At 35.0% G+C, this 72,089-nt stretch overlaps 2 protein-coding genes and 1 long non-coding RNA gene across 4 annotated transcripts; 2 read left to right on the top strand and 1 right to left on the bottom strand.

Annotated features, from left to right (window-relative positions):
- The first annotated feature begins 3,491 nt into the window (after positions 1-3,491).
- On the top strand, positions 3,492-9,702 carry LOC135969547 (uncharacterized). Its single transcript, XR_010584810.1, has 2 exons — positions 3,492-3,691; positions 9,586-9,702. It is a non-coding gene; the product is annotated as an uncharacterized lncRNA (long non-coding RNA).
- Positions 9,703-13,862: 4,160 nt separating this feature from the next.
- Positions 13,863-41,457, top strand: CHMP2B (charged multivesicular body protein 2B). 2 transcript variants are annotated; one of them, XM_005548402.5, is made up of 6 exons: positions 13,863-14,112; positions 27,295-27,386; positions 32,206-32,400; positions 36,332-36,434; positions 39,359-39,465; positions 39,668-41,457. In XM_005548402.5, the coding sequence occupies exons 1-6, from the start codon at positions 14,079-14,081 to the stop codon at positions 39,776-39,778; spliced, it is 642 nt and encodes a 213-aa protein (XP_005548459.1). In that variant the 5' UTR covers positions 13,863-14,078; the 3' UTR covers positions 39,779-41,457. The 2 variants fall into 2 exon arrangements, with proteins under 2 accessions (XP_005548459.1, XP_073889889.1); XM_074033788.1 differs by having other exon boundaries at positions 13,863-14,237.
- Positions 41,458-44,598: 3,141 nt separating this feature from the next.
- On the bottom strand, positions 44,599-62,129 carry POU1F1 (POU class 1 homeobox 1). The gene is made up of 6 exons (XM_065539302.2): positions 61,988-62,129; positions 58,988-59,137; positions 50,258-50,482; positions 48,010-48,174; positions 47,195-47,255; positions 44,599-46,029 (listed from the first exon to the last, which is right to left on the bottom strand). Exons 1-6 carry the CDS (start codon positions 62,127-62,129, stop codon positions 45,819-45,821), a joined length of 954 nt encoding a protein of 317 aa, XP_065395374.1. The 3' UTR covers positions 44,599-45,818.
- Positions 62,130-72,089: the final 9,960 nt, after the last annotated feature.

Raw genomic sequence — 72,089 nt, 5'->3', positions numbered from 1 at the left:
AGCATGTTCTCTTTCTCCTGTATGCAAAAAGACATTTAGTAACATACTTTTAGAAACCACGAACAGACGTGATTTCTTGATTCCCAATAATTTCTTCCACAACTGGATCTAGCCCATTATTTAGTGGCTACATCTGTACTCAGTGCTCTGTATTCTGAGTGTGCCTGAATCACAGGGGTAGACATTTGACCCAAATTAAGAATACAGATTTGCTAACCTTGGAATTGGACATTTACAAGGAAGTGACACAAAGATTTGCTGGGCATTTTATCTGGGTCCTGCTAATACATGTCAGTATCTAGAGAAAAAGAGGAGTTCCTCAAAGTGCTTACAGTCGCCCTAGTCTCTCCTCTTCAGATACACAGTGCAGTGCTCAATCTTTTAATTAAAGGTGTAATTCAATAATAAATACTGCATAAACTTACAGAGATAATCTAGCATCACCTGGTCCCTCATGTATCAGATACCGAAACACTCCATAGGGGCAGAATGTGTTTTTCTCCTTTGTGGTTCCTCATAGGTTTTGGAATTGGATAAAGTTAAATCATATGAAAATTTTGGTAATTAAATAGTGTTAGAAAATGTTTCTCTTTTCAGGTTAAATACTTCATAGAGTTTCATTATAAAGTTCAATCTGTTTTTTTTGTATCTCTTAACCATTTGCTTTCCTTACTGTCTTGGCTCAGAGAATGCTTGCATGTTCAGAGTTACTTTTTATTTTCCATCCTTTACAACACACCTGTGAGTTAACAAAATATGATTATTCATACTGTACAGATGGTGGGACTAAGGTATAATGTCATCTAAAAGCTTAATAGCAGAGTTGAAACCAGAATTTATGATTCCCCAAACCTCACATAGAGCAGTATTTTCTGTGATATCCCTGCCCTCTCTTTAATGTTCATGAACAAAAGGCTGCATATAATTTCAATTTCAAATCAAAATGCCAACTACATTTTCAGAATGGGTTTGGTCTTTCACTTCAGTACACTCTAGTGTACTAAAATAAAGATAATGTTATCAATTATCTTATCCGATCAGTTTACCAAAGATTATACCTTGTAAAGGTATTTTGGTTTTTCAAGCTTTGTCACAAATGTAATGCCAATTCCTTTTTTATCATCTTAGTTTATTTTAAAATTTGTTATTTGCCTCCATCAAAGAGTATGTCACAAACATCATTCTTGGTTGATTTTAGAAAGTACTATCTTCTGTATTATGCTTAGGTTTAATCCCTTTCTTGTTTGATTTCTTGTTTGGGGCAGGTTTATTAAAAGCAAGCAGTGATTTCTGGTGGAAGTAACATGTTGAAAACAGCATGTGCTATAAAGTACAGTGCTCAATCTTTTAAGTAAGGTATAATTCAATAATAAATACTGCATAAACTTACAGTGAGAATCCAGTATTAGCTGGCCCCTCACTTAACAGATACTGAAACACTCTCGAGGGGCAGTATGTGGTTTTCTCCTTTGTTGTTCCTCTTAGGTTTTCAAATGTGCATAAAGTTAAATTACATGAAAATTTTGGTAATTAAATATTGTTAGAAAATGTTTCTGTTTTCAGGTTAAATGCTCAACCCTACACGCCAGGTTTGGAAACCTGTCAGCTTGATCATTCAGAGTAAATCACATCTTATGCCAAGAAACATGAAAATTCAAATTAAACATATTTGACTTCTGATAAAGAAAGGACAGAAAAATAATTTGGACTGATATACTTTTGTTCTTATTTATAAAACAGCTATATATCAATATTAATAAAAAGTTATTTTTCCAAAAACGTAAGTACAGGAAGAACAGGTATTGGCCTGAGTATGTATTTTACCAATTTCTTTTCTTCTAGGGCCAATTTTGTATAACTCAGTTAACTGAACACATAGGATAATATCACAATTAATTTACTATAATGCAGAGCAAAATAAATCTTTGCAACATTTATCACTTAAAATTAAGATTTCTTAAGGGATTTTCAAAGTTTAGTTTGCCATCCGTGTTGTTCTGACTTTCTTTCTGTCAGTTAATGAAGCACAGGGGCTAATCTAATTCATGTGATTCCCATCTGTCATCTCTGCAGCAGAGATGAAACCCAAAATGAAATTCCATCCTTCATTCAATTCCTGTACCTTGATATTAGTCAGGTAATCAAGCACAACTCCCAGACTCCTGTGTTTTCAGATGAGGAAACTAAGGTCAAGTGACTTGCCCTGTGTCACACAGCAAGACATCATAAGACCAGGGAACAGATCCAGTAGGCTGGGACTTTCTCAGATGCTTCCAAGACCACTGAACCATACTACCTTCCAGGTAATTGCCTTTTGTAATATCAAGTGGGTCACATCTTTTTTTCTTTGTAAGCAGAAACCATTTCTTCTTCTTTCTTCTTTTTCTTCTTTTAAACAGGCATGTAGAAATGCTGTTCTCTGTTTAGCGTTTCTGGTAATTATCTTCAAGAAAATCAGAATACAAATTTAAAGTACTCATTAACATGCTGATTAGGAATTTCTCTCAAAGACTCAAAAGGCTGGAAGAGACCCCCAGAGATCATCTGATCCAGGCCCTGACTTCAGGCATGTTTCACCTAAACAGTTTCAGGCAGATGGAAAACTGTATTTATGACCCCCAAGGAGAAAGTCCCCAGCCTCCCTTGATAACACAACCTTGGGCTTAGATCTGCTCTTCTACATAATGGGTTATGTGCAAAATATAGAAAAAGAACCTGCCCTCCCTTGTAATGTTAGATATTACTAATATGACTAAGATTATCTGTATGTGTTTGCATTCATATAACTTCTCATCTGACCAATATTTCTGATTCTATTTTGGAAAAGTCTTCCTAGTCACTAGGCATTCTTTTACATAAAACCTGTTCTGATTTGTTTTTCAATTTAAAATTATATCCTCAAAGACTGTGAATGTCTACACAATTTTAACTGAGCTCAAACGTCTGTCTTTTTATTTTTATGCTTTTCTGCTTCTGCAATGAAGAATGTACCCCACAGAAATACTAGTACTTTCTCCCTATCCCTACCCCTTCACCCTAACCAGGATAACTTCAGACTGGGTTTGAGAGAACTGTGAGAACTAAAAGCTAATTTTCCTGGCTTAGAAATTGTACGATGACATGTGCACATCATGACTTGTCCGTGGGAATTGCCTTCCTCACTTTAAATGTAATCTTCATGATCCCAATCCCATTTCTGCTTATGTTTTATCAGAGACTGATCTCATCTTAGCCCAATTTTGCTTCAGTCCTAAAATAATTTTCTGTTTACATTAAAATCATAGTATCTTTATATAAATATTAATGAGTTTGTTTCTAAATCTCCACATTAAATGACAGAAAACATTTACGAGGGGGAAAAAGAAAGTTCTTAGTCCAAATGTATCGAACAGAATGAGAAGTTTTCCCAAGAGGCTGGCCTCTGATGTTTGCACATTCAGCCTGAGTAAACTACATCAATTATACCCTGGGCACTGAAGGTGGTAGAAACATCCTGTCATTTCTTCATATGCCAAAATGTCTGAATGTATCAACAATTTGTACAGATTGCTGAGAGTTTTCCTTCTATATCTTCTCTCCTCTTCTTTATTTTCTGCTGCTTTATTAAGACAGATCTACAGTACAGGACAAGCATTGGGTTGAAAGCTGGATCACGTGAATTCCTAGTTGTAGACCTTCTGCTGAAAAACAGGTATGCAATTCTGTGAGGTGTGGCAATTCTTTGTTATGTGTTCTGATACACCTATTTGTAAAATGAAGTCCTTATAATAAATGACCCCTAAGGTCCCTTTAACCTCTAAAATTTTAGCATACGTAAATGAACACATGAATAAATGAATGACAATATACAATTATTGAAAATGTTGATCTAGTTCTGCCTAGTTTGTCTTTTTACAATAAAAGTTGAATGGTATTTCTCAAATATGCATTTTTAAAATGTATTTTTAAAGTTATGTGTATGGGTATTTCAACTAAATTATTGAGTGTCTTAATTACATCTTTTTTTTTTTTTTTTTTTTTTTTTTGAGACAGAGTCTATCACACAGGCTGGAGTGCAATGACATGGTCTCGGCTCAATGAAACCTCCACCTCCTGGGTTCAGGCAATTCTCTTGCCTCAGACTCCTGAGTAACTAGGGGACTACAGGCATGCTCCACCATGCGAGGATAATTTTTGTGTTTTTAGCAGAGATGGGGTTTCACCATGTTGGCCAGGCTGGTCTTCAACTCCTGACCTCACGTGATCTGCCTGCCTCAACCTCCCAAAGTGCTGGGATTACAGGTGTGAGCCTCTGTGCCCAGCCCAAATGTATTTTAATCATAAATTTAACATAGATTGGATTTTTTTTTTTTTTTTTTTTTACTTAATATAACAAATATGTGACTGAGTGCAGTGGCTCACCCCTGTAATCCCAGCACTTTGGGAGGCCGAGGTGGGTGGATCACCGGAGGTCAGGAGATCGAGTACATCCTGGACAACGTGGTGAAACCCCATCTCTATTTAAAAAAAAAAAAAAAAAATTAGCCGGGCATGGTGGTGCGCACTTGTAGTCCCAGCTACTATGGAGACTGAGGCAGGAGAATCACTTAAACCTGGGAGGAAGAGGTTGTGGTTAGCCAAGATCACACCACTGCACTCCAGCCGGGGCAACAGAGTAAGACTCCGTCTCAAACAACAACAACAACAAAAAAATATGTATTGGATCCTTAGGTGCCAGACATGTGGAGGATAAAATAAAAATGCAGTCCGTTATTGAAACCATTTAAAATGTGCTGATGGTTAATGCCATGAATGCAGCTTTAGCCCCAGATTAAATGTCAATTAAGCAAAATTTCTAGGCTGGATACAGTGGCTCATACCTGTGATCTCAACACTTTGGGAGGCTGCAGTGAGGGGACTGCTTGAGACCAGGAGTTTGAGAACAGCCTGGGCAACATAGTGAGACCCTGTCTCTTAAAAAACAAACAAACAGGCCGGGCGCGGTGGCTCAAGCCTGTAATCCCAGCACTTTGGGAGGCCGAGACGGGCGGATCACGAGGTCAGGAGATCGAGACCATCCTGGCTAACACAATGAAACCACGTCTCCACTAAAAATACAAAAAAATTAGCCGGGCGTGGTGGCGGCGCCTGTAGTCCCAGCTACTCGGGAGGCTGAGGCAGGAGAATGGCGGGAACCCGGGAGGCGGAGCTTGAAGTGAGCCGAGATCGCGCCACTGCACTCCAGCCTGGGCCACAGAGCGAGACTCCGCCTCAAAAAAACAAAACAAAACAAACAAACAAACAAAAATAAGAAAAAAAAACAAATTTAGCTGAGCTTAGTTGTGCACACCTGTAGTAGCAGCTACTTGGGAGACCGAGGAGGGAGGACTGCTTGAGCCTGGGAGTTGGAGTTTGCAGTGAATTATGATTGCCGCACACACGAGGAGACACCGTCTCTAAAAACCCCCAAAATGATAATACTAATAAACAAATAAAACTTTTGTTAAATACTAAAGTGGTTCATGCATCCATAAAGCAGGCCTTGGAATAAAGCATTAAACCAAGTCTGTTCCAATGAACAATGTCATGTCAGGATTTGTACAATTCATCTTTCCTAGAAATATTCTAGGGTTGATGTGAGAAAACATCAGGAGTACTTCTGCCGTGTGAAGGCCAATTAGGTCAATATTTTGAACATGTCTAACCATAATGCACCATGGTAGCAAAGGACAGCATATTTGTGTCAGGAATGTCAACAGTGCCCTTAATAAACATGTGGAAGATGTCAGGTACCATTGGGAAAGCAATCTACAACTCGAATAGCCCAAAGAATATCACGTAGGGCCAATGAATATATACTTTATTTAAAAACTTAGTCTCATCTATGGTAGGCAAAATGTTGTCCCTCGAATATGTTCACATTCTAATCCCTGGAACCTGTAAATATATCGTGGTACATGGCAAGGGGGAATAAGATTACTGATGGAGTCAAAGTTGCTAATCAGTTGACTTTAAAATAAGGAAAATATCAGATAATATTTGAGTGGGTCCAATGTAATCCAAGAGTCCTTAAATGTGGAAGATGGAAGGGCAAGAGAGTCAGAGTCAGAGAGAGATCTGAAGATGACAGGCTGCTGCCGTTGAAGATAAGAAAGGGGCAAGTAGGTAAAGAATGCCGTCAGTTTCTGGTTGACGTAAAAGGCAGGAAACAGATTCTTCCCAGAACTTTCAGAGGGAGTGCAGCCCTGATGAAACATTGATTTTAGGTCAATGAGACCCATTTCATACTTCTGGCCTTCGTAACTATAAAATGATACATTTGGGATTTTTAAGCACTAAATTTGTAAAAATCTAGTAGAGCAGCAATAGGAAACTAATACAGCATCCTTCTGTCCCCAACTGAGGGACAACATCCAAGAGAGTTGGGAGAAACATGTCTGAACAATCTCTCTTATAAATCAATATCCTGTTCCACCTGAAGTCAAAATTGTTCTTAAGACTCTCCATACCTCCAAATGAAGTAGATGTTGACGTAATAACTGTTGTAATCCATAAAGTCTGTTTCTACATGATAATTCAACTTGTTATTCTGAAGTACAAAGTTAATCCTCTTAATACAAGGTACTTTGCCTGTGTGATTAATTGTCACTGTATTAGTCAATTTTCATGCTGCTGATGAAGACATACCTGAGACTGGGAAGAAAAAGAGGTTTAATGGACTTACAGTTCCACACGGCTGGGAGGCCTCACAATCATGGTGGAAGGCAAGGAGGAGCAAGTCACATCTTACATGAATGGCTGCAGGCAAAGAGAGAGAGCTTATGCAGGGAAACCCCCCTTTTTAAAACCATCAGATCTTGTGAGACTTATTCACTATCAGAAGAGCATGGGAAAGACTAACCGCCATGATTCAATTACCTCCCACCAGCTCCCTCCCACAACACATGGGAATTATGGGAGCTGCAATTCAAGATGAGATTTGGGTGAGGACACAGCCAAAGCATATCAGTCACCATCCAAAATATATTCTCCTTATTTTGGTAAAGACCCTGTCTTAATACTTACTTATAACTCTTTATGCAATGTATAGAATAGGTCATCACTAAATATGATTATTGACTGCATTATCCCAAGGAACTCTTAAAAGTTAGTCTCAGGTAAAGAGCCATCCCACCACAAGTATAAATACATATTATTGACAAAATTCCAACAGACTGAATGTGTAGGTCTTTGTTTATGAATAATTACCTAAAAATTTTATAATATAAAAGTAATATTCAAATTCTAACTTTTTATTGCCTTCTTTTAAAATGGTGGTTAGTAGCCAAAATTGTAATTCTCACAAATAAATTAGAAACTGCAAGTAATGATAAGCAATTTTTGTATTAAACTATTGAAAATATGATACAATATTCTTCCAGAGTCTGAACAGTACATACATCCTCATATTACTTATCATTATTGTGTCTATCAATAAATTCATGGTTATACATTTTAGATATTATTATATTTCCAGATATAAAAATATCTAAAATTATTTTTAAAATCATTTCAGTTTTTCATCTGATCTTAGGCATGTTTGAGCTTCTGAACCACTTCTTGTATGTAGGAGAAACAACTTTAAGTGAAGGCACCTTTTTAATGGGGATATATTTTTGAATATAATACATGAACTATAGCCCGATTATTGACAATATTTCTAAACAAAATTTGCACTCAGAAATTCAATCACTTATGTAATTTTGTTAGTGACCCCAAGTTGTATAGTTATCTATGGTATCTTGATGTAGCTCCCATAACTTTATTGGACTTTTAACTGCTTTGGAACAGATCCATATATAGTTCATTCGTAGATTCCTCAGAGTGACTAACTAGCACTATGCATTTCATATAGCAGGTGCTCTATAAGGATTTGTTAGATGACTAAATTTAAAAAAATGCATAGAAGACCACATAAATGTAGCTTGAAATGGTGATTATAAAAAGGCCACCTTATTTGTATAGAAAACGCAATGCCATTGTTTTAGTAAATTATTCATACTTAGTAATAAACATCCAGCCAGCGCCTCTCTTAATTCCTATTCATTTAAAATATAAAGTGGGATAGCTATTACAGTTTTATTTCATTTTATTGAAGAACCAAATCCATTATTCTCATACTTAAGTTCATTTCTATTTTCTATGGGAGTAGCTCTGCACTTTAGAGTCCTTATTGAATTGAAGAGCAAATATATACATATGCTCTGTTGTGCCAGGGGGCACAAATTCTGTTTTGATTTAGTCATGTGCAACTCCTATTAACACTGAGGAATTCAGGGCAAAGTTTAGTTTATTTTTCAAGAAGGATCATGTTGTTACATATTCCAAATAACACATGAAGTCTTTTTAGACTATAAAACCAATGAAGTGCAGCCATACACATTTAGGGTACTCATTTAGCTTTCCATTGACTGAGTCTCTCAATAGTCTCACTCATTCTTTATGGCATGTAGTTTTAAAAGCAAGATTTGACAAAGAGGGAAATGCGCTGAATTCCTGGAGCTATTAAAGTATAAATGCAAAAATTATGAAAAAAATTCCAAATTTTAAGGTTTACATATTGAAACATGAAAATAATGTTCCATGCATTATTTGGTATGAAATATACAAAAATTATACATGTGTTTAGGGTAACTTTATTTAATTGTTATCTTAGTCAGCTAGAATAAGTGCTGCCTATTTGCTCTGAATTTGGATAAGTTGAGAGAAGGGAATGAAAACAGGAAGGGAAGATATAACAGAATTTCCTTCTAGTTAACCCTCTCCTGAAACCTGACCTTGTATTGCTCTGTGAGTAAGTGTGGAAAGTAACAACCTTAGACAGGTCAACACTCTTCACTGTCCTTCTCCCTGAGCACATACAACCTACCTAGCTACCATCTCAAGAAAACTGACAAACAGCTTACATTGCTGGTTACAGGGTCTGAACACTCAAGGAGTCTGTCCTCACATATTCCGGCTCAACACCTTACTAACTAGGTAACTTGGGGAAGCCATTTTTTTTCTGTATTGATTGCTTACCTCTTATTATGGGCTGAATGTTTGTGTCCCCCCAAAATTTAAATGTTGAAACATAATTCATATTGTGCTAGTATTAAGAGGTGGAGCTTTTGGAGGTGTTTAGAAAATGAGGGCTCTACTCTTATTAATAGAAATACTGCCCTTACAAAAGAGGTATGAGGAAGCTTATTGATATGGTTTGGCTGTGTCCCCAACCAAATCTCATCTTGAATTGTAGTTTCCATAATTCCCACGTTGTGGGAGGGAGCTGGTGGGACGTAATTGAATAATAGGGGTGAGTCTTTCCCCTGCTGTTCTCATGATAGTGAATAAGTCACACAAGATCTGATGGTTTAATAAAGGGAATTCCCCTGCCCACACCCTCTTGCATGCCACCATGTAAGACGTGACTTTGCTCCTCCTTGCTTTTGGTCATGATAGTGAGGCCACCCCAGCCATGTGGAACTGTGAGTCCTCTTCCTTTATAAATTACCCAGTCTCAGTTATGTCTTTTTTAGCAGCATGAAAATGAACTAATACACTTATTCATTTCTCTATCCATGTCAGGACACACAGAAGGTGGTATCTATGAAAAATGGTCCCTCACCAGACGTGGGACCTGCTGGAACCTTTATTTTGGACTTCCCAACCTCCAGAACTGTGAACAATAAATTGGTTTATAAATTACCCAGTCTAAGGTACTTTGTTATAACAGCCTGAATAGATGAAGTCACTTATAAGAAATGAGATATTTTTAGACTTAAAAAATGATGATTCTCTTTGTCCTAAGCTTCTATATATCTCTAAAAATTTTTTCAATGTTATATAAGTTAATGTTTTATTCTTAATTTTGCTTATGATAGTCATATAGCATTATGATAGTCACTATAGCATTATTAAATATAAAGCAGAATACAATGTAGTTAGTGAAATAGCAAAACAGCTTAAAGTATGCTCAAATTTGAATCTATGTGAAACATGAAACAAGTGAGTTGATGTTTCCACTAAATCCTTACGTACGTACAGAATTATTTATTGACTTTTATTTGGGTTCTCTAGATCTCTAGTGTTCATGGAGATAGATCATGATAGCTGCTTTTCATATATATACTTGAAGTTAAATGTGTCAAATCAACAAAAATGTACCAAATGTGTGTGTGTGTATATATATGTCATTTGGTGTTAAAACATTGAAACATAGATAATATGGAAATCCTATTGCATATTAAGTTTCTATTAAATATATTTATATTCTAGTAGGAAGGTTATTAAAGGCCCTGACAAGATATTCTCTCTGAACCCAAGGAGTTTAAGACTGAAGCTGAGGAGAAAAGACAAACAGAAACAAATCTGCACCGAACTCTTCCAATACCAATTTTAGACCATATTTCTATAACAACAACCATATTTCTATAACTATATTTCTTTTTTTTTTTTTTTTTTTTTGAGATGGAGTCTCGCTCTGTCACCCAGGCTGGAGTGAAATGGCCGGATCTCAGCTCACTGCAAGCTCTGCCTCCCCAGTTCCCGCCATTCTCCTGCCTCAGCCTCCCGAGTAGCTGGGACTACAGGTTCCACCACCGTGCCCGGCTAGTTACCATATTTCTATAACAAGTCAATGCCTATAAAAATAATAGATTTAAGAACAAGAAAACCATTATCTTATTATTTATTTGTTTATTTTACTTTAAGTTCTGGGATACATGTTCAGACGTGCAGGTTTGTTATATAGGTCTTCACGTGCCATGGTGGTTTGCTGCACCTATCAACCCGTCATCTAGGTTTTAAGCCCCACATGCATTAGGTATTTGTCCTAATGCTCTCCCTCCCCTTGCCCCCCACCCCCTGACAGGCCCTGGCATGTGATGTTCCCCTCCCTGTGTCCATGTGTTCTCACTGCTCAACTCCCACTTATGAGTGAGAATATGCGGTGTTTGGTTTTCTGTTCCTGTGTTAGTTTGCTGAGAATAAAACCATTTTTTTATTAAGGAGAAAGAAATGGGCTAATCTGGGGAGGTGGTGGCTGATAGGGTGAAGGTAACCAAGATCCACAACAGAAAGCCTAAATCTTCAATTGGTGTTTTCTCTACTACAGAGGAGAGAATTTCAAAGTGAAGAGATTACTTGAGAAAGCATAAAAAGGTAAGAGAGCTGGGAACAATAGTACAGACAGCTAATACCTTCTGAATGATTATTATGTGCTATGGTGTGAATGTACCCTCCCAAAATTCATATGTTGAAACTTAATCACCAATGTGATAGTTTTTAGAGGTGGGATATTTAGGATGTGATTAAATCATGAGGGTGGAGCCCTCACGAATGGGATTAGCTCCCTTATAAAACAGGTGTGAGGCAGCTGTCTACTGCCCTTTGACTCTTCTGTCCTTTCTGCCACGTGAGGATACAGCATCTCTTTCTTCTTGAGGATGCAACAGCAAGGCACCGTCACAGAAGCAGAAAGCAGCTCTCACCAGAAACAAAACCTCTGGGTTCCTTGATCTTGGACTCCCCAGCCTCCACAACTGTGAAAAATACGTTTCTACTGCTTATAAATTACCCGGTCTGTGGTATTTTGTTGTAGTTGCACAGAGGGGCTAAGACATTATGTGTCAAGCACTACTTTGAGTGTTTAATACATTAACTCATTTAATCCTTGCAATAGCTATTAGGTTGGTACAAAAGTAACTGTGGTTTTTGCCAATTACTTTTGCACCAACCTAATATATGAAAGGTGGACTAATGTTATCTCTATCACATATGTGATGAAAGAAACACAGAGAGCTTCAGTGAATTGCCCCAGGTCTTAAAACTGGAAAGTCACAGAATTGGTTACAGACCTGGGCAGTCTGTGTTCAGAATCAGCACTCTCCAATGTGATGCTGTCTTTCTTCAAAAGCTGAACAAGGAGAAGAATGCACCCATTCCAATTATAACCCGAGGTACCCAGACACGAAAAAACGGCAAATATTTCAGTTTCAGAGGAGGAAACTATGTTATGAAATACTCCAGAAAACAACATATATTTGAGTGTATCATGCCCTTTAAATAAGGAGCGATATAATAATACAAAATGTGTACAGGTGAAATGTGGCCACCAACTAATCAGAATGGACTCTAGCTAGACAGGTGCAATCAGCTGAATATCAGTCTTCTTCAAACTATGGGAGAACAAGCCATTAGAGCACCGAGTTTAAATAGTAAATATTTCTATTTTGTCTTTATTGTAATGAACAAGCCCTATCTTTAGCTCCTGCTGTGCACTTTTGGAGGGTCTTCCATATGGTTGCTGCTAAGTATTTTGGCATTTTCCCAACTGTTACAATTGGGTCAGTGGGGGGGATTGTATAGGAGTAATAAAACAGGGTGACTACAGCAGGGAGGGGTACGATTACTACACACATAACAGCTTATTGCCTCTCATGCGTTCAAGCACAGCTCTATGCCATTCATTACAACAGACAGCCAGGGCAAACTGCCATAGAGCTCACTCCGGAAAAGGCCAGGTCTTGAGTGCAGAGACTAAATCTTCTCACTTACATGTCTTCCTAATGTTTCCTTACTTCATCTTCCCATATCAAGAATAACTTGAGGAGAAGCAAAACAATTATGTCTTGCATATTACTATGTCATTCTTAAGAAAGTTTTCTTGAACAGACTCTCAGCTAACTTTTAGCAGCAGCAGCAGCATTATCAGTGGCTATGAGGGCTTGGCTATCTCAGGAGGGGAAAAATGGGAAAGGCCGGCTTGATTATCATAAATATTCAATAAGCCTTGAGACATGATTGATAAATCCAGAAGTGGCTAATAATAGTGTCAATATTCTTCCATATCAGAGATCATATTTATGAAAAAAAATGCTACTATTATTTTTATCCTGTGGAAGGCAGTGTTGCTTTAAACAGTAGAGAGCGTATACAGGTACACACGCATAGATTGTATTTTCCATTTTATACATGCAAGGATTCTTTAAATAATTCATTACACTTTTTCTTTAACATATGTAGTTTTTCACATAAAGCCCAAGTAAAGGGCTGTGAGGACTTCTAATAGGATCACCATATAGCCATGACACTTTCTGATTCATGATTTACAAGAAATCAAGAAATAGAGTTGGAGACATTTAGACTAGCCTACAAATCTCTGTGTGTGTGTTTTAATGTTTCCAGCCAAGAACCTTAAACAAAAAGTGTAGCATTAAAAAACTTCCCTCCGTCCCCGAGACCCCCCAACTCTAGACACTGAATCCCCGGAGACCTAAGCTGGGTCGTCGGAGTCTGGGGCGCGAGGCGGCAGGTGACAGGCTCGGGTCCCGCAGGGGTCTGCGCGGACGGGCGCCGGGAGGTCGCCCAGCCAGTCAGTGCCGAAAGGACCGTGAACTCCAGGGGCCAACGATCACCGGGTGCGGAACTCAACGTTTCCGCCAGTTCCTGGACTTACTCCAGTAAAAACAAACAAACAAACAAACAAACAGCAACAACAACAAAAATACTAACAGCAATGGGACTGTAATAAATCAACTTGGAGTGGGTGCAGGCGGTTCCAGGACAACCCACACTTAGTCTAGGATCCCGAAGATCCCTCATCCAGCTTTCCCCGGGGCAAGCGGCGAAGCGCTAAGCAAGGCTGATCACTGTCCTCAGTGATCACCGAACCCGCGCACAGAACCCGTGGCCCCACGCTCTCCTATCCCCGCCAGCCGCAGACTAGCCTCACTGCCACTCCGCGCGCAGGAGGAACTGGCAGCCGCAGACGTGAGGAAAGCTGCCGCGGCTTCAAACTCCGTAGTGCGCAGGCGCGACACACAACGCGCAGGCGCCGCCTAGAAGTGACTTCTCCAAAAAGTGTGTTAGTTCCTGGTCACCTGAGCTCCGGGTGACGCGGCTGCGGTAGCTGCGGATACACGCCTTCCGCGGGTCCTGCCTGGCGACCCCGACCTCCTCCTGCTGTCTCTCCGCTCCGCCACCCCAAACCCGCCAAGGTCCTGTCCTTTCCCTCCTGTCCTTTCCCAGCGTTGGGCCGGACCGGGCCGAGCCGGGCCGCCCGGGCGCGGTCTTTAACCATGGCGTGCCTCTTCAAGAAGAAAACCGTGGATGGTGAGTTCCAGGCCGGGCTGAAGGGGCCCAGCTCTGCGTTTTCCCAGCGTCTTTCGGGGCCTGCCGGCCGAGATTCTGCCTACTGTCTGTCCCTGGAGGCGGGGCTGGATCAAGTGGTCCCACAGGTGACCGCCCTCGCTGCACTTCTCTGCCTCCCTCTTGCTTCTGACTCACCTCACCTTAGGCTCACCTAGGCAGTCTGGTTGCTTCCCTAGCCTCACGCTTCCCCCACCCTCGGGTTTTCCTCAGCAGGATGCTGAGCGTTTCGAGAAGGCTAGCGGGGTGCTGCTGGCCCTTGAGTGTCAATAGATTGGAGAGCTGATGGATTTCTTGTTGGTTTCCTCTGCTTCGATTGTTGCTCTTCGGCTGGGAGATGTACTACTTGTAGGCATCCAGACAGGAAACTTGCAGTCTCGGAATGGGGAGGGGAGGGGATAACAGGCTCCAGTTAAGAAATGAAGTTGGGTCTGGGTCGGTTGCTTCTTTAAGAACACCCCATCAATAAAGAGATATGAAACAAATGCTTTTTTTGATTGACCCCAGTAGAAAAATAAACCCCAGAGAAGTGCCCAGATTTAGTTTTCATAATGGATTTTTCTCCCTTATGATTATCATTTGTCAACTAAAATAAGAGATGGGGTATGTATTGTCTTCATAGAAGTTTAACATGTAAAGATACTTGGGTTGTTTCCCACATTTAGCTTAATATCATCTTGAGGGGGAAAAAGTGAATGTAAAAGAATGTATAAGTTTTATGGTGCTCATATGCGATGCCTGTAATGTGTTTATATAATACTTGATATTTTCATTGACTGCTACCAGCAATTAAATTCATTCAAGTTATTTAAAAATTGTGTTCCCCATTATATGTTTAGTCTAGGTTGTTGCTGGTTCAGCCAAAGAATCACTTCTTTGTAAGGGTCTAATTCTGCCACAAAAGGAGCAGTGGTAGCTAGACGGTGATTGGTACAAATAGGGTGCTCCGTCCAGACCTGGAAGTAACTCCTTCATTCCTTTGTGTTGACTATTCCAATGCCAGCAAAATTATTTTGGGGAGGATAACAAAGAAGTCATGTCTGCCCTGCTACTCTACTCTTCATTTCAACACATAATGCTCCTTTACCTCTAATTTATCAGATGACATAATACATTTTTCCTTAATCTGGGTGACTGAACATTTTTTTGATTTATTGAGTTTTTATTAAGTATCATTTGCAATACCTGGAATAACTACCAACTTGGTATATAATGTGATCAATGATGTGAAATGGATTTTATGTGTGCTTTTCATGAGAATGCTGCTTAATCTTTAATATGGCACTTTATTTTTTCAATGTTTTGGCTACCACTGTTGTGAGCTTCACTTATTTTACAGTACTCTAGGGAGTGGGGATGGGGGAACGATTTATTTTCTTTTTGCTTGAGTTTTATATAGTTACAGGTTTTTTTGTTGTTTAGCTTTATATAGTGAGAATTTACTAAATGGAGGAAAAATGGTTTAATCTCCCTTACTGTGATGTTACGATTAGAGTTAATTTTTTTTTAACAATAAAAACCAAACATTCTAGTTTTAATTGCTTAATACCGTCAAGTATTTTCAAAGACATAAATCTCAGTTCTGTGCTTCCTGGTGCCTTCGGAAATCTAGTGACTATTGTACTTGAAGTGTAGAGGGGAGAGAAGAAAGACAATGGGGATGTGCAATGAGTGTTTAACTGTATACTCATTTGCAGTTATTTCTTCCAAGAAATAACGTTTTTGCTGAATAGATTTATTTGTAAAAAAAAGTCTTAAGGACTCTTGCTAGGAACTATGCCACTAAATTAACCATATGTGCAATTTCCAAATGTAAATTTGGCCAGCAGGTACATTTACTATAAACTACCAAGATGCATACTTGATGTTTTCTTACATTATCATTTCCATTCCAATCATTTACTGACATCTTAATAGATCTGTATTTTCATTATTTTGACGTAGAGCTTTACTTTTTTTACTCCCTGTTTTATTGAAAGGAAGGTTTTTTGTTTTGTCTAAAAGGTGACAGCATTCTTCTTGGTAATGAGGCTGTATATTATGAATATGAAATTTAATATATTTTTATTTCTTTCTCTCAGATCCTTGGATTGATCATGAGCTCTTTTATTGTATGCTGACTTTTAAATCTGTTCCAGCAGTAATGAAATTCTGATATATAAGGGAAATATGTACCTGCCTATAGATCTGGGGAATAATTGAATCTTTTTTTCTGTTTGGATTGGCTGAAAGAGTTATATACTGTATCATTAAAGACTCCTGCACATGTAAATTAAAAAGGAAGACAACATTACAGCACTTATTACTATTCAGAGTTATGTTTAATTCATTTTTGACAGAGAGATGAACAAGTCTCTGCAGTGTACACTTGGCTAAAGAAATTAGTGAGAGGTTTACCTCAAGAGAAGGGAAGGATCCTTTGGAATTTGAAATTACAATTGTGTACTACTTGGTTTTCCTTTTACCTGTGTAAGGATATACATATGTGTGTGTGTATATATATATAGTATTATGTTTACCTACAGTGTTTATTTTCCCCATTTGTAGACTAATAGTGACCTATTTAGGGAAGCTAATTATGAACCTGTAAATCAGGATCCCACTAGGACTTGTCATAAATGCACAACTAAACATGCCTTAAAAGTGAAGTTCTTTAAACACTGTATAAGTTTTGTCTGTTAACCTCAGTAGAGACAAATTTGACTAAACCAACACTGTGCTAACCATTGTGCATGCAGTATCTTATTTCTCGTAAAACCTGCAAGTACTCATACAACATCCTTATAAAATGAGAAAAGCAAAGGACTAAGTCATGTGTTCAAGATCATACAGCTATTAAGTGTGAGAGCTAGGACCTCATCCCTTTGAGTATTATTATTACTTTTTTCTTACTAGAGATTGATAATGAAACAGTTTAATTTTGCTCCTCTTATCAAGCACATGGAATTCTCAATGTTTGGTAGATACCATGCAACATTTGCATTCTTTCTGGAACCAGACTTTTCTTTTGGAATTAGTGGTAGAACTTTACTTTGTAATGGTGGTGGCACTGGAAATAACCCACTCCTGACTCTCCCTGGACACAGCATTTCTTCAGAAGTATGACCAGTTGCTTTTTGCTGTTATCTAAACCTTTTGAAGAAGTAGTGATGTCTTATCTCCTCTTCTTTACTTAACAGACTGCCTCCCCCACCTTATAGCAGTAGATGTTGCTTAGATCATCAGTAACTTCTAGATTGTAAAATCTAATGGCCGTTATTAGTGATCGTCTCTTGGGCCTATGTTTTGCATTTGATCCTGATAATTAATTTATTCTCTGAAATTCCGTCTCTTAACTTCCAAGACATAACACTCTCTTAATTTTCCCCAAATTGCTCTGACCGCTCCTTTCTTTCTCCTTTCCGTATTTTTTTTTATTTTTATTTTTCTTAAACCTACCCCTTATATGTTAGTGTTCTTCTTGGTTCCATCCTAGGCTACCACTGTTCTAACTGCATTCTCTCCCTGCATGATTTTATTTACTCCTATTTTAAGTATAACTTAAGTACTGATATATCCCAAATCTGTGTCTCTAGATGTATTTTTGAGTTTCAGGCCAGATGTCCAACAATTCGCTGAATATCTGTACCTAGGTGTCTCACAATATCTCAAACTCAAGATCCCATACAGAACTCATCATATCTTCATCCAGTGTTGACAGTGCTAGATGTTGCCCTCTACCATCAACTAATTACCAAGTCCTGCTTCTTTTGCTTGTTAAATATTGGACACATAGGATCTTCCTCTGTGTTCCTGCAACTCTTTGCTCTAATTCGGATCCTACTTACCTTGTACTTGACTATATCAACTTTTTGCTTTTCTTTCCTATAGCTTCGTAGCCCTTAAATCCTTCATCCACAAAGTTGCGTGTGTAATTGAAACTTGAACCCAAATCTGACTGTTACCCCTCAGTGTAAACCCCTTTATGAAATCTCTGGCACCAACAGGATTCACTGTGAGAGTTTTAATAATGCATGTGTGGCCCTCCTTGAACTGACCCTTCCCTTTCTAGCCATCTCTGGACATTTTGGTGTCCAGCAGCACTGTTCTTCTGTTCATTGGTATCTACCGTACTCTTTCTCGCCCTGACATATTTTTGCTTTTGATGGCCTTATGCCTAGAATTCCCTTTTTCTCTTCCTCTAGCGAACCTGAACTATCCTAGGTTTATTTCTTCTCAAAGTCTCTATTAAGTACCTCACTACTTGTGTTCCCCTTTTGTGGCATTTTTTTTCTGACTTGGATTCACTAGAACCGTAATAGAGCCTCCTGTCCTTTCAAAGTTGAATAATGCTTATTCTGAGTCTCTTCTACATTCCATGTTTGTAAGGGGCTTCAGAGTCTTCAGCAGAAATGAAAATGTATCTGCAAGAGTTTCTAATTTAGAGATTAAATCTCTAAAATAATATCATTTACTAACCAAAGTAGTATTTCCAACATCCAGGGCTTAGAAGAACCTGGATCCACACTTTGCCACCCACTGTGAACTTTAGTGCAAGTTAGAGGTAATTTGCAGAACACTACAGAGAGAAGAGGAACAAAGCTTCTTGGCTTTTGCCTTATTGGGATGATATTTGCATATGCTAGTTGTCCAGAGTTCAGAAACTATGAGGTTTTGACTAAGTTGGGATAAATCCCCTGTCATTGTATCAGTTGTGATGCCACATTTCTGATGTTAAAAGGAAGTAAAATGGAATATCTTTCAGAAACATTTTTTTTTTTCTCTATTCCAGAATAAAATACACCATTCTCCTGGTGGCACCTGCAGAATTCAGGTCTTTCCCAGGATGTTATGTGTCCCTTTAGTACTCCTTATTCTGGATATTTAAAAAACTCAAATTTTACTTTCTACTTAACCCCTCCATTCTTGACATACCATAGAAAAATAATTGAACATGGGATTGAGGAACACAGTATACTCCTCTGAGCATTTTCTTAGAAAAACATTCTCCCTCCTTTTAGAACAGTTATTTCTGTAGGCAAAATGTGTTCCTTCTGTATTTCCACATCCCCAGCGTGACACCAAAGACAGACATCTCCTTTCTGGCTACCATTTCATATCTTCAGGTCCATTGGCCTGTGAGGCTTTTCTTCCAGAACACATTCCCTCTCATTCTCTCATTTATCTAAGCTGAAAAATGCGCTTTGACAGTTTTCTGAACTGAAGTTTTATTGATGATGTTACTAAAGCTTTTGTCATTGAGGACCAAACGAGACTCAAAAGTCTGCTGACATGTGCCCATCTCAAAACCTTGTTTTAGTTCTTGAAAACACTGGCATTTTTATGGTTATAAATTGGTTCAGATTAATTCCTCAGGGCTTGAGTGACTTTTGAGAGTTACTAGTAGGAGAAAAAAATTATTTTTGCTACGGCATATGCTACCATAGGTCTTGGCTTGACTCTCCCATTTTCTCTTCAGTGTTTTGCCTCTTCCAAGTCCTGCTGTTTCTCAGCTTAAACCTGGTTCTTAAGTTGGTTGGCTCCCTGACCATGTATAGGTGGAATAAAGCTGTTGGCATGATCCTCCTTTTTTCTTTTTATTTTCTATAGTTGCCTTTTGTTTTCTTTTTACCGTGTATTAGAACTGATTAGTTAAGCTGATAATATTTGTCCCTGAGTGTCAGATATACTATTCCCAAAACCTGAGAAGCAAATTTGGTTTGCATATCAAATTCTAATTACTTTGTACCCACTCTCACTCTCATTTTCCTTCTGCGTTTGAGTAAATCTTGTTCCTAGAACCAGAACTTTCTAAATAGTGACCTTTAATGTTTCTTTTTAATGCCTTAGCTTTTGAGTTTGTAATAGTTTTGCAGTTTTTTTTTTTTTCTTCATCAACCCAAGATGAAACATTCTCACATAGCCAGGACTTCTTTTCACTTTACTGTTCATTGGCAAGCTCCATCATGCCTAGTTAGCTGAATTCACACTCACTCTGGACTTTTCTTATATCCATAGCACAATTAGGGTTTGTCCAGTGCTGTTTCCAGTGTCACAGTGCTCCCTGTTCCCACTGATACTAGCTGTTACAGAGCTTGTAGGTGAAGTCTAAAGTAGAAGCTACCTCTTCCCTGGAGATCTTGATACCTTGAAACTAGTCAATGGAGATTATAAAGTAGGATGTGGGAACATTTTGTTTCTATCTCAATTCATATGATGATTAGGTTTAGAGGAACTGATAGGCAATAAAATCGCATAGATAAAAATGTATTTTCTCAAATTAAATATATTTAATAGTAGGAAATTTGGCTTATTAAATTAAAAAGTCTGTTACGACTTTTTAAAGTGAAAAACACAACATACAGTATAGTGGCTACTTGTCTGGTAGATCAGCTTGAATCCTGCTGACTGGTGGAGATTTGCGTACTGTTCCCGCATTCCTGAGGCATTCATCCCGAACTGCCTTACAAACTTGAGATAGCCCCCCACCTTCCCCCAAAAGAAAGGCACTTTAAATAGTGTTACTCACAAATTAATGAATGTCCATATTTATACTTGATAAATACTTTTTGCTTTTATCCTCAAATGTACAAATTATATCTAAACTAATGATAGGGAGGACAGGCATGATTCAAGTTGGGGCCCTCAAACCCCAAGCAGAGAATTCTGGTGAGCTAGACTGGACCATATGGGAGACCTTTTTTGTTTTGTTTTTATTTTTTATTTTTTGACCTTTTATTTTTTGTAAGCAGATAAACCATATTGACTCAGAACCAAACAAGGCAGAAATAGCTTGTGTCTCCTAAGTCCAAGACTTAAGTCTATGATCTTATCACTCTGCTGTAGACCTGTCTATTTCCTTCAGAAAGAAAAACCTGAAAGACTTGAGATAGGCTTTTAATGCCCAGGGTGGAGCTGGCCTGGGTGGCCTTTTCTAAGTGTTGTGCTGGGCATGGGCGAAGAGAGGGTGTTGGATGAATCAAGCCTCCAGACCCTTTTTATCTCACTGAATGGTAAGAGAGAGAATATGCTATATCATATCCATGTACCTTTGGCATTTGCACAGTGTGAAGTTTTCTATTACCACCTATTGTGATGTCTTTGCAGCAAACCACAAGGTAGAAGAAGTCCTAGAGAATGAAAAATTCAGTGTACACCCTTATCTGCCTGAAGAAAGAAGCAGAGAGGATAGACAGGAGTCAAGCACTCTGTCTCTCTTAGGTGGCAACAGTTCCCTGTACATGTTTCTGTCATGATCTTGCCTCACATTGAAAAATGGGGAAAGTAGAAAGTTATAAGGGAAATAGCCTATTATTTCAATGCTCCACATTTCCATTATAGAAAGCTAGCTATCATATTTCAGATTTTACTATTGTTAAATTATCTTTTTTGACAACTGATTTTGTTTTACATTTTAAAGACGTGTTAAATATGCCTGTAAGAGGAATCCTTTCACATTTCAATGTATGTGTTTGTACTCCCATAGATCGCTACTAAGTATGATGTATTGGGATGGTATTTGCATGAAGAAAGGTGGGACTACAAACAAGCAAGTAAATAAATATATGTATTCCCTTCTCTTAAAGAGATTGTAATCTTGGGATGAAATCATACCTACTAAGAAATAAATCTAGTGGATAATAAACGTGGCTGTAAAAACATGAAAATTGTCTCAGACCATTTTCATATTATTCCTTCTGAATTATCTAGAAGACCAGATTATTAAACGTGGATTTAATATAGCGATTATTTTTAAAAAAGAAGAGTAATTTGTTAGTTTTATTAGTATATTTCTATTGTCTCATATGAAAATATGTTTTACTGTCTTTCCATAATATGTTTTAAAGTGTTGTGATTATGTTTTAGTATGTAACATTAGCCGCTCTGAGTTTATAGCTTAGAACTGTTTAAATATTAATAGGCCTATTAACAACTATGAGGCTGTGGAATATGCGGTAGTTAATTTTCTTTATTTTTCTTTTATGATATACAGTGACTGTTATGGTACATATAGTTACATTAAATTGAGAAAAGTGAAATCAAACTATTTTAATTAAATTGCATGTTTTGTTGAATTCGCATGTAATCGTACTTGTTTTCCCATAAAGATGGCTATACCTAGCCTCGATGGTTCTCAATACCTACTGGGTGTTCAGCAATTCAGTTCAGTTCTGACAGTAATTATCTAGAGTTAGGGCAGACCCTATAAGTGGAAGACAGTCCCGCAAGACCGCCCTACTTCAGATGCCACTTGAAAGTCCCAGGTTGCCACCAGTACTTCTGACTGACCAGGTTTTCCTACAACTTCATCTTCAGGTTTGATAATTCACTAGGACAACTCTGAGAACTCATCAGAGTGCTTCATTTACTGTTACTGGTGTATTTTAAAGTATACAACTAGAAATAGCCAAATGGAAGTGATCCATAGGTCAAGGGTCGAGGGTGGAGGACAGAGCTTCCATGCCCTCTCTGGGTATGCCATCTTCCTGGCATATCAGTGTGTTCACCAACTGAGAGATTCTCTGAATCTCTTAGTTAAGGTTTTTTTATAACCCTATCTCAAGCACCCACCTCTGCTGACATGTGGGGGTGGGGTTAAAATGTCTCACCCTTTAGTCAAGTGTTTGGTCTTTCTGGTGACCAACCTTTCTGAGGCTATCAGCTGCCCTCCCACACCTACCCCATATACTCAGATACGGTGCACAGGAGCTTGTTGTGAATAACAAAAGACATTCCTATCATTCAAGAAATTTCAAGGGTTTTAGGCCCTCTGTGCCGGGAACCCAGGACAAAGACCAAATTTATATGTTTAATTATATCACCCTCGTAATGAAAAAATGTATATAGATAGAATTTTAGATCTTAACTTTGAGCAGTTGCTGTGTGCCTGTGTCAATTATCTGGCCACAATTTAACTTCTCAGTATAGTGGCTTGTCTTTCTGAGCAGTACTGTTGTAGCTTGTATGAGACCATCATCATGACCGGGCGCAGTGGCTCATGCCTGTAATCCCAGTACTTCGGAAGGCTGAGGCGGGTGGATCACCTGAGTCAGGAGTTCGAGACCAGCCTGGCCAACATGGTGAAACCCCGTCTCTACTAAAAATACAAAAATTAGCCAGGCATGGTGGCACATCCCTGTAATCCCAGATACTTGGGAAGCTGAGGCAGGAGAATCACTTGAACCTGAGAGGTGAACCAAGATCGCACCATTGTACTCCAGTCTGGGTGACATGAGTGAAACTCCGTCTCAAAACAAAACAAAACATCTGATACTGCCAATTCATCTTATACTAGTTGAGTTTAGGGAGTCCTTAGTAGACAAAGGAGTTGTACTCCAGAAATTCATTTATTTTTTGAGTTTAAAATTTAGAGCACATTTTCTATGGAAACAGCGGGGTAAGTGGTAAATGTTTTTTATATCAGTCCATTGGCTTTGACAAAATAGGGAACTAAGTCCAAAAGAAGATCGGGTGTGTTTGAGTGTTGCGGATGAAGAGGTTCATGATTCCATTGAAAGATAGGGAAATGAGAGTGTGTTTGTTATTTGGGGTCAGTCTATAGATGTCTGAGGAAAGGTGTGTATTATGGACTGAATTGTCCCCTCTGCCCCCCACAATTCATATGACAAAGCTCTGACCACTCATGTGACTCTATTTGGGGATAGTGCCCTTAAGGATGTAATCGAGGTTAAATAAAGTCAGATGAGGCCCTGATTCAATGACTGCTATCCTTAGAAGAAGAGAAAGATCCACAGGGAAAAGGCCATCTGAGAACACAGCAAGAAGGTGGCCATCTGCAAGCCAAGGAGAGAGGCCTCAGGAAAAATTAAACCTGCTGGCACCTAGACTCCTTTCAGCCATCAGCGCTGTGAGAAAATACATTTTTGTTGTTTAAGCCATCCACTTTGTGATATTTTGTTGTGGCAGCCCTGGCAAACTAATACAGCATGTTCCAATCCATACTCTAGGGGATGCTGGTGTCTAGGAAATATTAATAGATATTTCTTAAAGATAATTCTTAATACATTTGGTCAATAATCTATGATATATTCTCCATTTAAAGATTAACAATGCATACCCATGTATTAAACATTCCCAGAAGCCTTGAAGCAAAGAAATGTGTTTAATTTTTTTTTTCAGTTTTAACATTTCCCAAATACATTTATCTGTGGATCTTCCACACCCTCTCTTTTAAATGAAATGTATGTTTCCTATTAAGTCTCACTCATTTTAGAAGAAGAAAGTAGGTGGCAGGAGAGAAAGCCCCCCCTTTCTTTATCTCTATTGGAGATATGCCATGGTTTCATATTCCTGTATTTAAACAACATGTAGAATACCTCACTAGTAAATCCTAAGTATTAGATGCCCACCAGTATAAAATTGAGAAACAGAATAAGCAAAAGAGATATGATAGATGTCTTGTAGGTAGGATATAGGAGTTTTGACATCTTATTTTAACTTTTATTCAGAAAGTCATTGTGGTTGATTAGTTTTATCAATAATATGACTATAGTAACTACTAACTGTAACTATTATAACTATAGAATAACTATCTTAAGATAATAATTTTTGACTTTGTTGTTTTAATTGAAGTTGAATTCATATAACATTAACCATTTTAAAGTGAACAGTTCAGTGACATTTAGTACATTCATTCACAATAATGTGTTACCACTACCTGTATCTAGTTCTAAAACATTTTCATCACCTCCAAATAAAATCCTGTACCCTTTAAGCAGTAACTTACCATTCTGCCTTCTCCTCAACCCCTGCCATATACCAGTTTGCTTTGCCTGTATGGATTTACCTCTGATATATAAATGTAATTATAAATTGTGATGTTTTCTATCTGGCATCTTCACTTACCATAATGTTTTTGAGGTTCACGCATGTTGTAGTATGTATCAGTACTTCATTCTTTTGATAGCTACGTAATACTCCATTGTATTTATATACCACAATTTGTTTATCTGTGCACCTCTTTGTGGTCATTTGGGTTACTTCCACTTTTTGGCTAATGTTACTAATGCTGTGAACATTCATGTAGAAGTATTTGAATACTTATTTCACTTCTTTCCGGTAGATATCTAAGAGTAGAATTACTCGGTCATACAGTAATTTGATGTTTCACTTTTTGAGGAATCACCAAACTGTTAAGCATAGTAACCAAACCATTATACATTCCTATGAGCAATATGCAAGGGTTCCAATTTTCACGTTTTCATTAGCACTTATTTTCCTTTTATAAAAAATTATTCATTCTAATCCATGTGAAGTAGTAGTATTTTCTTTAGGACTAATGATGTGGAGCACCCTTTTTATGTGTTCATTGGCCATTTGTATATCTTCTTTGGAGAAATGTCTGTTCAGGCCTTTAGCCCATTTAAAAGTTGGATTGTTTGTATCTTGTTTCTTGAGTTATGAGAATTTTTTATATATTCTGCATACCAGACTCTTATCAGATATATTATTTGCATATATTTTCTCTTATTCTATAGGTTGTCTTTTCACCTGATAATGTCCTTTAATGCATAAAAAATTTTAATTTTCACCAAGTCCAATTTATCTTTTTTTTTTTTCTTTTGCTCTTTATGCTTTTAGTGTTATATTTAAGAATGTAATGCCAAATCCCAGGTCATAAAGATTTACTTGTGTGTGTTCTAAGGTTCAACTCTTACATTTGGGTTATTGATCTTTTTTGAGTTAATTTTTGTATACAGTGTGATGTAAAGGTCCAACTTTATTCTTTTTCATGTGGATGTCCAGATTTCCCAGTACTATTTGATGAAGAGACTGTTCTTTCTCTGTTGCTGTTGTTGTTTTTAAATCTCTTTATTAAAAAGTTAGTCTAGTGAAGTAGTTAAGATCACTGGTTCAAGAAACAGAATGGTTGGATCCAACCAAATCTGGTGTTACTACTTGCTACTTATGTGGCTTTGGGCAAGCTACCCTTCCTAACGTTCAGTTTTCTTATATATAAAATAATAGAAACTCCATAGCATTATTATGAACATTAAATTGTGTAATGTCTGTAACTTAACACAATTTCTGACAATAAGAGATCAGCGTTGCCAAGAATTAACACTGATATCTGATCTTTTGAAGAAACCACTGTTTAGTAACAACTAACCCAGATTACAGTGCATCAGGCCTACAGTAAAATTTTAATTCTTCAAAAGGTAGGTCTAAAGAATCCCAATGAATTCAGATAAATTAGAAAGATACTATAATTGAGAGGATACTTGCAATGTGTCAGAACATTTGTATGTTATTTACTCCTTACTGTCCTTTCTTATGAAAAAGAAAGCTGAGATTTCGAGTATCAGCTAACTCTTCCAAGGTGTAATCATGATGATCAGGTGGCTGAGGTGAGATTCAAATCCAGATCTGCCTCATTGGAAAGTCTGGTGTTTCACTCTGTTAATACTTACTGCAGAAAACCAAACATATTTAATAAACATGTAACCTGTCTTCCTTTCTGAATTTCATGTAGTATTAAAGTAAGGAGACATGAAAAGGGTGTGTGTGTGTGTGACATATATATGTGCTATGTAAAACATTGTATACTAATCAGTTCTCTAGGGGAATATTTTATTGTGATTTAATACTTTTGGTTAAATCTCAGACTGTAGCATATTTCCATTCACCTGCTATCAATTATTTATATTTTATTAATATTTATAATTCAGGTTTTAATACTTAACTAATTTTTTAGCATATTAAAGTAAAAAAAAAAAATTGACATCTAGTAAATCTAAGGGTTTTTTTTTTTTTTTTTTTGGAGATGGAATTTCCCTCCTGTTGCCCGGGCTGGAGTGCTGGAGTACAATGGCATGATCTCGGCTCAACGCAGCCACCTCCCAGATTCAAGCTATTCTACCACAGCCTCCCGAGTAGCTGGGATTACAAGCATGTGCCACCACACCCAGTTAATTTTGTATTTTTAGTAGAGACGGCTTTTCTCCATGTTGGTCAGGCTGGTCTCGAACTCCTGACCTTAGGTGATCCACCCGCCTCCACCTCCCAAAGTGCTGGGATTACATGCGTGAGCCACCGTGCCCAGCCAATATAAGATTTTTAAAAATCATGATCTGTGAATCTGGTATTTTAAATGTTATTGAAAATTTTACAACCCATAAATTTAGGTTTCTTTTGTGATTCTCCTAGATGTAATAAAGGAACAGAATCGAGAGTTACGAGGTACACAGAGGGCTATAATCAGAGATCGAGCAGCTTTAGAGAAACAAGAAAAACAGCTGGTAAGTAGAACATTAAATTTCAGTTTAACTTTTCAAACAAATTTGGAAATTACTGTAGGAATAATTAGCTAACTAGGAAAAAGGCACATGGCAGGTGGCAGGTGATTTACTTAACTAAGAAATGGCAGTTAATAATTTTTTGTATCTTCTGCTTACCTTTGTTTATTGTGTCATTCTGCTGACTTTTATTGGGATTCTGTGTATTCTGTTGATTATAGAATCAAATTATTCTTCAGTTTGTCAGAGTCATGAGTATCTAGGAAGAAATATTGCTCAAGGCAGTCTTAGTTAACAACAAAGATAAAATAGTCATGGAAAACAAAGAAAGGTTATTTTAAAAATTACATTAACTCAGAGGAGTCTTGCTTGATATTTTAAAGATCATTGTGTTTTTGACAATGAATGTGCTTTTATAATAGACTGATCTGCTTCATTTTTAAATATTCTTTATGCTATGTTTTTATGTGTATATTACCTCAAATCTTTAAAAAATAGCTTTATTGAGGGATAATTGACATGCAATAAACTGTACATATTTCAGGTGTACAATTTGATAGGTTTTGACATATGTATAAACTCATGAAACCATTATTACAGTCAAGGTAATGAACATACCCATCTTCCCCAAAGTTTCCTTATGCCCCTGGCAATCCCTCCTACCCATCCCTGCCTGTCTCCCTTTTTCCTGATGAAGCAAGTACTGATCTGTCACTGTAGATGAGTTTTCATTTCTAGAATTTTATGTAAATGGAATCATAGAATATCAACTCCTTTTTATGGCCTCTTTCACTCAGCTGATTATTTTGAGGTTAATCAGTGCTGTTTCATGCATTAGTGTTAATTACTTTTTGTTGATGAGTATTATTCAATTGTTTGGATATTTCACAATTTGTTTATCTATTTACTAGCCAGTGGACGTTTGGCTTGTTTCCAGGTATTGGTTGTTTGAATAAAGTTGCTTTAAACATTCAATCAAGTTCTTGTAAACATGGTTTTCATTTTTCTTGGGTGTATTCCTGAGTGACATTGCTGGGTCATAGGGTAAATGTATGTTTAACTGCTAAAAAATTAAAACTAAAGTGCTGAAAAATTTGCAGAGTGCCCATAATGTTTTCTCTTCCCATTAGTAATGTATGAAAGTTACAGTTGTTTCCCATACTTGGAGTTGACAGTCTTTAATTTTAGCCATTTTGTGGGTGTATAGTAGATTGTCATTTTAAATTTCATTTTCTTAATCACTAATGCTGTTGAACATCTTTTTATATACCTGTTTACTGTTTACTTACCTTTTTTGCCAGAGTGTCTGTTCAAATATTTTACCTATTTTTTCATCAAATTGTTTTCTTTCTTAGTTACAATAGATTTTTATATATTGTGGAAACAAATGCTTTATCAAGTATATGTTGTGCAGATATTCTTTCCAAGTTCTTAACCTTGTCCTTCATTTTCCTAAGTGTCTTTTGAGGAATGAAAGGGTTTTTTTGGCTTATTTTGATCAAGTACAATTTTTTATTCTTTTATTCTTTTTTTTCAATGTTGGAGTTTCTTACAAATGTCAATTACGTCAAATTGGTGATAGTGTTTTCTAAGTCTTCTGTATCATTGCAGATCTTCTGTCTGCTTGTCACAATTAGAGTGTATGCGTAAGAGTGGAGTTGTTAATATTTCTCATCCTTTTTTCTCTAACTAGTACTTTTAGTGTACTACTTACTTTTAGTGTACTAGCTATGAGTGCCTAACCCAAAGTCAGTAATATTTTCTCCTGTGTTTTCTTCTAGAAATAATTCAGTTTTAGTTCTTCCATTTAAAACGTGAACCATATTGAATTAAGTTTCAGTATGGTGTCAGGTAAGGGTGGAGGTTCACTTTTTGCATATGGAAGGTCAGTTGTTTCAACATAATTATTGCTGACGCTTTCCCTTGTCATCTTTGTGGAAAATCAGTTGTCCAAACGTAGGCATCTTTCTGGGCTCTAGTCCATTGATTTATATGACTGTTTTTAAGCTAATACCACATTATTTTTGTTAAAAAAGGTTTAAAGTAAGTCTAAAAGTGAGCATTAATCTTTCCACTTCACACTTCTTTTTTCCTAATTGTTTTGGCTGTTTTAGGTGCTTTGCATATCTATAGGAACTTTAGAATACAAATCAGTTTCTACAAAAAAGATCAGATTTTGATTGGGATTACGTTGAATATGTACATATTAACATTGTGTCATAAGACATATTAACATAATGTTAATTAACGTTAACAGAAGAGATATTAACATTATGTCTTCTGACCTATGAAGGTATTATATCTCTCCATTATGTAGATCCCTATTTATTTAGATCTTCAATTTTCCTCAGCAGTGTTTTGTACTTGTTGAAATGGTTGTGTGGTTTTCTTTTTTATTCTGTCAATACAGTGAATTACTTTGATTATCAAAAGTTGGATCAACCTTTTGTTCCAGGCACACACCTCACTTGTTAATGATATATTTTTTTAATATATTTTCAGTTTGCTGAAATTTTAAGAATATCTGCATCTGTGTTCATAAAATATACTGATTTGTAGTTTTTTGTGTGTGTAGTGTAGGCAGCAGTGCAGTGTTTTTATTTGATTTTGATATCAGGGTAATAATGCCGGCCTAGTAATGCTGGCCTCATAGCATTAGTTGGCAAGGGTCCTATACTCTCTTCTTTAATGAAAGAGTTTGTATAGTTCTTCCTTAAATGTATGATAGGATTCATCAGTAAAGTCATATGTGAATGAAGATTTTCTTTGTAGGTAGATTATTGAACTACAAATTATTTTTTAAAATTGATATACAGTGGATTAGGTCATCTGTCTTATTGAATGATCTTGGTGGCTTTAGTCTGAGAAGTAACTTGTCCATTTCTATTACATTTTAAAATATACTGATATGTTGTTTATAATATTCCCTTACTATCCTTTAACATCTTTAGGATAAGAAGTGATGCCCTTCTTTGCTTTCTCGGTATTTGTAACCGTGTTCTCTCCCTCTCACTGTCTGTCTCTTTCTCAGTTTTTTTTGTCATCAGCCTGGTTAGTAGTTAATCAATTTGATTGATCTATTAAAAAACACACACACACACACACACACACACAAAAAACAGCTTTTGCTTTTTGGTTTCACTGATTTTCTGTATGGATTTTTTTTTTTTTTTTTTTTTTTTGTGATGGAGTCTCATTTTGTCACCAGTCTGGAGTGCAGTGGCGCCATCTCAGTTCCCTGCAACCTCTGCCTTCCGGGTTCAAGTGATTCTTCTGCCTCAGCCTCCCAAGTACCTGGGACTACAGGCGTGTGCCACCACGCCCAGCTAATTTTTTTGTATTTTTAGTTGAGACAAGGTTTCACCATGTTGGCCAGGATGGTCTCGATCTCTTGACCTCATTATCCACCCGCCTCGGCCTCCCAAAGTGCTGAGATTACAGGCGTGAGCCACTGTGCCTGGCCAGATTTTTCCTTCCTAGTTTGTATATTTATTTTCTTGTTTATCTTATTTCCTTACTTTGTGTTTCATTTGTATTTCTTTTTTCTATGTTATGTTGAAGCTTATGAAGTATTCATTTTTTTTCAAATGCAAACTTCAATGCTGTAAACTCTTCTAAGAGCAATTTTAATTGCAGCTCACAAATTTTTATGTTGTATTTTCACTTAAGTTCAAAATATTATTTCCTCTGCTTTTTTTCTTTAACCCATGACTTATTTAGAACGATTATTTTTAAATTTCCACTTATTTGTGATTTTCTTTTCATATTTTTCTTATGAATTTTGAGTTTCATTGTAGTTAGCATACTTTGTGTGATTCCAGTCCTTTGAAATTTATTGAGCCCTGTTTTCTGATGTAGAATATGGAATACTTTGCTGATTGTTTAGTGACACTTGTAAAGAATGTATATTCTGCTGTCAATGTTGGAGTTTCCTACAAATGTCAGTGAGGTCAAATTGGTGATAGTGTTTTTGAAGCCTTCTGTATCACTGCAGATTTTCTGTCTACTTGTAACAATTAGGCTTTATGCTTAAGAGTGGAGTTGCTGATATTTCTCATGCTAATTATACATTTGTCTATTTCTCCTTTCAGTTCTGTCCATTGTGTTTTATATATTTTGAATCACTTTTATTAGGTACATACACATTTAAGATTTTCCTGGTATTGATTCCCTTATATCATTATGAAATACCCCTTTCTGTTTCTGTAGTATTCCTCGTTCTCAAGTTTATTTCATCTCTATTAATATAGCCACTCTGGATTGGCAGGTTTTGATAAGTATGTGTATAGCGTATATTTTTCTGTCCTTTTACTTGACTGTTTTTGTATAAGTTGGTGTCTTCAGATAGCATATAGTTGGGTTTGCTTTCTTATTTAATCCAACAGTCTGTCTTATAATTGAGGTATAAAATGGACTATTTTATTTAATGTAATTGTATTATTAGTTTTAGATCTATCACCTTGCCCTTTATTGCTCTGTCCCACCAACTCTTTGCTTGTATGTTTGTTCTTTTTCTCTTACCTTCTTTTGGATAGTCTTTTTTTTTTTTTAATTTTCTTTTGGGCTCTACATGTGCACTGTTTTGTAGATTTGCTTTGTATTCATGGATGAAGATACCAGTTCTGTCCTTTCCATGTAAACATGTAGACTAAATTTCCTTCTTAGATTACTCTTTTGCTCTATGACTTTATAATAGCTTCTTCCCCTCTTCATGATCGGGGAGAAAGGGTCTGTTATGTATATTAGATCCGTTCTTCTGAAATAAATTATTGAGAACTACCCCTTAATGATTTTATTTTATTTTGTTTGTTTCTTCTCTTAGGAATTAGAAATTAAGAAAATGGCCAAGATTGGTAATAAGGAAGCTTGCAGAGTTTTAGCCAAACAGCTCGTGCATCTACGGAAACAGAAGACGAGAACTTTTGCTGTAAGTTCCAAAGTTACTTCTATGTCTACACAAACAAAAGTGATGAATTCCCAAATGAAGATGGCTGGAGCAATGTCTACCACAGCAAAAGTAAGTGGGAGCTTTTATATTCATAGATTTATAATTTTATAAATGATATTTAAATATCAATATTGAAAGCAGATTTAAAAGCACCTTCTGGTATATATGTGGTATAAAATGTATGTAATTTTTAGTAAAATGAGTTATAATACTAGATAATCCAGGTAATTACTTCTAGATTCTTTATTGGTATGTTTTAATACAAAATTTATTGTTTGAGGACAATCCATTTTCTTTCTTTTTTTTTAAGACGGAGTCTTGCTCTGTCACACAGGCTGGAGTGCGGTGGCAAGATTTCGGCTCCCTGAAGCCTCCGCCTCCTGGGTTCAAGAGATTCTCCTGCCTCAGCCTCCTGAGTAGCTGGGATTACAGGCATGCACCACCACCACACCTGGCTAATTTTTGCATTTTTAGTAGAGACGAGGTTTCACATGTTGGCCAGGCTGCTCTCGAACTCCTGACCTCAGATGATTCGCCTGCCTCTGCCTCCCAAAGTGCTGGGATTACAGACGTGAGCCACTGCGCCTGGCCAACAGTCCCATTTTCGAAAGATCACATGTAGCTTCTAATTTTATAAAATTGACTTTTAAAAGTATTTGCTTTTTTCCCCTCAAATTGTCAGATGATTTTTGACTTTATCTCTTTGTATGTTGTGACTACCTTTGAGTGATAATTTCCTCTTGATTCATTTTTATGAATGTGTCAGAAGGTCACATAAATAGTAAGAAAGATTTATCAGATTGTTTGTCTAGAACTGATGTTTAACTTACTGCATGCACACACAAACACATTTTTCTATATCTATAATCAGTGTTTTTACTGTAGAGTTTAAAGGACTCTGAATCTTTCAGTCATTTAATAAATAAAGCACTCCTTGATACTGTTAGTAATCAAAAGAGGCTAAGACAGAAGGTCTGCTTTCACAGATTTTATAGTTCAATTGGGGGAGCTTAAGATATGTCTCTAGGAACCTACCCACTATATATCAGTCGTGCTAAGCTTTATGAATTGCACAGACCTTTGAGTAGGGTGATCTAAAAGACATTGCATAAGACAGAGGTTTTAAGAATATCATTAGAGGTTAGATGTACAGAAGAGGGATTATGAATATGAAGTGCAAAAGAAAAAAAAAGCTTCAGAGGAAAGTACAAGCTTTATGATAGGGAAATGGTATACACGGGCAATTTTTTGTTATTCATAGTAGTTATGTCCCATGAAGCCAGGAACACTGAAATAGTGCATATTGAACCATTGCTCCCAGGGGAAATACTGAGTTCTATTTCTGTGAGCCTTTGCCCACAACATTTTTTCATCACCTAATCTGTACCTGACTAACCTTGTGTTTCTGTTTAAAGATGCCATATTTAATAGATAGTTGATTTGCTCATATTGAGCTCATGACTAATGGGACTATATGTCATTCCCCAACAAAGCTTATCTAACATATATTTTGTCCATAAAGCGCATCATGTCCTTCTTTCACTTAGGAACACTGGGCAGCATGTTTGGGGATACAATGTTTGGGGATCATTTTTTATCAGTGAAATCACCAACAAAAAGTAGAAAAGTGAGAAAAATGTGACACTAAATAAACTGTGGAAAGGACACTTAATTTGCAGTAAGAAGGCAGAACATCAACTTGTTTGACCTCAGCTGGAAATGTGCATGTTGGGTGACTCAGATGTTTTGCTGCTTTGTAAATGTCCACAGATAAGCATTAAAACACTGCAGGTATTCATTTGAGGTTACAAATACATTTTAATGAGTAGGTAAATTCTCAAATGTGGAATCCACAAGTAAGGAGTGTTAACTGTAATTGTGTTTGAGACAGCAGAGCACATGCAAGTCGAATGCTGTACAAACGTACAGTTAGAAGGAATAAATTCAATCTTTCATAGCAGAGTAGGGAGATTATAGTTAACAAAAATATATTGTACTTGGGTGGTGGACACCCTAAACACTCTGACTAGATCACTATGCATTATATGTGTGTAACAAATTTTTAGATGTACCCAATACATTTGTGCAAATAAAGAGTAGAGTGCATCCATTTTGTGAAGTACAAAAAGTACAGTGACACATTATAATCTTTAAAATGAGAAAGTTTCAAGCCTCAAGCCGGGCATGGTGGCTCATGCCTGTAATCTCAGCGCTTTCGGAGGTCAAGGCAGGCAGATCACTTGAGGCCAGGAGTTCAAGACCAGTCTGGCCAACATGGCAAAACCCCACCTCTACTAAAAATACAAAAATTAGCTGGGCATGGTGGTGGGCATCTGTAATCCCAGCTACTTGGGAGGCTGAGGCAGGAGAATTGCAGAAACCTGAGAGGCAAAGGTTGCAGTGAGCCGAGATCACGCTGCTGCACTCCAGCCTGGGTGACAGAGAGAGACTCTGTCTCAAAAAAAAAGAAGAGAGAGAGAACGTTTCAGTATACATTTTGTGTCTCAGTTACTGTATTCTTTTTGATTGTCTGATTTTTGAGACAGTCTTGCTCTGTTGCCCAGGCTGGAGTGCAATGGTGCAATCTTGGCTCACAGCAACCTCTGCCTCCCAGGTTCTAGCCATTTTCCTGCCACAGCCTCCTGAGTAGCTGGCATTGTGGGTGTGAGCCACTATGCCTCGCTAATTTTTGTATATTTAGTAGAGATGGGTTTTTACTGTGTTGGCTAGGCTAGTCTCAAACTCCTGGCCTCAAGTGGCAAGAGAAAACATAGCGCTAGAGAGCAATAGTGCAAAGTTTAATCCATGTTAGGGCTCATAGGCAAATTATGGAATTTGACTTTTAGCACTTAAGAGCACTGGAAAGCCACTAGAGAGTTAGGTGTGTTGGGGGTGGGCAGGGATGAGGGGAATGCAGTGTCATACTTGGAAAGAATACTTTGACTACAGCATTGCATGCAGTTGAGAAAGGACTATTTGCTTCATATCTTTGAAATCAACGTGTTTTCTATTGTAGGGTTTCTTTTAATATACTGAATTAGCTATATAATGCATACACATATGTTTATCATGTATATATTATGCATCATATATATAAAAATACAGTCATGTCTGCCTTAACATTCTGAAAAATTCATCTTAGGCAATTTTGTCATTGTGCAAACATTTTGGAGTATACTTACATAAACCTAGGTGATACAGCCTACTACGCATCTAGGCTATATGGTATAGCCTGTTGGTCCTAGGCTACACTGTACTGAATTTCGTAGGCAGTTGTAACATAATGGTTTAAGTATCTGTGTATCTAAACATAGCTAAACATAAGAAAGGTATAGTAAAAATGGAGTATTATAATCTTATGGGGCCACTGTCGTATATGCTGTGGGTCATTAACCAAAATGTAAGCACATGACACATGATTGTAAATGAATTTTGGTGATACTAGAGAACATTAATCTCTTAGTGAAATGAGTTGTGAATGTATAATGTAAGAGAATTGTTTTCACATAGTTTTTCAAAACTCACATTTTTATGTTTTTTTAAACCATCGTTTTAAATGTGTTAATAGATTAAGTATGTATGCTAGTATATCTTCTAATCTTTTTAAATTTAGACATTAAAAATGTTAATGAAAGTTTTTATAAAAATTAAATTTAAAAATTTATTGACATTACCTACTTGCCACATAAACAGGTAAATTTAATTTTCTTATTTGAATAGCAAAGGATTTTATGCTGATAATGTTTTTTATTACATAATTTCTTGCCTGCTGTTCAGATGAGATTTTCCACACTGGTCTTTATTATATAGATGTTAAGCAGATGGTTTCCAAATGACTATTTCATTTTTTTCTAGAATATTTAACACTCTATGTTTGATTACGGTAGGATGGCTGTCTTTTAAAAGCCTGTCTATATTTGATGTGTTCCCTTTTGACTTACTTCATAGTAAAATTTTCAGAATTATGAAAGTAACATGAATCTTGTAAATACATTTAAAGACAATGCAGGCAGTTAACAAGAAGATGGATCCACAAAAGACATTACAAACAATGCAGAATTTCCAGAAGGAAAACATGAAAATGGAGATGACTGAAGAAATGAGTAAGTTTAATAAGTTATAATGAAATATATAGTTTTCTTATCTTTAAATTAGACATTTATTTACTTTAAGTCTCATATTCTCATTCACGAAGGCAGAAATGATGAAACCAAAAATGACAGGCTCAAAATTCTATTTGTATTTAACTGAGGGAAAGGTATAAAATATGTTATGCCATATCTCTATTACACATTGGCTTTAGCAGTTTTACTTTATCGATTACTATACCAAAACCAACTTGTGAGGTAAATAATTCTTCATGATATAAGTCAGGCAGTTTCAGAGTTATGTCGACTCTTCGGTGCTATAGAAGATTTGCCTATATTAGGGGTAGAGGTAATGGAGCTCTTTTTTTTTTTTTGGTTTTTATTCTCATTTTTTTTTTCCCTCACACAAGAGTCTTCTAATATTTAGTTTTTGTCTTTTTGAATATAAACTAATTGCATGTTATGGTGGAAATGTATTTACAAAATCATTGTTTTGAAAGTATGTTTTCTAAATGTTTTACAACTATAAAACATGAAAAATAGAAAAAATAAATGTTTTACAACTGTGTAGGGATATACCAGTTTAGCTTTGCTTATCTGCTAGTATTTTAGTTTAACAGCATTTAATAACATTTAGTGTATAAAACAGTATCGAATTAAGTTGCCAGGGTGAATAAACTCATTATTATTCTAGTATTCTATTTCAGGACAGCTGTTTCTATTCGCGGTTGTAATGATATTGCCTGTTTATCTTTGACAGCTCCAAAGTTCTGTAGTTTTCACTTCAGGCCTTTAGTTTGAAAACTCTGAGTTTTTTCAGGTTGTTGAAACATCATCAATCATATTTTAATGACTGAGAGAACTGTTTATTATATAAACTGTTATTTATATAATGATCATAGTATTGAACATGTGGTTTCCAATGCCAGTGATGGCAGTCTTTACCAGAGAAATGAACTTTTCCATTAAGCTATAATGAAAAGAATCAACAACCCTTACTTAATCAGATATCTATAATACCTACTGCAGTTGTTCTCATTTGTATTTTAATACATTGCAAATTAGTCTGTAGTATAATAGTAGTTATTGATGGTTACTCATTTTTTTTAACAACCTAGTAAAATACACTAACAATATTTTCATCCCAAAATAAATTCAAGGTGTAAATCAACATATCTTTTTCCAGTTGGAATTTACATTCTGCCCTGTTGCTCCAAAGCTTGTTCACATTTAAGTTAAGACACAAGATCTTTGGGAAATCTTACAGTATACCTGTGATGAGCATTATTACATTTTTTCTGAAAGCGTTCTTTGTTAGTCTGATTACACCTCTCTCATCTTTTTCTTCTATCTACTTCATTCATTTTTTTTTTTTCTGCAACCACTTCTTTACTTATAAACTCCGCATGACCTGGACTTATAAACTCCTCATGACCTGGACTTCACATCTCCCGTATTACTTTGCTAAGTTACATCTGAGTAACATACGGCTAAATTATTTTTTTCCAGGATCTTACCTCTGAGCATATTGATTAAATTCCTTCAGGGGTTTTCTGCTTACTACAAGATAAAATCCCCAAATTTTAAATAAAAAACACGAAGGAAGTATTTAGGTTATGAAACATCTTCAGTTTATACCCTAGATGACTGCCTACCTTACGTGACATTTTCCAGGGAGTCATGGTGCATAAACCCATAGATCATAGGTTTGTTACTATAGCAGTCCTAAACCAGGACACCCTGGTACAAGCATTCCATAGACAAAGACTCTTGTAGTAAACATTAAGCCTGTTTTTCAGGAGCCACAGTTACCAACATGATTACAAGGAAATCAGACTAGGTTACCTGTCTTTCTTCTTCTGGGGACATTTGCCAGATACCAGGAGAGGAACAATTTTAGGCTAACTGCTGTAATTTTTTTTTCTCCCAGACATTTTCCATTTATGTACCTTAAATAACAACCAAACAGAAGAACTTATTCTTTCTTGCTTGTGTCCCTGTTGCCTCACCATGACTTTGCCCAGGCCATTCCATTTTTGTATCTCTGTGTGGTTAAACCCTATGTATCCTTGCCAGATTACTTCACATGTTACTTCCTCCCAGTTGGATGTAATCTCCTTCTCTGAAACTTTGTAATCATTTATCTTTTCTCTTACCACAATCTGTTGAATTTTTTTTCTTTTATACTCAAGTGTCAACTACCCGAGGTCTTTATTTTTCTCCGTCTATACACCCATTGTATATGTATTGCATTTCAGGCACGAGGTGCCCAGTTTCAAAGATAAAAAAGACACAATCTCAATCCATCAAAAATTGTTTCCCCACAACTCAACATGATGCATTCTATACAGAGTGCTTTCAGTAAATATTTTGGGGAGGGAAGAGAGGTAGGAAAGGTTGTAGCAGTAATAATCCTGTTAAATCGGACATCATTCTTTAGGCAAATTTATTAAAATACTGAACCTTAGATTTCTTTAGAATGTTCTACATGTATCTTGAATGTAAATTTAAGAGGTATAAAAATATGATTATAGATATAAAAAGAGTAAATTGTTTTCCAGATATTAACAGGATATTTTATTCTTGCATATTCTTCCTCTACCAGCTTAATGAATACAATTTGTGAAATAATATTTAAAAGTCTTAAACATGTGGCTGTGAATATCACATGGTTTTTGTCTATTAGATGTAATTTTTTAAAAAACAGAGTAGACTTGTTTACTATAGGATAATTTGTGTTGAAATGAACATTATTCCAGATTTAATGGCTCAAATGTGTATTTATCAATGTACTTCACTGACATTTTGAAGGATTTTTTTAGTTCACTGAATTTGCTTTCTGTAATATACAAAATAGTTGAGCTAGACTGTAAATATATAAATCTAATCTGAAATTTGTTTGAAAGTAAATGCTTTGCTCCTTCTCCCTTATCCCCCAGTCAATGACACACTTGATGACATCTTTGACGGTTCTGATGATGAAGAAGAAAGCCAGGATATTGTGAATCAAGTTCTTGATGAAATTGGAATTGAAATTTCTGGAAAGGTATGAACATCATCTTTTCTTAGTTGGAAATAGTTTCTACCTACCACGTTTGTCACTTAATTGTTTTGTTTTTACTGTTAGGTACATGTTTTTTATTTCTGTTTCAAAAGTAAATTAAAGAGACCTCTGTACAGCACATCCTGTTATGTCCTAGTCCAAATGTTTGCTAATGCACGTTTTTGTTTTTCTTTGTTTAATATAGATGGCCAAAGCTCCATCAGCTGCGGGAAGCTTACCATCTGCCTCTACTTCAAAGGCTACAATCTCAGATGAAGAGATTGAACGGCAACTCAAGGCTTTAGGAGTAGATTAGTCAAAAAAAGTCATAATATTTTGCTTACTTATAATTATGTAGTATAAACCAAGCACAGTGCAGATTTCTTTTACAAAACACATGTATTTTGCGGAAAAAAAAAAAATGGAGACTGTGAGTGAACAGTTGTTTCCTAACCCATGGCTATTTTGAATCTTTTGCCAAAGAATGACAATGATGCAAAAATGGAAACAGTTTGGATTTTAATTAGAACTATTTAGGAGTGATGATGTGTAAAAAGTTGACTTTTCTTTTGCATGGCACAGAGAAATTATATTCCTTACTTCATGTCAGTTTATGTTCTAAATCTTTTTCACTGAATATAAAAATCTTGTTAAATGCCGTTAGGCACCAACTTAAAGAGGGTTGTAAAAATATTAAAAGTATATCATTAATTCTGTATCTGTTGCTTGTCTTTTGTAAGTGATTATGTGTTATGACCATAGGCAGTTACAGCTGCCAAATTATTTTTAAATGGTCAAAAAGAAGAGTGCTATTTAAACATCTGTCTTAAACAAAAACTGTCGTAGCTTTTCTTTTTCTTTTTCCGTTGGGAGAACATTCTAGTTGGTAAGTTTATTACCTTTCAAAATGTGCTTGGCACCTGCCTTAAATAGCACAGATCTATTGTGCACATCTTTAAATTATTTCAGCTGGCAGAAAAGAATTACATTTAAAACCGAAAGCAAGGCCTCACTACAAAGATTATCCTGGCTTTTTCCTCTCTCTGGGCCTAATTGAAATGCGTACTCTTATTTTAGACACTCCTCTCTTAAAACAGACCAGGTTTTCCTGGTCTCGGAAGAGACCTATGATGACTTGTCCCTTTGATGCCATTACTGTGCATTGAATATAATTAGTAAAAATAGACAATGAATAAATAACACTTTATAGTAAGTAAACAATATATTTTGGCCATCTAAAAAGTGAGGATTATAATTATATGAATTATAATTTAAACTTTAATTTTGTTGAATGTGTATATTGAATCTTCTAAATTGAAGCCATTATTCTCAATTAAGTACTACAACTATGACAATGCTTGACCTACATTTTTAAAATAATTTCTTTTTTTGATAAATAAACCACAATTTTACCGGAAATTACCGTCTAAATGTGTATTAGCAGTATTTTTTAAGGTGAAATTGCCATGGTATCTAATGAATGTGTAGACAGAGAGAGAAAATGAAGGAGTGCCAGACTAGTTAGAATAGAAGTTAGGATTAGGTTAGTTTTGAAAAACGATGTTGTAATATATGGGTTCTAACACATCCTACCATGAAAACTGGAGGAGATATGTATAACCTGGTTAATTTGGGATGGTGGACATTTTGGGCTAATACTGACAAAATACATCTTAGGACTACTATACATGTGACACGGATTGCTAGGAGGAACGAAAAACTAAACTGTATAGTTTATATTCCGTAAACCATTTTATAATGTTCAAAGATTAGGTTTCGTTATTGGTAGTATTAAATACACAGTTTCTCTTAACAGTGATGGGTCAAAACATTTTACTGGATAATGGAATGTTTACCAGAACATGTTTTGATTCTTGGATGTACATAATAATGCCATCTAACTTATTTACTTTCTTGTTTACATGTGGGAGCTTTTGTTTTTAAAAATTATTTTGTTAAAAAATCTCAATAAAGATTTATTATTGTTGTCCTTTTCTTACCTTTTTTGCTCTTTTTGGTTGCTGCTAAAATTAAAAATTTTATTCTTATTTAGTAATTTTTCAAAAGAATGATCTTTATTATTTTCCCAGAAGAACAATTAGATAAACTCTGCCAATTACATTAAAAAAAAAAAATCTTTTTAAGAAATAATTGTACACGAGACTAATGTTTGTGAATGTAATAAGCCTAAGATTTGGTGGTTTCACATTAATAATTTTTTCTCCATATTCTCAGGGATTTAACATTTTTAAGTTTTATTTTTGAACATGTAAGTCCTAGTGACTTATTTCGTTTCAGTCAAACATGGACACCACAAAAGAATTTGCACATAAAAGACAGCTCGTCTGATTTGGCTACGTTTATAAAGTGTTGTGGTGGTAGTTTTCACAATCACTGTCACTATAAATTTGTAATGTTACCCTATCCTTTGCTAAAAAGAAAACAGTTACTTTTGAGCCCTTAAGGAATAAGAAATAAGGGCTTGGTTCTTATAGATTGAGCTTAATAAAAATACTGGGTGTTTTTTGCTTTTTTTTTTTTTTAACCTGCTTTTTCTAACTTTTCTTTAGGCACACAAAAAAATTTAACAATTGTAATCAAACAAGAGGTTGCCATAGAAAGAATAGAAGAGTATCTCTGTTACTGAAAAGGATACAGCCCAAAGCCACATTTTGTTACCAAATGAAAAAGTTATTTATGGGGGAAATTTCAGAGTACCAGAGAAGTAGAATGTGATACAAAAATGTCAATACTAATGATAACACCTGTTAGAAAACATAAAATGATCATCTGTCAGATGATTATGTTGCACACACTGTACTGTGTGCTCTGAGGGGAGTATCTGGTTATTGCAAGAGCTAATGGAAAGGGGCTCAAGATTGTGACCCTATGGAACAGAGAGAGGAAGCTGTCAGCCTATGGGCTTTACGTTGTTTGACTTGCACAGGGATGTATATTTTACTATTTGCATTTGAATGTCTTCAGAAAAAACCTGGTACTCTCTTTTTGGCCAAAATGCATTTCCTACCATCCTAGTTGCCATACTTCTCACCTGATCTCTGTGGGCCTAGTTGAAATAGGTACTCTTATTTTAGACACTCCTCTGTTAAAACAGGAGTTTTAACATGTTAAAACAGACCAGGTTTTCCTGGTCTCAAAAGAGACCTGTGATGACTTGTCCCTTTGATGCCATTACTGTGCATGAAAAGGTGTTGGCAACTTCAGAAACAGATCAGCCTTCCAATTTCCTCTCTGTAGAAGGTGAGGATTCAAAACCATTCTAAGCTTAGTTGTTTTAGTAGTCAGCTGGATTGGTGTTGCCCTAGAGGAAGCCTGAAGATTGTGAAGCCAGATTTCAGGTTCCCTATTGTTGGAACACCACATTCCCCCAACAATTTGAAAATACACACATCCCCCAACCATCCCCAAACACTGAAAATATTTCTTTGACTGGACAAATCCTTTCCACCTTTAGAGATGGAAAGGTAAATTGTATGAATGAGTTTATCAGCTACCTTTACTAGGTAAAGTTGAATGTACCAAACTAGTAGAAATGACAAACATCTTTCTTCCATTTTAATGGACAACTCTACTGAATTCCTGAAGACTTAAAGAGCTCACAAATATATAAGAGGGAAAGACTATGGCTAAAGTCAGCCTTTGTCATTTATTCCCCAAAGTATGAACATACCAGTCTACACAGGGAATTATATGTCATTTGTTTAATTGAGGTTTAGCATTCTAAATGGCATTAACCATTTTCTGTTCTGAAAATTAATCAAAATATATTAAAGTATTATTTTAATGTAGTTAGAAAGTAGTCTCAATACAAATGAGTTTTGTATAATACAAAACAATACAAATGAGTTACTGGTACTTACTGGTTGGGAAGGCCTCAGGAAACTTAAAATCATGGTGGAAGGTACCTCTTTGCAGAGCGGCAGGAGAGCGAATGAGAGCCCACCTAAGGGGAAAGCCCCTTATAAGACCATCAGATCTCATGAGAACTAACTATTGTAAGAACAGGATGCAGGAAATCGTCCCCCTAATCTTCACTTGGTCCCTCCCACCACACGTGGGGATTATGGGAACTACAATTCAAGATGAGATTTGGGTAGGACACAGCCAAACCATATCAGTTAGCAAAGAATTGCTATTTCACTGGGCGCAGTGGTTCATGCCTGTAATTCCAGCACTTTGGGAGGCTGAGGAGGGAGGATCACTTAGGTCTAGGAGTTCAAGATCAGGCTGGGCAACATAGGGAGACCCCCGTCTCTACAAAAATTTTGAACATAACCAGGCATGGTAGCGTGGCAACTGTAGTCCCAGCTACTCAGGAGGCTGAGGTGGAGAGGCCAGGAGACTGAGGCTGCAGTGAACAATAATCATGCCACTGTACTCCAGCCTGGGTGACAGAGTGAGATTCCGTCTCAATAATAATAATAATAATAATAATTTGCTATTTCAATAGTAAGTATTAAAATAATTTATTTTAGGGAAAAACATAGTTCCCAATACTGGTAGTGTCTAAACTTGAAAAGAATAACCTTATGGATGGATGTTTAATGATACTGATTATGATCTAAAATATATTGATGATGTAAGCATATATACATGCTTATTTTTGTTACATAAAGAGTAAACATTACCAGAGGAATCATATTTAAAATGCAAAACAATCACTAATCTAGATTTATACTGCATGACGTTTTATTTCTATTTGCAAGTTTCAAAGTGCATATATACATTTTTGCATATATACATATACATGTATGTATACATGATCTGGCTTTTAGCAAACTAAAGAATTCCTTCCCCAGTTAATGTGTTTTAAGTAGGCGAAGAAATATTGAGTTATCCAGAGAAGGAACTTGAATGGCTGTGTGGCTGAATAATTTGGAATTTACTCTTAAATAAGAATGTTGTATTTCATATCTTTTGGATGCTAAATGTGTGCTTAAGCATGGATGATTAGGCCACTGAAAGCTGTTTTGTTAGTTAAATGTCTATCTTTGTTAGTAATATATCAAATTTTACCCATCCAATTGATGGTGATTATGTATGAACATACATATATAGTCTATGTAGATTATGACCTATAAAAATACTGGGTCTTTAATAATATCATAAAAAGAGACTGGACAGTATCATTTATTTTCTAAGCATTCTAATTCAACAATAAAATTTGGTCTAATTGTTACCACTTTTGTTATATTAAAATAAGTTAGATAAACATAGCCAGCAGATTTACATTCCAAATGTAAAAAAAAGTCACTATTCTAAGTTAATATCACATTACAGTTTGCTTCTACTAGCATGTTTCAAGGTAATGCATTCTTAAAATTTAAATAAATATGTTCTTTTCGATACAATTCTCAGAATTAAAATTAAAATCTCAATATGTCAAACATTTTTACAAATAGTAAATCAGATTCTAATCAATTATACCAAAAGTGATCATGTCTTGTTATAGAAACCTGGATGATTTTCCAGATTGTGAGATTTCAAAAACATTATAATTTAAAATTAGGTGATGCCGTTCACATTTGTAGCTATTGTTAACATTGCACTCCTTCAATTAACAAATATTGCATGCCTAATATGAGCAAGAACTTTCCCAAGTCCCGGAGAAATAACACCAAACAAGCCAGATCTCTTCCTGTCCCGTTGCAGCTTATAGACTAATGGTTTGAGGCTCAAGGATCCATAAAGCATTCTTTTCTATGGCTACACATCAAAAAGCTAATATTTAGGAAGAATAAAAAGATCAAAAATTAATGTTTCTACAAATCTCTTTTGAAACAGTTCTACTTCAAAGTATCAATTCTGATTGAGGCTTATTCCTTAAAGGTAGTAATAAAACTATAAGACACCTCTGGCTCTAAGTTCAAAACTTTTAGTTCAGACAAACTAGTAGAGTTGGTAGAAAGCAGAACATTGGCTAATTAATTTTCGAATTGGATATTTCTGGCGATGTGCTTTACATATGTGTCATTACTGACTTAAATGTTAAAAAACTAATACGCATATTTGGAAAAGGAATCTATAAACTCATATGCACACTCATATGTCAGTGTGTGTGTGTGTGAGAGACAGAAAACAGAGATCGTTTTATTACTGTTAATATATTTGGCTTAAAATGTATAATCTGGCTTCTGAGAATAATTATTTCAAGTAAATAACATCACTATAATTTAAATTGTTGGTTTCTTTTTTAAAAAAAAAGTGGAAAAGCAATGCTTCTGTAAAAGCTATTGATATAAAATGATTTTAAGTCAACCAAGTAATTTCTGTTTTTCTTGAGGAAGAGAAAGGAATGAAACAGGAAAAAAAGGCTATTATACAGTAGAAAAATCTTATCTGCACTCAAGATGCTCCTTAGAAATAGAAAATAAACTCTGATTCAGACTTGTTTTCACCCGTTTTTCTCTTTGCCTCCGGTTGCAAAACCAAACTCTTACTACTTCTTTCTCCAGATTCAGTTCTTCAGCCATCCGCATGATCTCTTGAGAAGAAGGTTTATTCTGTTCTCCAAAGTGTCGCTCCAGAGCATCTTTAGCAGCAATGCTGGGGTGGGGTGGACATAAGGGGTGAAATTATGTTGTTTTTAGTGAAGTTTGTGGCATATCAAAATTAAGGTAGGTTGAATTTCGTAAATATTAACATGAAAAGGAAACGAAAAACTCTGAACATACTTGCAAGACACTTTACAAGGAAAAATGTATAGTTTGTTAAATGTGTAGATGTTTGGTCTTATGCAAGGTAGAGTTGCACCAGAGTCACAGAAAGAATTAAGTAAGGGACCCAGGCTTTCTATGTGTATCCCACTTTGTGCCACCAGAGGGCACTGAGTTCATGAAAAGAAAATGAACATTTTCCTAGACATTTCTAAGTATCTCCCCAAAATCATTTAGGGCTGTTTTCAATAAAGATAATCTCTAGTGAACAACTGACCAACCAAAACAAAATCTGTCTTTTAGTATTTCCTAAGCATGTCTCACAAAAACTACAAAAAGATCAATGAACAATCTTTCTGGGTTGAAATGCAAGAGGTCATGTTGAACTTTAAGAGACCGAAACACTGATTACTAGTGTCATATTTTTAAATACTACAGACACCGTGGATACTACATTGCCAGAGCAATAAGTTATATCTAAAAGGGCAGAAGATATGGCCACTCTCTTAGAAATGATTGTTTTCTTTCTGTTTGTATTCATAATTTCTGGAGCAAAAGTGTTCTTGAATCAAACAATACATAATTTTCCATCAAATGTTAAAAATTATTAGCTCTCCATTTCTCACAGTTATTACATTATTTTTTATAACCCATCCTGTTTCTTCATTAGACTGTATTTACTTTTATTTTATTTTATTTTATTTTATTGTTTGAGACAGAGTCTCGCTCTGTTGCCCAGGCTGGAGTGCAGTGGAATGATCTCGGATCACTGCAACCTCCGCCTCCCGGGTTCAAGCCATTCTCCTGCCTCAGCCTCCTGAGTAGCTGGGGTTATAGGCACCCGCCACCATGACCGGCTAAATTTTATATTTTTAGTAGAGACAGAGTTTCACCATGTTGGCCAGACTGGTCTCGGACTCCTGACCTCAGGCCCACCTTGGCCTCCCAATTCGCCTTACATTTCTATGTTATGTTACACCTGCATTACACTCAAATGCTCATTCCATTTATAAAATACCAATCTTGTCCTCAGGAACTTTTAATATAAAGAATACCTTATAGTTGTTCTTCGTTTTCTTTTCCTTTCATTTGCTCCCACTTTTTCATTGTACAAAGCTATAATGTGGAAAAGAGAGATAATTACAAATACAAAGTAGACTCTTTATAAAAAACTATCTGATTTGGATTTCAATTTGTTTTCATAAAACAATGCAAAATAAAAATGCCAGACATTTTTGTCTTAAATGTTTGCAGTCTAGGTCATTTTCTATTACAGACCTTAGTGAAAAATATCAACGCAGAAATAAATGTTAACCTCGCAAAGGCACTTTCTACAAATAATATCCTCACTTTACTTTTGTTGGAATGCTTGCTGTAACTACTCTCAAACCTCACTGTTTATCCAGCTCTGACATTTGTATGAGTAGATAATTGTATCTCATTAAGTTGCATATCTAGCAATTGCTTATATTATTTACTTGGAAGACTCGTGTGTGCAAATGTTTTGTGTACACTAATATTAGGATACAAATGTGATTCATATATAATTTCTCTAGTATAAAAGAGAGGAAAAAAATGGATGTGTAAAAAAATAAGCATTTTACCCCTTCATGCTAATGCCAACTTACCTTGTAAGCTTTCCTTATATAGGTTATTCTCTCCTCAATAAATTTATTTCCATACTTACATTGCCCTTCCTTTTTTGTTGTTGTTTTTAGTGTGATATAACAAAATGTTTGTTTTTCATCTCAAAGAGAAAAGGAGGGAAAAAAAATCCCTCAAACTTCCTGCTTTAGCATTAATCCTACTGATTGAAGCCATTATTTTTAGGTTAAAACATAGCACTGCCTTCAGAGACACAGTTTAGTACCTCCTACTTGCTCAGCTTCCTCCAGCCATTTGGATAATATTGCTTTCAGTTTGCATGCATTTTTAAAGCTGAGCTGCAGATTTTCAAATCGGCAGATTGTTGTTTGACTGAATTCAGAGCCATGCACAGCTGCCAGGGCCTCCCCAACATTTGTTTGGGTGTATCCTGTGAAGGGACAATAAAGACCATCAGCTCCAACTTTCCAAAAAATGTTAATTTTGGTTCATTGTCACACAAATCTTTGTATCTTTGTCAACTATTACATACTGTTTTTTAACTATATAGTCTTGGCAAATCAGAATTATTTAGTAAGATTCATTATACTTTCAAGTACTTGTCCAATACTTCAAAACATATTTCTTCTAGTTAATAAATTACTTTTATCTACTCACCGAAATAATTCAGATAGAAACATCTGCCATTCATAATATTTAGCCAATGTTTAGGTGTATCCTAAACACTTTATAAGGCACTTGAAAATTACAGCTCTTTTTATTATTATTGTTAAATATCAAATAATATATGCTCAAAAATCTTTAATATATTAACTATAATGCATAAAATATATGGTTATATATCATAAAATTTTTTATTTCAACTCTAAAAGATTCAATGATATTGTTGAAGGGTACTAAATAAAACTAAGAATTATTCTGCTTTCCCTAAAACCGTGTTTATTAAGAGGTTATGATTACGCATTTCACATATACCTCTGAGCCCGTTTTATAGTTTTTGGTATTGCCTCTATCTTCAGACTAATGATCCTTATTGTTTGTCCGAAACATTTTTAGAGTACAGCTGAAATAATCAACATATAATTTGAAACATTCACAGTAATATAAATAGCAAACTGAAAATGAATTTCACAAAGATTCCTACTACTGTGTTTATTACATGTAATAGCTACATATTATTTCAGGACCTAAGGCTATATACCTATATGTATAAAATGGTTGCATATGATGCCCATCAATAAATATTCTTATTAAATTACCTATGGTTCATTCTGCAAGTGCAGAGTTTTGAACCGTTATTTCAATCCATTAAAAAATATACACAACTTTATGCAATTTAACCAAAGTTAATTGTTATAGTTGTTTTATTTTAAAAACACTTCAATAGAAAATGAGCAAAGACTCTGAACAGACAGTTCACAGAAAAAGAAACTTAAATGATTGTCAAGCACATTAAATAATACACTTTACAATCATAATAAAATAAATTTTAAATGAAGTAGCAGTGAAATGTCACTTTGACCTGTCTGATGTGCAAAGATCTAAAAGATTAACAGCATATTTTTTCCTTCAACCACCATTTATTTATTTTGTGTTCTAGTTACATTCTTCTAGATGCTGGAGATATCATTAAGCAGAAAATAAAAAGAAATAGATTTTAAAACCTCATGCCGTTTTGGAGTCTATATAGCCTGAGGATGTTGAAAAAGATTCTCATGGTGACAGTAAAATTTGGTACAGCTTCTCTAGAGACCAGTTTGACAACATCTATCAAAATTACCAGTACACATACTTTTGATCAAGCAATTGTGCTTCTAACATTTTTCCTGCACATTTATTTATATGGGTGCAAAATAACATTTATAGGGTTAATCATCGTGGCCTTGTTTCTAACAGTCAAAGATCAGAAACCACCCGAATTTCATCAGGAGAGGACTGGTCAAATAAATTGCAGTATATTCATAAAGTGAAACTTGACAGCTCCACAAAGGAAAAAGAGCTCTAGAAAAATTACTACTGAAAACTTCAAATAATACTTATGTTGGGCACAATACATATATTTGCATATCTATCCATGAGCTATCATTGGAAAGATACACAAAGAACTAACAACAATGATAAACAGAAAAAACAAGCAGAAGGATACATGTCACTTATACTCTTTTGTACTTTTGAATCATATAAAAGTATGGCCTCACACATTTCACTACATATTAATATATCAATATGTATGGTTCAAATAAAATATAGATAAAAATGGGCACTTCGAAACTAAAGTTGAGGTGGGTAAGTTTTGAAAGAGTATTATTAATTTAAAAATTATGTATTTAGGCTCTTAAGAAATTATCAGTAAACAAAAGTTTTTGGAGGATTTCCATAGCAATTAACTACGTCCACAGTAGAGATGAAGAATGACAATCATCTTATACATTTGAGTAACATATAAGAGATTTAACAGCAATAAAGATTTGCAAACCAAGCTCTTTTTCCTGTTGCCTTTAACAAGCACATACCTAACTTAATTCTTCTCACTTTAAATTCGTTGGCAAACTTTTCGAGTTCTCTGATTTCTGGAGAATCCATGTCTATTGGCTCTTCCACCAATTTACTTTTCCGCCTGAGTTCCTGCTTGAAATCAGCAGCTGTGGGGTCCTCTGCCAGGAGAGGCTGGTGTATAGGAGGAAATCCATGACTCAAAGTGTGGTCAGGAAATTTATAAAGACAAGGGGTTAAACTACCTGTGAGTAAACAAAGAAATAAAATGAAAAAGACCAATTGTAATTCTTCCTTATTTCTATATAAGAAAGGATTTTGCCTGATTTAGCCCATTATTCTGCTCTAGCCTGTCTCAGTACTTAAAAGGTTACCTTACATATAGTCTTCTGAAGAAGGAGTCAAAGTAGCTTAGTAGAATTGAGATTATTTATCTTCTACCTTCTCCAGAGCAGCAACACCAAAGATAGGGTTAAAGGAAAGAAGCAGGGGACTGCGAATAACTAAAATAGAAACAAACAACTTCTCTCGGAATTGTACATTTTCTATCATGTTTTTCTCTTAAATGACACCTATTCCTGGGAATCTGAGGTTGAACTCTAACCAGAATCTATGCATGGAACTCTGTTTTCTTAATTCATTGAACAAATAATGGGTGATGTTTGTTGTAATCATGGCACTAAATGCTTCAGCTAAGTGCTATGCTGAGAAGTTTTCTTGTGATTGGGAAATTGATTTCACAATATAAAAATGCCCCCCTATTTAATCAGTAAAAACTTGATTTTATTAGGAAAAATCACATCTTTTTTAATTAAATGAAGGCAGGCAGAAAAAGAATGATAAGAATATAAAATATATTAATGTGGCTAAATAGGCTTGAGGAATGATTGAACATTAACAAAAGGTAACCTCGAAAGTTCTATTAAAAAGTCACTAACAAGATTTCTTGAAAAATATACAATATAATAGAATAATTTCTTGATTATTATTTAAGGAAAAGCAAAAATAAGCAGCAAGAAAGTTTGCAACTTTATATATGATAAGTAATTACCCATAAATGATAAAGCATTGACTCTATTGAGTGGATACGTTAAATCACAAAAAATGTAAAAAGGTCTGAAATTATTATATAATTGCTTCCAGACTTCCTTCTTCATTGGAAGAGTCTATCTCAGTTGGGAAGTATAGGTGAGAGAGTCGTATATAAGCCAAATTCCAACACATTTTGTTTCTTGTTTTCTTTATCAATGCATTACAAGTTTTATCGACAAAGATTTTACTTTAATTTATATTAAATGACATGTCTAGTGTGCCTTCTGTATCCATGGGTTCTGCATTCATGGATTGATGCAACAGTGGATTAAATACATTTAAAAAATAAAGTAAAAAATAACAACACAAGAATAAAAATGATACAAATAACCCAGTATAGTATAAGAATTATTTACATAGCATTTGCATTGATTTAGATATTATAAGTAATCTAGAGATGACTTAAAGTAGAGAATGTGCCTAGATTATTTGCAAATACTACACCATTTTATACCAGGGACTTGAGCATCCAAAGATTTCAGTATCCTTGGGGGTCCTGGAACCAATGTGCCACATATATAGAAGGATGATTGTGTAAGCAAGACATTTTTATACAAAAATATTGAGTAATTAATCCTTTTCTTATAAGTATAAATATTTTAAAATAAATTACTATGGAATACATGCAATAATGATTCTTAGAAACTTACTGAAAAAATGCATCCAGAGTTCATGCCACCTATAATTACTCTACACATACATTCCCAAGTCAAAGACATGAGTAATAGTATATTTTCCAGAATACATAAATCTTACATTAATATATCAATATGTAATGAGCAAAGAATACTGCAACTCAGCAAATTGTTGGTTTATATTATTTATATAAAAATATGTAATTATAAAGTGTACCCCATCTAAAAGGGCATATTATTTTTCTAAAACAAAGTAAACATATAAATGAGAGGTTAAACAAATCAGCATAAAATAAATTTGTCTGCTTTAAAGCTGGGAAAAAGATGTGAAAGAAACTTTTTTTGTCTTTAAAAAATTCCTGCTACTTTTCCAAACTAAAATTATCCAGGTTTACTTTTGTAAAAGTCAGTCAACTATCCAGTGTATGCTTTATTGTGTGGCGTCTTGATCAGACCAGAGAACATTCTTAAAAACAATTTGACCAACTTTCCTTTTATTATATAGCTTTTCTTCAAAATGTTTATTGCTGTGGGGTTCATTTTTAGCTTTTTATTAATTTTAGTTTTCTGCTAAATTAAAAGAAGGACTAATAGATATAAAAAGAAAACTGATGACATTTATGTTAGCATCTATTTAATCTGATATTTATCTGAAGAGTTGTTTTGTGCTTATACTTTCAGAATTGATTCGCACATATATTTATAAAAGCTTCACTTCTTTTATTATTAAGGTCCATCAGGTATCACTTAATACATTTAATGATAAAATACCCTGAGAAAGAGTACAAAGAAAAGCCAGGCTACTGTTAGATTTTGTACATTTAACATATTTTAAGACACTTTAGATGACTCATTTAACCTATGTCAAATTATGTTTATTTTATATAAACAATTTGTGTGTTTTTTACATATGCATACTATAAGGTCTGAATTTGTTATCAAATTTTATTATTATTTTCAATTTCTCTTGCTGATCATAATCATGTACTGCTACAAATCTTCTATGCAACACTTTGTGTTGCGTTAATTTCACATTTGTCATCATCTTTGTCTTTATACAAAAAAAAAGAAAATGAGTCAGGAAAGATATATGTTTTTCCCCATAATTTACAATGTAGAAAATTTAAGTAGAAAGAAATTAAACAACTTGCCTTCAGTGCCCAACGAATTAACTTTGCAGTTTAAACTAAAGTCTAATGAGCATTGCAGCAAGCCACATCAAAATCATTGCCTGGGTCATTTTCCAGGCAGTTTATACTCACTAAATTCAATAACTTCCCTTTAAAAGGTTTTCTCTGCATTTAAACACCTTTGGCTATTTTAAACAAATGCTTTTAGACAAAAAATATTACAATAAAATGTATATAAAGTGTGTCATCCCTATTTCCATAAATTTATTTATTTATTTATTTATTTATTTATTTATTTTTGCTTATTTATTCTTTATTTTTAGAGATGGGGTCTTACTCTGTCTCCTAAATTGGAGTGCAGTGGTAAAATCATAGCTCACTGCAGTCTCAAATTCCTGCCCCAAGCCGTCCTGCCACCTCAGCATCCTAAGTAGTATCTACAGGCATGCGCCACCGTGCTCATCTAATTTTTTAAATTTTTTGCACAGATGGGATCTCACTGTGTTGCCCAGGCTGGTCTCAAACTCCTGGCTTCAAGCAATGCTCCCACCAAAGCTTCCTAAAGTGCTAGGATTATAGGTATAAGCCACAGAACCCAGCCACAAAAATTGAAAGGTAGTTTATACATTGTAAGTACTCTGGTGAAGTGGACACACAGAAGACAAATTTGAATGGAATCCATGAAAAGTACACAGAAAATACCATTCTCCAAGGTTTGGCATCCAGAACAAGAAGCAAAATGTGATGTGTGATACAATTTTCTTTTTTTCCTTTTCCTTTGGTTTCTTTTCTTTTTTTTTTTTTTTTTTTTTGGAGACAGCGTCTTGCTCTTGTTCCCCGGGCTGGAGTGCAGTGGTGCCATCTCAGCTCACTGCAACTTCTGCCTCCTAGCTTCAAGCAATTCTCCTGCCTCAGCCTCTGGAGTAGCTTGGACTACAGGCGCCTGCCACCACGCCTGGCTAATTTTTGTATTTATTTATTTTTTATGTATAATTTTATTTATAATTTTTTGTTTAGAGACAGGGTTTCACCATTTTGGCCAGGCTGGTCTCAAACCCCTAACCTCAGATGATCCACCTGCTTCGGCCTCCCAAAGTGCTGGGATTACAGTTATGAGCCACTGCACCCGGCCCACTTTTATTTTTCATTATATGAAAATATCTACAATTATCTGCAAGGTCACAGATTTCCTGGAACTAACTTTACACAGAATTTCATCATAACGATTTAAAAGAACAGCCAAATGAACTTCTGTTTCTAGCATCTGAGCCTGCATTTGGGGGAGTGTGGAAAGTGATTGGGATGATACGTATAGCAATATATGTTTCAAATCTTTTTAAAACCTAGATTACTGAAAAAGGTGGAAATAAGATGAAAGATGTGGTGAGTCATGTGCAACAGAGGTCTCATCAACATTTTCTGAAACATGGATAAAGAAAAATTATCTTGAGGCCTGGAGAGCACACACACACACATAGCTTGGAAGTGTTTGCACATCGTAGTTCCAAATACATTTTCACATTGAAGATTAATTCACCAGAGCCTTTCTAAATTGCTGTGTATGCATTTCTGTGTGGCAGAGGGAGAAGAACAGAGGTAAATCTTTTAAAGCAGGCAATGGGGGTCAGAGATAGAACTTGCCTTACTAGGCGCTGACTCAATGTACCATAGCATGGGACAAATTGATCTTTGCAGCATGTGGTTAGCTTACAACATCATCTCAGGTTACTGGCTTGATGCCTTAAAAAAACAAACAGGGGAAGCAGAGGGACACAGTAACATACGCCACTCTGCTGTGCTTGTAACACGCACAGGAACATGTATCTGAATATTTGCATATATTCCCCGGTGTTCCTTAGGCATAAAAATTCAAAGGAAATTATATACTTCCACTGTGATCTTTTCACTAGTGTGCACTGGTAAATTCTATCCATGTACAACAGGGGCCCATTGGCTGTTTGGTTTAATTTGAAACGCCTATTTCTTTACATACAGCCTGTGACTGCTTTCCTGCTACAATGACAGAGTTGAATAGTTGCAACAAAGACTAGAAAGGTTGAGATATTTACTGTCTGGTTTTTTACAGAAAAGGGTTGCCAACCCCTAGTCTGGAAGTGAAAATACATCATGTCACTGCTACCAAAAGACCTTTCATGACGCGGAAGCAAAAGATCTTCAGAATTACTTGTTTCCTTAGAGTTATTACAACCAGAACAATTTAGGGCCAAATAAAGCAAAGAACTAAGGAAAAGAAGTAAATTAAGAGAAAAAAAAAATTCAAATTTCAAAAAATGAAAAGATGGGTTCCCAAATAGACTATACCCCCTGTCATTTGTCAGGCTGATTTCCATTTTCTTTTGCGTTAGCCCATGCAGCGAGAATATTTTCAGCCATAACAATCTTTTCTTTTAATATCCATTTCTCATCAATAAGAATTGGATGCTCATCACCTTGTTTAAGTCCCAAACTCTTGGGACTTAAACCTTGTTTAAGAGTTTGGGACTTAAACGAGGTTTTCGTTTTGTTTTGTTTTCCCCTTGAAATTAATTTTTAAAGCAAGGACTTTCACCTTCTTGGTTTGACCACCACATCATGTAAAGAGGGTGGGTTTAACATTCATTACAGTGAGGTTGATTTGCTGTTTCCACAGGACAGCGGAACGGGTGAACCCTCATTGAGCTTGTTTCCTGAATTGTACTCTGCTTCAGATACTGGAGAACAGAAACTCTCTCTCAGAAACCCAAAAGTCAGGGTTTTGAGAACTGTTTTCTGATATTTTGTTTTGTTTTGTGTTTATCTAGGAGAGACTTTGAACAGCATTTGTAATTCTCGATTTTTTATTATTTGTACTGTAAGGTGTTGAATTTGAATTCTCTAAGTTCTCAGGAGTGAAAGGACAGAAGGAATGTAGCTGCAAGAGTATCTGAAGAGAAGGTCCAAAGATAACTCATTTTGAGCTGACACAAATTTGCTACTACTCAATCTCAATAGAGTTGTAGTACCCACCACAACTTAGATATGAAGAGACTGAAACTCAGAGGTGCTAAGTCATTTGAACAATGTTAGTAATTAGTTAATGGTATGGATAACTCATTACTCTCAACTAGTCATTCTCTTTATTTTTCCTGCACCTGGACTATTAGGTACGGTGAATTCATCTGATCATTAAAATTCTACCTACCAACCTGACAAAATATTAGTTATAGCTCTTCTTTTCCTGTGAGTTATTAATTTAATGAAATGCTCAAACTAAATGTAAACATCAGAGTATGGGTAATGACATAATGATATGAAAATAATTTCATATCTTTTAGAAATATAGTTCTTTCTGTAGCTTCACTTTTATATAGAGTATGTGACACCATGTCATTGTTGTTGTTAAGACACTTCTGTGGATTGTGTGGAAGTGGCTAATTTTATTAATGCCTTAAGACTTCTCAGAAAATTCAAATGACATAATCAATTTTCTATTGTGTGCTTTATATATTTCTCTCTTATTTACCTTTTTTCTCTTATTTCTGAATTGCTGTATTTTGTAACTCAATTTATGCAGGTTTACTGTGGATAAAGGCAAGAGAGTTCAGATTCTCCTAGATCTAATCTCTCATGAGGCAAATGCTAATACTGAATTATGTCCCAGTATAGACATTCTGACATTTAAAGCATATCACATTTTAACAAAATTTTTGAGAAAGATTTAACAGTCCCTCTCAAAAATATTCAAATATCTTTTTGCTTGTGATGGTGAGTTTTTCTTTCACTTGTAAAATATATTTAATTTTAGACCACAGTGATAGCTCCAGACCTCGGTGTAAGACTCGTGCTGTTGATGTCACTAAGCCAGGGTTTTGAATCATTTTGAAAGGCTCTTCCGGGGGCCTTTTCATTTTAATTGTAATGAGGAAGCGGTTCATGGAAGAGGGTTTGCTGAGTTCCTGCTGGAGGAAACTTGTATCAGAAAGACATGAGCTGCCAACACTCTCCATGTGAACATTGGCATATTGGCTCCAGTCCTGGGAGCAGGAAGGGTGTTAGAATTCTGAGGCCAGCTGCAAACTCCCGAGGCCAGCGGTGGCCCTCTCTGATTTGGCGGGGTGGGAGGTGGTAGCAAAACTCTCTGACGGTATTTGGGCAAGAGATTATTGGCTGCTGGTCTGTGACTGGTTTTAATCTCGGTGCCAACCTCAATCAACTGGCGGGGACTGCCTCTGTGCTGGGTTAAGAGAGAAACTGACCATGTACCTTGGTTCCTGGGAGTTCCTGTAAATGAACTGTGAGGTCTTTCCTCCAGGAAATAGCAGCATGTGTTTGTCATTTCCTGTCTCCTAATCCAAATGTTGTAAAGGCCACAGAAAGCATTCCACCCGCACCTCTAGTAACTAAACACATTTGTTTTACTATTTTATAATGAAAGTAGTTCATCATTGAGGAGGGCTATTCTCATTAACTATGAATACTATTTAGGCATGTTGATCATAAATAATCCATTTCCAGAGAGGAAGAAAAAATATGGCTTTATTTCTTAATTATTAAAAAAAGATATCAGAATTTACAGGTCATCGTTAAGAACCCTGGTCTTCATTTAACCATAAATGTTAGGATACTGGTTTATTAAGGAGAAACTAATATGTTCCTGGATTATTATTTTAAAGTTTTAATGTTTTATTTAGTCTTAAGTAGACAAATTTTGAGACATCGAAGGTTAAACAATTTAATTAAAATTAAACTATTTGCTCCATTTTACTTGAAAAATTATAAGAATAAATCAATATTTGCTTGCTTGGTTTTTTTTTTTTTTTTGGTTTTTTTTTGTTTTTTGTTTTTTGTTTTTTTTTACTGCTTATCTGGATGATAACAAAACACAAGTCAGTTAGAAAAGATTTCCCTAATAGATGATTCCTTTATCCAAAGTTTCTCCCTCATTATCACACACATACACACACACACACACACATTTTCTCACACAACTTTAGTTTGTCATCAATAAGAGTTCTTTTCAAAGAATTTCTTTAAAAATAAACCAACAAATGAAAATCCAGTGCATAATAAAACTGCACTTTTTAAAAATGATTAAAATCTTATGTAGCCATGCCATGAAATTAAGCAAGAATTTTTGATGAATAGATTCATAAGCCAGATCTGCCTATTCCTCAAAAACTGTGCTTCAATGCCTTTCTAGAAGGATCAATAAACAGGTAGCTATACTTGATACAGTCATACTTTACTTATTTATAGGAGAAAAGTACGTAACTTCAATGATTTCAATCTAAGACTCATTCAGAAGCAATTCAGAAAGGGCTGTAAAGCCTGAAACAGCTATCACTAAAGCCCCTGCCGATCACTCTGAGCTTCAATCAATGTCTTATTTATCTTTATGGACCAAATATCCAGAAGGAATATAATGATGAGGGGAGGTGTTCTGTACACCTGTGCTGTCTGATATGGGAGTCACTAGCCACATGTGGTTATCGAGCACTTGAAATATAGCAAGTGCAACTGAGAAACTGAATTTGAAATCTTATTTTATTTTACTTAGTTTACATTTAAGTTTAAATAGCCACATGAGGCTAGTAGCTACCACATTTTTAGTGAAGGTAAGCCTGCCAATAGCCTCAAGTTACAATTAACAGTTTGACAATAGTGAATTTGAATAAAAACTATATAAAGCAAACTTAAGAAGCACAGCAGTTCAGGGACATGTGAGTAGGGAAATTAGGTATAACCCCTATGATTTCTGCGGGTGTCACAGGAAACCAGAAGTGATTTTTAACGGTAATTTTCAAAGTTAAGAAATCGAATTTCATGTCACACTCTGATCACAATTATTTCAGGCCAAGAAAATCCATCTAATTGTCCCCAAATACAATAACATGTAAAAGACAACTTTTCTTACCTGCCATCACTCCATAGGTTGATGGCTGGTTTCCATAATGACAGGAAGGAACAGAATAATGAAGTCCCGTTGCTGTGTTTCCCAACGTTGTCACCAAGAAATGCGTGCACAAACATTTAGGAGTTTGGATCAAAGACAAAATAGATGGGACTGGTAAGAAAATGTATAAGGATTCAAGACACATTCATTTTATTTCAAAAATACACATTTATGTGGTTCTTAAAGTTATATACCAATATTTTTTCTCATTTTGGGTAAGTTCTCTGATGAATAGGTTAAAACTAGGGGGGATCAAAGTTTGTCTCATGTAATGAGATAATAAATCATCAAAACGAACTTCATTAATTATCCTGTGCTCTGTGCTGTGGCGACGAGTGCCTCATGAAGGGGTGACTGAGCAATTTGGACCTTGGTTTTTTGGGAGTTGTAGAATTCTTGTAGGTTCTCTTCAATGCAAACATTGCAACTTGCCGACTAGAAGAATAGTCCTTTAAAATTCTTGTGTTGCATGATATTATAAAGCAGTCTGTATGAATGAATACAGAAACTATCTCTTGAACAGTGTACTTTTGCTTATTTGTCTGATGAATTTGTTTCATCAAAGTGGAAATGGCAGAGCAACTAGCCTTTTATTAGATACAATCATAAAAATCTCACCAATTCAGAGTGCTATTAAAAACCCGTAACAATATATGATCTATTTATTTTGATGTTGAAACCATGAGGTTGTAAGTTGTCTGCATACACACAATTGATACAACCATTCTAATGATAAAGCTGGTCAAAAAATAAGTTCATTCATTGGGTGACTTAACATCCATAAAGCCATAAAGCCATATATAAACATAACTATTCATAAATGGTTGTATGCTTCAGGAAATCAATGTGTATTTTGAAAGTAAATTGGAATTATTAGACTTATAAGTTTTAAACACAAATCATCAAGTTGAAAGGGAGTGCAAAATATTGACAATAAAACCACTGGTCAATATTTCCTTATATATTTTATTTTCTCAATTTTTTCCTTCATATTCTGAATATATTGGTTAGATTTCATAAACATAACTATCTTCTTTAATAAATGAGATGTTATAAAGTACTGTTAGAATCCTTTGAGAATAACGACATACAATCTAGTGATTAAAGACATGACTTCATAAAGTAAAACATATTACTTTAAAATAGAGAAAAATGTTTAATTTTTAAAAATCTGTATGCATTTTTATTTTATAACTAATAAGTCAAAAGAACTAAAGTCAGTTTGCAATATAATGATTACATATAAAAGTCTTACTGTGCATTCCAAAATTAAACAAATTATCATAAAGCACATTTAATACTCAAGTGTTCCCATTTAAGTCAGTGTTTCTATAATAGTTCCTTAGATAATTAGATGTATATGATTAAAATTTCATTAAAATTTCATTAAAATATTATAAATCAATGCTATTATTTAAAACATTTGTAGGTCACTTTTATTAATTATAATTCTTTTTAAATTTTAAGGCTTAAATAATGTTTGCCTTTCAGATTTTAGGAAGTTAACTACAGGATAGGCGAATTTACTAAATAAATTGTTACTTATTTTTAAGTAAATAAATGGCGTTTTGAGCATAAAATTAGATTTTACTAGATTATTACCTCAATTCTGAATTTTATTTTCATGCTGGCCAAATTATCTTCAAACACAGAAATAATGTATTATTCTCATTATCCTCAATCTACAGGATGACCTACTGTTTAAAATATATGATTAGCTATGTGTTAATTGCTTAGATTTATTCATAGCATATATTTTTGATAAAAACTCTTTATTATCTTTTCCAAAAATTATGCTGGAGAATACTTCCTATATTACCCTTTATATGAAATTATAGAAATCTTTGGTGGATTTCCATAATTTAATTTAAAAGGTAATATTGAAAAATCTCTACATTAAATGATTTTTCCAAAGTCTAAATATCTGACCTCTAGATTCTTTAAAATCCAGAAGATTGGTGCCAAACTTACACATATATTTAGAAAGTACTTAATAATAATAAAAGATAGAGCTTAAATCCTTCAAATCAGAGTATAAATGTATCCACTCTAATTTTGATTTCTAAATGTATATAATTTCATTCCTAAATATGAGGCAGGTTGCATTTAAAACAAATGGAATGTAAATATTATATTGCTATTCAATGGAAGAAATTTACTCAATTCAAGTCTTTGTCCATTTGTAAATCAACTTTAATACACTTTTTTACTGCATAAAGAATGAACACATTGGCAAAACATACGTATTTGGCTGATTATGTTGAGCCTTTGAATTCCTAAGTTTAATTTTTGTTTTAAAAAGTTGTATGAGATAAATGTTAAAACATGGTTATAAGTGAAGTAAGTCTCTTCAGAATGCAATCTTGAGAAAATTTACCTTAGTTAATGGGCTTTAAATGCCATGTTATTTGTGGCTATAATTTCTGTATCTTATGCTAAAAATATGTTAAATAAAACTCAATTATTTTATTCTATGAAATCCATTGTTGTTGATATTTGGATTTTTCTGTTGTGTTTAATATAAGGTTTATAGCTGTTTTTAGATAGTAGTAAATGTAATTTAACAACCAAATAAATCTTTAAGATAAAGAAGTAGCACCTTTTAAACATTACGTTATTTTATAATATTCATCTCATTTGCTCCTTATTCTATAAATATTTCCATTAAATGGCTTTTAGATTTAAAATGTCCAAGTTCACTCTTTCCTTATGTAGAAAACAGATTTTTCTGCTTATAACAAAGCCAAGAACGATTTAAATGACTATACTTACTAATATTTCTTTAAAAAATCTTTGGCATGTTGACTTTTTAGATATGCTTAATACTTACTTCACTTAAGACAAATTAAATTGGAGGGGTAAAATGAAAGAAGCAAAAAGATTGTTAACTACCAAGATTCAAAGCATTCATTCTGAAATCTTTAGGCCCCGCCAGCTGTAAACTGTCATAGGACTCAGTACCTGTAGACATCACATTGGTGGCATGGTTGGAGACTGGTAGACACTCGGCAGCACTGTGATGCATTATCAGAGGCAGAGTTGCAGAGGCGTCAGAATTCAGGGGTATAAAGGTATCAGCCGAAGTAAAAGCTTGGCAACTCATTCCCACAAAAGAGTAGAAAAATAAGGAGAACCGCTGCTCCCCAAATCAGAGTTTTATTATATTACTGTCTCAAAGGGCCGATTCAATTCTCACTACCTGCATATATACATCAGGAAGGCTCTGAGGCACCAGGAGGGTGCGCGCTAGTATTTATATTGCAAGGAAATCCCTTTATACATGTTAATAGTCTTTTCCCAGGAGTATTGCTTTATCAATCCGAACCGTCTTCCTTTTTTACCCAAACATAATCCATGGCAGAAAAGGAAGCTGATTCTGGGGTATAAATGGAGGGGAAGGGAGAAATCTGAAACCTTATTTGACAACTTCAGTAGTTCAGACCTTTTAGAGAGGAATCAACAACTTAGAAAACATGTCCCTCAAAAAAAAAATGCCACTGTAAACTGAAAAATAGTAGGTGTCTTTTTGCTACTAACACGATTGCGAATGTATAAATATGAGATGTTTTTAAACAACTTCTCATTAAATCTGTGATATAACATGAAACAAAGTGCACACTATTATACATAACTTTAAGAAACTGAATATTTAAGATTATATTGAGAGAAGCGTATAAGACTAAATATGAGAAAATATGTTGTCAATTACTGATTCATACTCAACAATGCACAGCTTTTACAATGAGATCACTTGGACTCGGGAAGGGGAACATCACACACCGGGGCCTATTATGGGGAGGGGGAGGGGAGAGGGATTGCACTGGGAGTTATACCTGATGTAAATGACGAGTTGATGGGTGCTGACGAGTTGATGGGTACAGCACACCAACATGGCACAAGTATACATATGTAACAAACCTGCACGTTGTGCACATGTACTCTAGAACTTAAAGTATAAAAACAAACAAACAAACAAAAAACGATGACAACCAATATATGTTTTACTATATTAGAATTGGAAAATGGAAAAAAACTGGATAAAATATAGTAATGATAGGTTGTTGCAAAAGTGATTACATTAATGGCAAGAACCGCAATCACTATTCCACCAAAGTTAAATACAAATAAGATATGGGTAATTGTATCTTTACCTCGATTTCAATTTACTCATCAAGAACCCAATATTTAGTAAGCTGTAACTAGATGCTGACAGTATTCTAGGTATTTATACAGTTATGTCATGCAAATCTCACAACATCTATGTGAGTTATGTACCTTGCCATTCTCACTAAGCTAGACTCTGCCAGAAGCTGAGATCTTGGTGGTTCCTCCACAAAGCCTGAGATAACCATGGTAGTTGCTAACTAGATGCAAACTTCTCACACAAAATATGTTGACTTTATATGAGAATAAAAAAAAATACGCTACAGCCAACTATTTCAAAGATAAATATCAGCATCAAAATTTTACAAATTATGAGTATTTAATGAGTAAATAAAGTACTATTTATGTATTGTATGTTAAGGTAATATAGCAAATAGAAGTAATTGAACAGGAATAGATATTATTGATGTGAGTAGACACTAATTTTGTACTATGGAATATTTTAAGATAATTTGGAATTGGTTGCTTTGTGTCAAATTTAACATTAATATTGATATGACATTTTCAAAAAATTGAACACTTTATCAGTAAAGTAGCTGGTATTTTGAAGGAAAATATATAAAAGCTTGCCCAAATCATTAGATATGGAATGAAAATATTTATTCTAAAAATGACATTTTTTTCATTCCGAATTCTATATCTTTGAAGCTCTATTAGTCTTTTCTAATGAGAGAAAGTTTCAAGTAATCAAAAGCATTATTGAACCCTTGCAGAAATCTGATCGTTTTCAGACTTCACATATACAAAAAAGTGATTCTCAGTATTCTATTTGGAGTTTCTGTTAAGAAAATTAAATAAAATATGTTTATTGGGTATCATGTATGTTAAAAATTAAATAATATTTATAGAAAATAGATTTTGAAAATGTCCCTTAATAATTTTACTATTGTTATATAGAGTCATTGGAATATGTTGTTTATGTATGTTGTTTATGTTTGTGAAAAATATACTTTATGAAGTGTACTGAAGATACTTTATGAAGTAGCATAAAATCTGCCTAGCAAACAATATAAAAATTTCCCAGTTATTTACCATGATATCTAAAAATTTTTAAATTGCAATCTTAGAATTTCTTCCATAATGATTTCTAAAAATTAAACACCTGTTCTGTTAAAATGAGGTAAAGTCAGGAAATAAATGTTTCCATTACAGTCTTCTACTATATAATATGTCCATAGGATTACCTGGAATGTACCCCTTTAAGATAGATTCTTAAAAGTAGAAATACTAAGCTTAAGTCTTACAAACTTTTAACATCTTGAAAACATTACTAACTTGCATTTTCGAATAATTAATTATATTATGAATTTGATGTAAAATATCAGGAATAAGTCAAGCAAAAAAAGAATTGCTTATTATCAGGAGACTCGGGAGTTCCTTGGCACTCACAGAAAAGAAGGAAGTCAGGCCACAGAGAGAGACTGAATAGAAAATGAGGGCACACCTCTCTGACTCTCCTAATTGCTTTTATTTATTTATTTATTTATTTATTTATTTGTCTCTCACTTTTTTCCTTCTCTATGGAATAGCTTATGCTGATTCTCCATCCACGATCACCTCAACAATCTCCAGATCACGCCTTAAACTTCAAGGAGACAAAGAGACTCTCTTGTAGCTTCTCAGTCGACATTCATGAGATTTTTTTTTTTTTTTTTTGAGAGTCTCACTCTGTCACCCAGGCTGGAGTGCCATGGCGTGATCTTGGCTCACCGCAACCTCTGCCTCCCGTGTTCAAGAGATTCTTCAGCCTCCCAAGTAGTTGGGATTACAGGCGCTTGCCACCACACCTGGCTAATTTTTGTATTTTTTGTGGAGATGGGGTTTCACCATGTTGGCCAGACTGGTCTTGAACTCCTGACCTCAAATGATCCACCCACCTCGGCCTCCCAAAGTACTGGGATTACAGATGTGAGCCACTGCGCTGGGCTGAGAGAAATATTCTTATTGGCTATGACTTTTTGGTAAGTTCCAGAAGTATAAAGGTGGTTCCCAGTGGTCCACACTTATGAATGGGGAGGATTGTCCTGGATACATTCAGATGTTTGTAGACAAGGAGGGATAGAGCATTGTCTTGGAAGACACCCTTAAAATATGACTGATGCTCTTATACCATCTTATACTAGCATTAGTGGTGCAAAATTCACAATTGTCTGGCATTCTCATTGTTAGTAATAAAGTGTAAATACATATGCCTTATTAATCTGATACGATAATATTTTAATCTGAATTTTTAATTGCTAATATGCTCTGTTTTCATATTTATATTTGCTACCTGTATTTATCATTTCGTTAATTAACAGATTCTATAATTTTTCCTTTTATTTAAAGGCCATTCAGTTTTATTATCCATTTGTGTCTTTTACAAATACACCAAAAATTTTAATTTTCATTGTTTTGATCATTGTATGATTAAAATTTTCTTAATATCTCATCTTCTAAATTTATGCTGGACCTTGGTATACATAGTATTTTATGTAAGAGCTAAACATTTAGTTCATTTTTTGCATGCATTTTTAATGATTTCAGACTTTAAAATTCTACCTTATCCAAAGGCTTTTTTATTTATTTTTACTTTTGTTTTGTTATTTTGGCACCTTAAGAAATTTTCCATTGACATTTTAAGCTGCCATATTCAGTATGTTTCTAGAGCTCTTTTATAATCACTTACATAATAACGCAAATTGTAGCTCAATTTGAAAACTACCAGATAAATAAGAAGAAAATTCTGCTTCAATCTAAGTTGATAAAAGAAAATATGCAGAAGAGAAGTCTTCACCAGGTGTTTTTAGCCTGATTCATTCACTGTATTTCCTCTTAAATTAAGCAAAGGATTGATTTTTTTAAATACTCTGAGTTTCCAAAAAAAAAATCACATTTTGAGAAAAATATATATAACCCCAGAAAAAATCCTATGTCATTCTAATATAAAGACACGTGCACACTTACGTGTATTATGTGTATTGCTATTCACAATAGCAAAGACTTGGAACCAACCCACATGTCCATCAATGATAGACTGGATGAAGAACATGTGGCACATATACACCAGGGAATACTATGCAGCCATAAAAATGAATGAGTTCATGTCCTTTGTAGGGACACGGATGAAACCGGAAACCATCATTCTCAGCAAACTAACAAACAGAAATCCAAACACCGCATGCTCTCACTCATAAGTGGGAGGTGAACAATGAGAACACGTGGACACAGGGAGGGAAACCTCATATACTGAGGTCTGTCAGGGGGTGGGGGCTAGGGGAGGGAAGGCATTAGGAGAAATACCTAAAGTAGATGACGGGTTGATGGGTGCAGCAAACCACCATGGCACGTGTATATCTATGTAACAAACCTGCACATCCTGCACATGTATCCCAGAACTTAAAGTATAATTTAAAAAAAAAAAAAAAAAAAAAAAAAAAGGCTGGGCGCAATGGCTCACACCTGTAATCCCAGCAGTTTCGGAGACTGAGGCGGGCGGATCACCTGAGGTCACGAGTTCCAGACCAGTCTGGTCAACATGGCAAAACCCCGTCTCTACTAAAAATACAAAAATTAGCCAGGTGTGGTGGTGGGCGCCTGTAATCCCAGCTACTTGGGAGGCTGAGGCAGGGAGAATCGCTTGAACTCGGGAGGCAGAGGCTGCAGTGAGCCAAAGTCGCGCCAGCCTTGGTGACAGAGCAAGACTCTGATAAAGTCTGATAAAGTCTCAAAAAAAAAAAAAAAAAAAAAGAAAAAGAAAAAAAGAAAAAATAAAAATATATAACCTCAGAAAAAAATAATATTCAAATCTAATTATCTCTGGGTTATATATAAAATTAAAACCTCTTTTCCTCTTTTTATTTTTCATATTTATGTTTTCTAATTTTTCTACTTTTTTTTGAGTTCAGAAGCAGTATATATATATTCAACATGGAGAGAGATTCTGTAATTAAACTGTCTGGCTATAAATCCAAGCTTTATATCTTAGTAGCTACATATTGATGGACAAGTAATTTTACCTTTTAGTGTTTTTGGGTTATTTTATCTGTAACACGGAGATAATAGTAATATTCAACCCACTTACAACAATGTCTGGCATGTAATAAACTTTCAATAAATGTTAGCAATTACTAATTGCAAAGCTTTTTATCTGTTGGTTATGGTTAGTGAGTCTATGTGCTTTATATGTATTATCTCATTTTATTTTCACATTAACCTGGTGAGATAGGCACTAGTTTACAGACTGGGAAACTTGGACACAGGGTAAATTCTTACCAAAGGTCATTCAGTAAGTGGTGAAGCCAGTGTAGTAATATAAGCCACTTAAAGCCTGAGCAAGCTACCTAACACTATCCTCTATTGTGTACGGAAAATCTATATTGATATTGAGATTTGTCTAAGTCTAATTTGGTATCTCATCTGTGTATCTTCATATGCAGACTTTTTGTTTGTCACATAGATTCAGAGAGAAAACATGGAAAGAAAGCTGATTCTTAATGATGTAATGATCTTCTGGTACCATCCCGTATTAGTATTGTGCTATAGTACACGAATGATATGGGCATTATTCCTTGCAGAGCGATGGACTGGAAATGCTGAATAACTTAACCCCATTCAATAATGTGTTCACTTGATGCTAATAATTGTTATTTCCACTAACTTGCAATTCAAATTACTTTGAACTGATTACAAGTTGTGGATAATTCTTACACACACACACACACACACACACACACACATATGATATAAAGACAAAGGAATTAAGATGGGGGCTTCCATTAGGATAAGAAAGTGAAAATGAATCTAAATTAATGTATTCAGTTAGCTTAAGTGGCAATAAAATGTTGTATTCCCACAATTCCCATAACTTTTGAAAAGATGGTAAGTTTTACTCAAAGTAGTTTATTAAGGAAAAGATTACTCAGCCATATGGTTTAAAAAAGGACTCTGTCACACAGGAAGCAGACATTATTTAAGGCACATATCAGTCATGCATGCCATGTTGGGCTTTTTATTGATAGTGAAAACAACAATGAATGTACACATTATGTAGATTTCCCTTGCTTAAATTATTTTATATACAGAAATCAAGGTTCTTTATTGCCCAAGGAAGAGATAACGTCGACGGTTTGCCAGCTTGCTGAAGATGAATGCTCTCTTAATGCTGTCTAAAGGGTAAATTTGTAACTTATGGCAAATAAATGTCAAGGTGAGACACTGACTTAGAAACGATGCTCGCCCATAAGGGCTATCTCCCTGTTGTATTATAGCTCGTGGGCAGATTTATCATTTGTCTCACTTAAATAGATCCAGCCTTGTCCAAAAAATATACCACTGTGTCTGAGTTAATTTAGTTGGAAAATCTCTTTGCTCTGAGTTTTCTTAGACCACATTAATAGATAATGCATAGAGGTACATTTTAGAGTGTGTAAATCTTTCACAAGAGATATATTTGCTAATGCACTTGAATAAGAAGTCAGATTTTCATTCCTTATGCCCACGATGTAAATAAAAGAAAAAAAAATGATTAGCTCTTTAGTAGTCTTACTGGGTGACACAAGGATATCATATGGTGTAACAAGAAATGAATACAGAACATTGCAAATTAAATGACATTGTGCTGAGTGAGTCTGCCACCTTTTTTCATTTAGGCATCTCTAAAGATGAAAGAAGCAGAATGCGTTCTTAGTTACTGCAATAAGATTATTTAATTATAATCATCTGGCTATGGCTTAGTTCATGACACAAGATAATCTAACGGAGGGACTGCAGAAGGGAGACGAGGTAAACAGGGGTGCAAAGCGGGAAGAAGAAAGGTGTTTCATTTCCTCTGATGGAGATCAAAAGTTCTATTTGATTATTTGGGATTTCTCAGTGTTTTGTTTTGTTTTGTTATGTTTTTGCGGGGGCCTGGACTATGTTAACTAAAAAGTTCAGCCTATCAGTATTGTTTAAGGAACACTCAGTCATGTCTCTATAATCCACAAAATTTGGTAAAACAATTTCATTAAAGTGAAGGTAGGCAAAACTTACCATAGATCACAATGAAGAATTAGAAGGCTTTCAGAAGACAGATTCATCCCATGTTCTACTTTAAGACAATCTGTGCTACGATAAATTGTTTATACAATTTCTGCCTATCCTTGTTTATTTTTTAACTACTATGTTTCAAAGTATAATTTATGCTGTCTTCTTTTCCCCTACCCAATATGCAGAAATGTAATGGGCAGATGAAGTCTTTATAAATGTTTGTTCCTTCCTTCGAGAAACTGGGGATCTAATAAATTAAACTTTCATAAATCACAGTTATTCTGAATCACTAAGGAAAGTAGATGTGGCTGAATCTTACTTGATTTATGATTCAAGCAGGAAAAAAATGAGTGGTTTGATGGATGTGAGAGAAATAAATGGCAGCATAACTAAATGTATTGAAAAATCCCAGTGACTGGGGGACATTACTTAGTGCTTAAGGCTGTTCCTGGCATATAGGCATAGGAATGTGTACTCTTTTTGATTATTTAGTGATTAATTATTTAGCAATTAAGAATGTACTACTCTTTAGTGTGTACTCTTTAGTGAAAAGAAAATTGTTTCTTTTGTAATAAGATAGTTCTTTCTGAATTCAAAATCAGATTCAGTTAATGTTTATTGAACATCTACTTTGTGACATATTTGTACAATGTACTTTAAAATACATTGTTATTCTAGCATATGTTATTTACATTGTTATAATTTTAGTGCTTTCCCAGTCATCTGCTTATCTCTGTCCTATATTTTCACAACATTGTTGGAGAGATTATTGTTTGTAAATTTGTCATTTACCTTTTTATTAGTTTTGAAACAATATATTCCTAAATGTTTCTTATAGTGTTACTATCACAGAAATATTCAATATTCTGGTTTATATTCAATATTCTGATTTATATTTAATTTGAAAATCATAATATTTCCACATACTTTTTTATCAAGTACTAGAATTCTTTCAGTGCAGGAACGGAACAATTACTGTGCAAGTAAATGTGGTGATAAATTCAAGTTTAATTCTGAAGTGTCATGCGGAACAAGTGAAATATGCTGTCGATGTTGGAGAAAATGGAGAGAACAGATTAGAGACAATTTATATGAGAATATTTCTTTATGTCCCAAATAGCAATGAAATATGCATGTATATGTGTAGGTCTGAATATATGTATGTGTATATATGTGTGCATGCATGTGTGTGTATATATGTGTGTATATGACTAATTGCTGTCTAGATAATAAAGCTCTGAATAAAAAAATATGATTACATTACTTTTGATAGGAGCCTGGAAATTTAAGAAAAATCGAAGGATTCAATAATGGGTAAATGAAATGATAATTTCTCTCACGGAGACACCTGCCTTATACCACATTGATTCTGCAGATGAAAATCGCCACTTTGTGCCCTGCGGAAAGGGAACTGTGTCTGCAGCTAAAGCTGTTCTTCTCACGGTTCTCAGAGAACACGTAGGATGTAAACAAAGTGCTTTGACAGAATTTTTTAAAACTAGGTTAGTTACATTCTGAATTTTAAAGGATGATAAATAATCAATCTGAGTAAAACAGCTGACCTGAAAATGTTTGTGGACAATATATTTAAATGCATAAAATAAATGAAATCAATGACATTGATATTATTAAGATACTACAGATAAGTGAACGTTAAAAAGTGAGTTTTCATGAAGTCAGGTAAGGAACTGTAAAATCAGAACTGACTAGAATCTTCTAATTACTTCATCCTATGAAGTAAGATTATTTTTAAGTACATTACATGCTATAATACATACAATTATTATTTTTCTAATGAAAAATTGAAAAGCTGATTCAGAAGTTACAAATGATTAATAGTTAAAATGTTGGTAATATTTACAAAATATAAAAACACACGACAATGTTTTGTAAAATACATTCCCTCTTAATAAGCCTATGTATTGACTATTTAATACACAGTGAAATAAACATGTACCTTAACTTGTCTTACTTTAACTCTATATACTTTCAAAGAATTAAATAGACTAGAGAGGGTGAGTGGAAAGAAAAGGATAAGGAAGAGAAGAAGGGCTCCAGGGGGGAAAGGTGCAGAGACAGAGAAAGATTGATCATATACCATAAATCTAAAAGGCCCATGTGTGTATCATGGGAGGTAGGAACATCCACATGGCACATATACAGGATAAAATATTGTTCATGTTTCATATGTGACATACGCAAAAGAAAAATATACCATATATAAAATTCAGTTGATTGTAATAGAGATAGTACAAAGGAAAATATTGTAAAGGGTTTTGTTTTTGTATTCTTAAATTATTACTTGTAGTATCTGCTCTATTTGCACTTGATATTCTTAATTTGGAGAGAAAAATTAGGGAGATGGGAAGGATGAAAATAGAATGCGTAGAACAAGTTCTTAGGATTAGTCAATTACGCAAGTTTGTAAATCTAACTATAAAATTCTAGTTTAACAATGACTAGTAATGAGAACAAAAGTTCTTTAGAGTTCATGGGGGCTTTGCAATATTTTAATTGCTTCTTTTGTATTGAAGAAAAAAGTACAAATCATAATGATGTTGAGAAACGATGACCAAATGGAGATTAACGTGAACGCACTCAGAAAATCCTTTTCATTTTTATTCATACCTGAACTTTGGGCACATACTTCTGTTTAATGAATATTGATGCAATAGACAGAAAAACATCATCTGTTCAAACATAGTCGGTAGTTTAAGGTTTCATTTTTCTATCAAACATCTTGCAGACCAAGTGATTTCATCAACATATTCAAACCAAAGTCTAGCACTTACTAAAGGTCACTTGTAATACTTAGAAACATAAGACAGAGAAGACAAGATTTTAACCTAAAAACATTATAATGGAGTTTTTTTCTAATAAAGTAGTAATT

Source organism: Macaca fascicularis, chromosome 2 (assembly GCF_037993035.2).
Source record: "Macaca fascicularis isolate 582-1 chromosome 2, T2T-MFA8v1.1".
Classification (NCBI taxonomy): Eukaryota; Metazoa; Chordata; class Mammalia; order Primates; family Cercopithecidae; genus Macaca; species Macaca fascicularis.
Note: the sequence above shows the minus strand (reverse complement) of the source record. Positions and strands in the feature narration are given on the sequence as shown.

What these genes read in the sequence shown, in the direction of transcription:
- POU1F1 (XM_065539302.2), bottom strand. Translation starts at nt 62,129, where the DNA reads ATGAGTTGCCAAGCTTTTACTTCGGCTGATACCTTTATACCCCTGAAT. An exon ending in GGAAGCTGAGCAAGTAGGAG is followed by an intron (nt 47,256 to 48,009) that starts GTACTAAACTGT and finishes TCCACATTATAG; the next exon opens with CTTTGTACAATGAAAAAGTG. An exon ending in AAACGAAGAACAACTATAAG is followed by an intron (nt 46,030 to 47,194) that starts GTATTCTTTATA and finishes ACCCCACCCCAG; the next exon opens with CATTGCTGCTAAAGATGCTC.
- CHMP2B (XM_005548402.5), top strand. Translation starts at nt 14,079, where the DNA reads ATGGCGTGCCTCTTCAAGAAGAAAACCGTGGATG. An exon ending in CAAGAAGAAAACCGTGGATG is followed by an intron (nt 14,113 to 27,294) that starts GTGAGTTCCAGG and finishes TGATTCTCCTAG; the next exon opens with ATGTAATAAAGGAACAGAAT. An exon ending in CAATGTCTACCACAGCAAAA is followed by an intron (nt 32,401 to 36,331) that starts GTAAGTGGGAGC and finishes ATACATTTAAAG; the next exon opens with ACAATGCAGGCAGTTAACAA.